The sequence below is a fragment of the Echeneis naucrates genome, chromosome 12 (genome assembly GCF_900963305.1).
Source record: "Echeneis naucrates chromosome 12, fEcheNa1.1, whole genome shotgun sequence".
Classification (NCBI taxonomy): domain Eukaryota; kingdom Metazoa; phylum Chordata; class Actinopteri; order Carangiformes; family Echeneidae; genus Echeneis; species Echeneis naucrates.
Window position 1 is genome coordinate 16,121,443 of NC_042522.1, and position 71,830 is coordinate 16,193,272.

At 39.6% G+C, this 71,830-nt stretch overlaps 4 protein-coding genes across 4 annotated transcripts; 3 read left to right on the forward strand and 1 right to left on the reverse strand.

Annotated features, from left to right (window-relative positions):
- Positions 1-1,650: 1,650 nt before the first annotated feature.
- Positions 1,651-13,486, forward strand: aif1l (allograft inflammatory factor 1-like). Its single transcript, XM_029515786.1, has 6 exons — positions 1,651-1,786; positions 1,988-2,049; positions 4,273-4,339; positions 7,694-7,735; positions 8,597-8,759; positions 11,318-13,486. The coding sequence occupies exons 1-6, from the start codon at positions 1,762-1,764 to the stop codon at positions 11,403-11,405; spliced, it is 447 nt and encodes a 148-aa protein (XP_029371646.1). The 5' UTR covers positions 1,651-1,761; the 3' UTR covers positions 11,406-13,486.
- Positions 13,487-15,862: 2,376 nt separating this feature from the next.
- On the forward strand, positions 15,863-26,102 carry prkaa1 (protein kinase, AMP-activated, alpha 1 catalytic subunit). Its single transcript, XM_029515957.1, has 9 exons — positions 15,863-16,060; positions 17,836-17,977; positions 20,171-20,264; positions 20,565-20,709; positions 21,258-21,345; positions 21,487-21,711; positions 21,862-22,381; positions 22,512-22,638; positions 23,232-26,102. Exons 1-9 carry the CDS (start codon positions 15,964-15,966, stop codon positions 23,513-23,515), a joined length of 1,722 nt encoding a protein of 573 aa, XP_029371817.1. The 5' UTR covers positions 15,863-15,963; the 3' UTR covers positions 23,516-26,102.
- Positions 26,103-26,962: 860 nt separating this feature from the next.
- On the forward strand, positions 26,963-37,573 carry ttc33 (tetratricopeptide repeat domain 33). The gene is made up of 5 exons (XM_029516525.1): positions 26,963-27,304; positions 27,391-27,621; positions 31,337-31,418; positions 33,811-33,942; positions 36,154-37,573. Exons 1-5 carry the CDS (start codon positions 27,297-27,299, stop codon positions 36,523-36,525), a joined length of 825 nt encoding a protein of 274 aa, XP_029372385.1. The 5' UTR covers positions 26,963-27,296; the 3' UTR covers positions 36,526-37,573.
- Positions 37,574-39,977: 2,404 nt separating this feature from the next.
- ptger4b (prostaglandin E receptor 4 (subtype EP4) b) lies at positions 39,978-43,642 on the reverse strand. The gene is made up of 2 exons (XM_029515883.1): positions 42,590-43,642; positions 39,978-41,740 (listed from the first exon to the last, which is right to left on the reverse strand). Exons 1-2 carry the CDS (start codon positions 43,367-43,369, stop codon positions 41,174-41,176), a joined length of 1,347 nt encoding a protein of 448 aa, XP_029371743.1. The 5' UTR covers positions 43,370-43,642; the 3' UTR covers positions 39,978-41,173.
- Positions 43,643-71,830: the final 28,188 nt, after the last annotated feature.

Genomic DNA, 71,830 nt, shown 5'->3' on the forward strand with positions numbered 1-71,830 from the left:
ATCACATAGGAATCAAATATTTATGACACAGAAGGCTTTGGACAAAAAGAACACTTCATCATTTATTTATGGTATTATTCAGCTGTCTTACAAAAACTAAAAAAAAAACAAACAACCCATAATTGTCTTCTTACCAGTTACAAACTGAATACTACAGTTCTGCAGGTATGCAGATATTCAGTCACACAAAGGAAGTGGCCTGTCATTTCCATTTTTTATAATGTTTGACCACAAGGAGGTGATAGACTTCAATTGATGATACCTTCAAATGAAAACGTGTAACTAGCAAATAGCTGATTCATTAATAATATGAAATCATGAGCACATGGAGTTGGCATTACAAATACAGGAGTTTTAAATATATATTGAACTCTAGTTCTGCATGATACGAATGTATGCTATGAATATAGGAGATAAAAAAAGTTACCCAGATAAAACCTTCATGGTTGATGTTATTATTATTTTTTCAATTCACTTAATCAGGCACATATGTGGAAATTGGTGCAATACTGATGTAAATAGTTATGCTATCTCATTTAATTTAGTTTATGTTTGTTTATATTGGCGTTTATATTTGATAAATTCAAATATGCCGTATCCCCTGGGACACTATATCCAGTCTGGTAAGTTTTTTTTTTGTTGTTGTTTGTTTGTTTTTTTTATGCTGGTGGATATTTTGAAGAGTTTTAATTTGTTGTTGATTAATGTATCTGCATAAAGAGAAAGACCGTGTAAATGATGAGGCAGGCACAAAATTAAATTATTAAATTATTCATTCGTTAACTATTAACATAATACAGTGCAGTAGCACTACAGACAACAAAATACATCACCAAATGGTTTTGATTAATGAGTTCAAATGATGATGAAACAATATGACAACATTGCAGTTAGAGGTCCAAAGCATCTAGAGAGGCATTTAGGGGCTAGTTATCAGCAGTGAGAGGAATACAATTGAAGTTTTTTTTTTTTTTTTTTTTTTTTTTGGGGGGGGGTGATTAATTATCTTGATGAAATATGGTAGTTTATTTAATCTTAAAAGGTCATTTTTACACTGAGGGTGGCCTTTAATGCATGGATATGTGTTGACTATCCATCTCAGCCTGATGGGTCACATCCTCGTGATGTGCAGTTTCCTCCTCGGCCACATGATGGTAAGAGCCGCTAAGAGGCGTCCTACTTTTCTCCATGAGCATCATTCAGCGATGAGGACGCTGCAGCGGCTCAATGAGACCGGAAATTAGATGTTTCTGCCCTCAAAGCTAGAGTTAAATATAGTATGGGGGGCGGGAGGGGGGGGGGCAAAGCGATGCAAAGATTTCCTCTCTGCATGTTTAAATGAATTATGTTTGACATCAATGATGCCCTCTTGTCCACTGCAGTGCATGTTATAAAAATTTTTGATAAAGTTAAGTTTACAAAAAGATTTCTTTTCTTTGAAATGTGTTTTTTTTTTTTTTTTTTTTTTTTTTTACCACTCCCACTCTTAATTTATCCCCATACAAAATCAAAATGAAAGGAGGATAAAGATATGTTGTAATGTGTAAATCTAATAGAAGAGCAAAATGTTTTTATTTTGAAAGGCTTGGCCGGATGTGCTCCCCCTAAATACTTCCGCCTTCACAGCGCTGAGCGGTCCGTTGAGCCCGGTCTCTCCCGGAGAACAGGAGGATCTCCCCGGCGGACTGTAGCGGCGGCTGCTGCCTTCTGGCTCTGATATATTTTATTGAGGATTTACACAGCACAGATCTACATCCAGGGATGCCTTCGAATCAAAACGTCCAAGGTAAAAAAAATAATAATAATAATAAGTGAATACATGAATTAATTAAGTAGAGTAAAAATAAAATAAAAGCCTGTCGCTAGCTAAAAGCGTTGAATTTTGTACAATGGAGCAGCATCGGCAGGCCGGCTGGACGGCCGCTGTCTGAGCCAACCTCTGCCTCCATATTAACCACTTCATTCGTTTTATTTCATTCCTTTTCAGGAGGAAAGGCCTTTGGACTCCTGAAGGAGCAGCAAAGGCAGAAACTGGAAGAAATAAACAAGGTAACGCAGCTGAGAGGGCTGTTTGTTTCCTAACGTCTCTAACGGCACCTCCGGGAATTTGAATTCAATTAGCACGCGCACGCTTGACTTGGCATTGGCCTTGTTTTGTTTTAGTTTCGGGTTTTTATTATTATTATTGTTGTTTGTTTGTTTGTTTTATTTATAATCTCCATGTTGATGATTCAGTCTCAGTCGTGCTGTGAGTCGTGATTAATAGTCACGATCGTTGGAGCTGACCATAGCGATGCTGTTGTTGATGAATTTTATTGATTTCTTTACCCAACAAACCCCCCCCTGCTGTCTTGTGGCACTACTTGTTGAACGACATGTCACATATCTCTGTAGTGACAGGTATTTCCCTCTGGCATGATCAAATTGATTGTTGTTTGCTTCTTTGTTTTTTTTTTTGTAGAAAGGGTTGTCTTTGTGTGTTCATCGTGTATTTCTGCATGACTGCTGGGATGTGTTTCCACAGGGGGGACAGGTGTATGAATGAGCTCTTTGTGTAATATCGGGGCCTCGTTTCGTTAGACAACTGCGGTTGTGTTTCCCCACAGATTAACTAGATGTCTGTGTAATCTCTGCTTCCCTCCTTTACTTGGGCTGGCAGCCTGTCATCAGCTGCAGACTGCGGCCGCATGAAAAACCAGGTCGCGGCAAGAGGGCGGCCGGGAGCGCCTGTGACATTTCTGTGCAAACACTCCCTGCTGTCTCTTAGACATTTATCTGGTTTTTTGATAACCTCCTGTTCATGGGAGAGATGGCAAAAGAGGTAACTTCAGCTTCCTAAGAGGCTGCATCTAAAAATAAGAGCTGCACTGTCATAAAATCCAGCTGTCTATTTGATTATGTTGTATTGATACGCTACACTTCCATCAGCAGAAACCAAGGGGAAATAAACTTAAGACCTTCGTTGTGTTTCCCTTTCCACAGTTTTCTGACATTCTGTGGACCAGACAATTCATCAGTTAATGGGGAAAATAATTTGTTGATACTTAAATGATTAAGTCAGGAAAACCAAATGCTATGCCAAACGACTTGTTTTGAAACAGTGACAACATGGGTAGTTTTCTTATTTATGTAATTATTTCATTCAGACATTTTTTTGGTCACAATTGTGGAAAAAAAGGGGGAATTGGGTATTAGAAAATGTTCATTTGTGATGTGGGTTGTAGACCTGAAAAATGTAATATTTGTGAGGCTGCAGAAAACATCAACTTAGTGCAACTGAAACGCCATGTTTTTAAAATCCAGCTGACAAAAATCAGCTGAATGTTCTTTGGTGCCAGCTTGTCAGATATGAGGATTTTGCCTTTTTATAGAAATGTTTCACAGGAAATGACTCATCTCTTGGTTTTGTACTGATGGCATAAAACACCAATAGACGTAACTGTGGGTGCTGATAATTATTCATTAAATTCAGTCCTTTTACAGATAAAACAATTTACAGAGAAAAGAGTTGGCAGATTAATCAACCGTGAAAGGTAGTGTCAGCCCTAAACTACATACACACTTTGACGTTTCAGCTCCTTCACTCTCTTTGACCTTGGTAGTGTGGAACATTCTTTACAAATACTGATAGAGGTTTCATGCCCTGTAACTCTGGCACTGCACTCAGTCAAATAAAGTTGCATAGTTGTCAGAGACTGTGACTGTGAGGGCACTATGTGTGGAGACTGCAGCAGTGATTCAGCACAGCTGAGTCAGGCATCTCTGATAAACATCCAGTTGTGGTGTTTACCCTTTTCACCCTTAATTACAAGTTATACAGCCACATGAAGGTCACAGCAGAGAACAACCTCACTTGCAGTCCCACTTGTTCTCTCCACTTTGTGAAGATTGAAGCTGACTCCCTCATGGCAGATTGCGTCATTATAATTTCATTAGACTAGCTCCCTCAGGGGTCTTTCTGTACACCCTTGTGAGGTGCTCCACTTAATGAACACTGTGATAAGTAATGACAATCCGGGGGGAGGAATATCTTAAGATTGTGAATCATCACTTTCAAGTTTAAGTTTTCTTTTTTTGACACATTTGACAGAACAAAATCAGCTTAAGGTCCTTAATGCTTTAATTTATGTGAGGGGCCCCATACCTCTTTGATTTTGTCAGCTGGAATTTTTCTCTTTCACAACAGTTCAAAGGGATTTCAGTTTCACGTAAAGCTTGTAAAACTTGTTTCATTCTTCATACATTCACCCCATACTCTCTCTGCTTCTCTAGGAGTACCTGGAAGACCAGAAATACAGGGATGAAGATGACCTCGCCGAAAAATTAGAAAGTCTGAAAAGTAAGCTTATGCACCCCTCCCCTCAGCTGTGTTCTGTTGTCATGGTTGTCTTTGTGAGGGTGTGACCCTTTTCCCGGGCTTTTGTCTCACTCTCTGCATTTGTTTATTTGTTGGTAGTCTGTGCTCACACATAATTCTTAAGCATTTTGTTTTTCTCTGTGGGAAAGACAGACTGCTGTGAATTCTAAGAGGTTTTCAAGGCCAAGTCCTCAGCGGCCTTGAAGGAATGTGCTGGGGCGTTCCTCTGCTTGTTGTTACAATATTCAGAACTTTGCTGGGCAAACTCATTCCTCCTGGGAAATAAGAAGCATTGCTAGTGGAGCTGATTACACAAACAAAATTTCATGAGTTTTTTTTAAACACTTTCTCTCCATTCACTTACAGATTACACACGAATACTCTGAGAGTATGTAGGCTTGTTTTGTTTCCTTTTTCTGCCAAAGTGAGTATTTTACCTGCAATTTTCCAGCCAGAATAACATAAGGCTGTTTATTCTAAGATGGGGCATAAGTCTTGGGATGCAAGATATGTGGCAATGTCCTACTTACCATCTATGCTTGCCTGAGGACATGGAGCAGTAATGTATAAACAGAAAGGGGACCCAACACCCAAGTTCTGGGAGGATTGCTGTCAGTGCTGAAACACTGTGCTTTTATCCACGAATTGAATCACATCGCTACAACTCATTTCCAAGAAACTCTTCAACATTTAAGAGTCGCATGAAGGCTTCCAGGAAGTCTTTAGATAATTTAATCAAATTAGACAAAATTTTTCATTAGATCTAACAAGACTGATGCTTGTCATTTGAAAATTAGCATGATTTAAAAGAGTAAATTAATTGAACTATCACCGTGAGTAGACAATAGTAAATGGTGCCTGTTTGGAAATGAGCCCAATAGACTGTGTTGGTACGTTCTTGTGAATGGGTTTCCCCCAACTCTCATCATAATTACATTCAGGACCATATGACGTGATTTTGGCAGTGATGCTACATTGGGTAATGAAGGAGTGAGGCTCTTATTTAGATCAAAGACAAAAGCTGCATTAGCAAATCATGATGCATGTTCACCAGCTCAGTCGATGATTTGTTGTTAGATCATATTGTACATTCAGTTTGCATTCATTATTTATAGGAGCAAGTCATAATGTCAGGAAGAAATGCTTTTACAAGTTGGTAACAAACAGATGTGTATGCATGCTCATCTTTGAGTTGGACACTCTAAACATAATACAGTTTGGTTCAAGTTGAAGTCTGGACTATTATCATCAGTGGCTGTTTAAAAAGCAGATAACAGCTTCACTAACCAGTTTTGTTGGTACAACCCTGTTAAAAATTACCTTTTCATTTTCGTCATGAGCTGCTACATTTGTGTTTATGTTTTGGCTTGGGTCAGGTGTAGGTGTGGCCAGATGTGCAGCTTTCTCTGACTGCATGAAACAGAAAGACAATTTTGAAACATTTGTAGATAACACTCAATTTGAGCTTTTATTTGATTGAACTGTTTACCGATTACTGATTTACCTATGCAGCTTATTTTCAAAATGTTTCTTCTGAAGACTCAAGGGAAAGAGTGGAATTCGAGTCATCCCAAGCTGCCTGGAGGGGAGGTTTTATCTGCCTGAAGCGCCAAGAGTGTTTTGAGAGGAGGAGAAATTCCTTGCTTATCTTTAGAAGAAGTAATTATCCACTTAAAACAGTTTATCAGCTAGTTTCTTTTTTAACAATGGACAAGCCCGTTCAGATGATGATTTATCTGCCACAGTGGTTGATGAGAAAACTCACTGTCAGACGACCAAATTCAAAATAGAACCAGTGCCCTTCTTATGAACGTCCAAAGGTAAAAGAAATCATAACGGAGTGGCAAATAGCTGGCGGTTCATAAATTGATGGCACTGTCAGTTGATAAAGGAATGTAGGTCAGGAGGAAATGCCAAGACTTGAGTTTTGTTCACTGAAGCCATTTTTTGTGGCTGCAGATGATCAACAGGCTGCACCACGACAAGTGGCCCACTTAAGAACTGCTGTGTGTGTGTCTGTGTTTCTGTGTGTGGAGGTCCGCTCCTAAGAGTTTACGAACAGGGTTACCATTGTCCAGTGTCCCACTCCCCAGGGGTTCACACAGTTAACACAGCGCTCTCTCTCTCTCTCTCTCTCTCTCTCTCTCTCTCTCTCATGCTCGCTCTGTCCTTCCCAATTTACACACACAGAGCTTCCATTGTGGGACAGAAATAGCAAGTGTAATCTGACTAAAGTGCTCTTCTAGAGAAAATAGAGCACTAAAATTTGGGGAGAAGCAGGAAAATTTCTGCTTGGTATTTGTAGAGCAGCAGCAGCTTCAGCAGCGTGTTGATTATGAACTATGAACTATGAAAGAAAGTCAAGTAGTTAATATTAACTAGATTGATCAGATAAGATGCTGCAGTTAATCACTTGGAGACATGCCACATGCCACATAAATTGGATCTCAAAGGAAAATAACATCATAATCTCAGCAAAAGTTCAGCAGTTAAACGTGACATCAAATCTATGAATTGAAATTAGAGCTTTTCTGTTGTCTTGCCAAATATATGTAGTTGGCTTTCATCTTGGTAGCGTATTTGCCATCAAATTAATAGTTCCACGTTTTTGGAATATGTTGATTTGTTTTCTTACTAAGGAAGAGAAATATGTTGATACTAACAGTGGCTAACATGGCTCCAGCTTTGTATTTAGTAAATGAATATGTAAACACTAAAGTGTATTTCTCAAATTGTAGAGCTGTCTTTTAATGTTCTGATCCCTACATGGAAACACAACAGTAGTGGCCTGTTGCACAAGAAATTCTACTCCAGACCAAACAAAGCTGCAAATTAAGTTGTGTGTGTTTTCTTAAGCTTCAGTCGTTTGTATGTTGTGATGGGGGCAAAAAGAGCCTGATTTTATTTGAATTAGTGGTTCTGTAACTGAACTACACAATGTTCAACACAAGCATCTTTGTTTTTCTTCCTGATTGCTTTGTTTGAACTTTAAGTTCCCTCAACTTCCTGACCCTCTTAACTCTTAATCTGCATCGCACATCCACCACACTCAGCTGCCCTTTGCCTGCTTTCCACTAGCAGACATGTAAAACACACACATGCACGCACAAACACACCTGTCATTATCATCTACTTGTGTCTTTCTCTCTCCAGCCCAGCTGTCAGCAGATTGTAAGACAGTGAGATCAGTGAACTTTGTGTGTTTTGCCCACTTGTATGAGGTCAGCTGGGCACTAGCATTAGTGAAAATGTTGAGGTGTGTGTGTGTCTGTGAGATCAGGGTAAATTATCACTGTTAGTAATCCGCTCTTGTGTTGTCTTGTATTTGTTTCACAGATAAATATGCCGAGTTTGACCTGAACGACCAAGGAGAGATTGGTGAGTAACAGCCAGCTCCAAAACACCAACAGCACCCCAGATAACAGCTGTCAGCTGACCCCATGTGATGTGTTGACATGAACAAACAGTAATTAATACTGTGTGTGTATTGTCTGAGCAGAGTGAGCACAGGGGTTAAACAGACTCATGTGTCATGTTTGTGTAAAGTGAGACTGTACAGTGCACCAGTGTGAAAGGCCTTTAGTTCTTGAGCAGATGTGAGGCGAACTTTGATGAAGGACTCAGACAGGTGATGTGAACCTTGTCTGCAAGTCCTGAGACTTGCTGTTAAATACACAGTTTTAATACTTTCAGCCAGTCTAGCAGCCGTGGCTGCAGGAATAGCAGTGTTGGTTTGTCCAGAATGAATGTCATAACACCCCAAGATTAATTTCATTCAATTTAGTTCAGATATCCTTCATACCCAGAGAATAAAGTCTGGTGAAAACATTTAAGTTCCCTGCCATAACTTCTTATTATTTAGTTAATCCTCTTCTGATCCCATCAGTAACGTCTCAATTTTAGAATTGTCTATGGTCAAATATCTTAAAAACTAATAACTTTCTTGTTAGCTTCCACTGAACCTTGTCATTAGAATGCGCTAGGTGTTATACAACTACTTCCCCAATTTGACCATGCTTCTCAATAATGACAAATAAACTGAACAACCTATGTGAAATCAGTGGGATGTCCTGTTAAAATGATTCAGATGCATCAAATTGAATCAAGTAGATAATGCACCATTCCATTCCCTTTTTGTGTGTGTGGGTGTGGTACAGATTTACTTGCTGATAAACACAAAAACGATTTCTGTTCTTCCACCTAATCATTGATGTGACTGTGCACTTAAATTTTACTTAGATTTGATGGGTCTGAAGCGGATGATGGAGAAGCTGGGTGTACCCAAGACCCATTTGGAGTTGAAAAAAATGATTGTCGAGGTGACGGGCGGCAGCAGCAACACTATCAACTACAGGGACTTTGTCAAGATGATGCTGGGAAAGCGTTCAGCGGTGCTCAAACTGTAAGTGAACCTCATTTTGTTTGTCTGTTTTGTTTTTTGTGTGTGTGTGTTTTGTTTTGTTCCCCCCCCCCCCCCCCCTTTGTTTTCATGTGTATCTGGATTTAGAGGTGTTTGTAAACCATCTGCTTGTGTGTGTGCTGACATGTCTGGGAGAAGAGGATATGAATCGTGTGCTGTGCCAGTCAATTGTTTCCACCATCAGCAGGGGGTTTGGGGAGGACTAGTAATGACGCAACAACCCACACACGCATTAGCTGTTAATCGCCATGGCAACAAAACCCATCTATGTAGCCTATCCATAGTCAACCCATCCTTAGCTTTAGCTGGGATCATGTACTTATGTAACTGATTATAGGCTGATTAACCATGGACAAGCACATAGGACTGACAAAAACACCAAAACTCATCCTTCAACTCTTTTCCACAAAATGTATCCATGCAATGTCTAGTTCTTGAATGGGACCTGATGGAAGCAATGACATATTTAAAGCTATTTTCATAAGGGTTGTTGTAGCCAGTGTAAGCCTTTTAAAGCAGGCTTGCTGTGGGTTAGCCTGCAGGAGCCAGAGTGCATTGGCTGCTGCATGTCAGCTCTGCTGGATTAAGCTGGCTAGACCATTCAGAAGATAAATCACATAATCCCAAAAACACCAAGCATAGAGAAAATTCATAACTCTCCCTCTTATTTTGCCCTCAACCATTTCTCGAAAGTGTATCCCCTAATCCCCCAGTTACTATTTATACATTTCGCATTTGTCCACTCGGTGGCATTTTATTAAGACAGTTACCGTGTTCCAGAAGAAGCTGATGCTTTGAATTATTTCCAAAGGAAGTACGGTACGTTTTGTAAGTCTTGGAAGTTTAACAGAAGCTGAAATTTTAACTTGATGTTAATTTTCCTGCGCAAATGAAGTTTGAATGAAGTTTTTTGTTCCTTTTTCTGTGCCACTGTGCCCAACACTGCAAATTAAAAAATAAATAAAAACAGGAGACTTCATTTGGGTCAGTTGAGCTTGTTGCTCACATTTTTATTGTATTTAATATAAAACAATGTATAGCTATACTTCCCTATGATTACCTACTGCCCCCTACTTTCTGATGGCAGAGGTCTACATCATTGCTTTTGTGGGCTGCCGTTTGTGTGTTTAGAGGGAAGGGATAAAAAAAACAGCTCTAGATTATTTATTTTTTTTATTCAGAGCGTTTGGCAGGACATCAATTGATTTAATTGCAATTACAGGAAAATGATTGAGGGTTAGGGTTACCAGCCTTCACAATTAGGTTGAGTAATTAATAGCTCTTTGAATGAAGTTACTATTAGTGCAAAGTGCAAAAGGGCAGGCAGTCCGTCATGCTACTCTGTTTGCCAAAGATTTGAATTAAACACATTGAAGATCTTTGAAGATCTTCTCTTTCATTCAGTTGGGGAACAATTTGTAGCAATCTGTGATTTAAGTAACAACAGCTGTGATTGATCTTGATCTGAAAAATGTTTCTTGTTTTTCAGTTTTTCACAAAACTAAATTACATTTTCACAGAGCTCTCACATACTGTGTATGTATAGGCTTTTTTTTTTTTTTTTACATTTCACAAGATTAACTCAGACAATCACTTCATCTAGTAAGCTCTTCTGTACACATAAAGTAAAATTACAAAAAGTGGCAATATACTAAAGTGTTACCTGTTATTGATTAAGGGTGGGGGGGAAATCGATTCTTGGTTGTTTCGCGATTCTCTGCTGAAAGGTTATTTCTTGATGTAGAAAAATCAATAATCAGAAATTTCAAACTGAATTCCCAACTTTTTAAGGTAGACTTGACGGCTGCACCAGTTGGAGGCAGAGCAGATATGAGTAGCATGAGGAGAGAGTCTGCCAGAGTTTGAGTTGCCGAGTGCTGGTTTTGTCGTCGGGATCATTGCTCCTTATGGGCTTAGTGGGGCTTTGCTGAGTTTTCCAAAAAAGGAAATTAAAGACAGGCATTTGCTGTGAATAGCTACTGTCAGATCCTTCACTCTGCTGTCCACAGACTAAACCATGATTCCCCTCAAACCTTTTGTGGTTTCCCTCTTTCCTTCCTTGCTTTTTGGTTCATATTCATGCCCAGACTGTAACTGTCTCTCTGAGTGAGGACAGATAATCAGGTCTGGATGGACACAGACATCCTTCTTTTATTGTTTATTTTTATGCCTCTGTCCATTGTTCTACACCATACAGCTAAGTTGTCCTGTCTGTTAATTGTAACAAAGCCAAGTGGATTGATCAATTAGTCTATTAACCAGAAGTTAACCATCTTGAGTCAAAAGTTATCACTTTTTAAAAGTATTAAGATCATTTCACAGTTTCAGAGCTGTGTGGACCAACAATTATATTATTTTAAGCATGGGTTTTTGGAAATTGTAACAGCTATTTTCTGATGTAGATTAATTTGATTACCTTATCTAATCATCTAAATTGTCTGTTGTCTATTTTAAACATTGCCCATCTGTATGTTTGGGTTTGGGGTCGTGGGGTTTTTTTTTTTTTTTTTTTTCATATTTTGTCACTCTTCCCTCCACAGAGTCTTGCTCTTTGAAGACAAAGCCAACGGCTCTCCCTGCAAGCCTGACGGACCCCCTCCAAAGCGGGACATAGCTAGCCTACCTTAAGTGTAGAAGTCAGCCTCCGGACTGCTAGTCGAGCTATGGGGCCATCAGTGGTTGCCTGGAATTGAAGCGTTTTCATAACATGTGGGGTGTCGTATTAGTGTTGGACCAGTGATCGGGGATATTTTGTGAGGTTATTTTGTGAATATACGGTGTGTGCAAGGTATCTGTAATTTGGAAGGCTGAGACCACAACTCACTAAAGATGTTTGACTGTGAATATCATTATTCATCCCTTTTTGTTCAGTAAAATGTAGCAGTTAAAGTTTTTCATGTAATCTGCTTGATAAATTAAAGTTTGTAGTACGTGTTTCATAGTTATATTTTAAGGGAAGCCTCGAAATTCTCCAGAGTTTTTGTGTTGCTTTGTTTTTTCCCCACCCCTTCATTCTTTGTTTCAATTACGAGACACAATTATAACAATGTGAGAGTAGGATGCTTTTAGAGAATCACAAGGAAAAGAAGCAGTTCTTCCACCACATTTTTGCACCGTCCTCAGTGGTCTTGCATGGATTCCTGCCAGGCTAATCTTGGTTTCCCTCTCCTTAGATCAAGTGCCAGAGATTAAAAGCCCAGCCCACTTCCTCTGGGTCAGAGTCATCTACCCCTGTAGCCAAAATACTGATCCGGAATCAGTAACTAGGTTAACATGGCAACCACGTGATCTGGGGGGTGGGAGAAACAAAGGAAAAAAATAAATTTTTTAAATCCGTGTTAAATATTCGCTCACGGTAATTGAGAGAAGAACAAGAGATCATGTTGACCATGAGACGTTCAGTTTCAGTGCGCGGCTCGAGGAGCAGTGAGACTTGACACCCGCTTTCACATCTGTCAGGTGAAGCACGTTAAATTTGGAAGGAGTGTGATTTACAAGCACACAACCAGAACAAATGTACATAATATACTCTACACAGTACAATCATGTTCTTTCCAAGTGCCTCAAAATGCAGATACTGTAGACCTTAAACACAGAAACAGCAGAGAGTGCACACAAGAGTTCACTTCAAGCAGTCTTCTCATTTTACTAATTCCAGAAAAATAATGTTCTTTGGTGTTTGGTATGACTGTTTAATGATATTTGTTGGATTATATTAATATGGTGTTTATTATTGGTTTACGGAACATTTTGAGTGAGTGGAGTGCACCAGTGATGGTTTTTTGTGTAGTTTCTATTTTGTTTTGACCTTTCTTCTTAGTTGTCTAACTTGTTTATTGGGTGATTTAACTTGTTAGGTTATTCCATTTTGATCTTGCAAATTCACATTTATGTTATTAATTTCTCTTTGTAATGGATTCATCTTTTCCCCCCACATTTTTTTTCATCAGACAGCCATCTGTGTAAAACTGGGTTCATTGTGAATTCTGTAATTTTTGTGCCTCAGTGTTTGTCTCTCCAGTTGTTTTTTTTTTCTTCTTGCAACTCACCCTATTCACTGTAGATTTTCTATTAGCAGTATGTTTTAAACTATTCAGTCTTCAGTTTAATAGGTGTACTATAACCTTTTAGTGTTGTTAGGATGCACATTGTTTGCAGACACCAAAGGAATTTAAATTCTTACACTGGCCTATTAAATTCTGAATTGTTTATTGCAGTAATCTCTGTTAAACTTAAGCAACGTTTTGTTAGGATTAAAAATGACAGGTAGTCATTTTCCATTTCCATTGTTATGTTTGTAGCATGAGATGGTATACCACACTGAGGGAGAGATTAGATGCAGTAACGTTACAATAGCCTCTTGTCTTATACACAGAAAGGGAGATTGGCTATCTCATGATAGGAAAGAATCCATGTGCTGTAAAAGATGCGATTGCAGCATACTTGCCTTTCAGCACTGATAGATCTGAGGGGTAAAACTTTTGCTCTATCAGTTTTGCAGTTGAACAACTCTCACAGTCAGTTTGCATGATCACCCTGCAGTTCTTTCACAGAAAAAGATAAACTGTATGTTAGGACCTTTGGCTATAACTCCTAGATGAGCGTTTTCATCCCTTCTTTGTCTTCTCTTGTCGGTAAATGTTCATGTTACATCATGTGCGTGCAGCTGTAATGCATACATTCTCTTGAGCAATAAAATTTTCATTTAAAATTTTCTAATTTGCCACTTGTGTTGTTTCTCACTGGGAAAGCAGTTGCCTGGCAGTGTAATGGATAATAAGCAATACTTGCTAACATGCGGATCCAGCAGGATTATAATAAGCACCTCTGTAATTAAAATGATAATCGCTGTCCCATGTAGGAAACCGCCAGCAGCTTATTTAGACACAGTGGAGGAGGTATTAAGAGTTACAGTCTGCTGTGGCATCTTCACTGAAGACAGAATTAAATACAGAGCTAATGGTGATGTCACTGACCCAGGGATCTGCGACAGATCTGTTTTTATCCAGTGTCTTTTCTAGAGCTGGTAACACCATTTTTTTTTTTTGTGTGTTTTTCTCTGTCTGTCGTCCCGCTGTGCATCAGGCTGTCTGTCAGGATGCCTCGTCACATTACCCGGTGTCGTGCTGCCACAGTCAGGCTTGTCCCAGTAATGTTCTCTTCTGCTCCATCTCACTGTCATCACTCTCACACCATCAATTTTTTCCATCAGTGCGTAAACACTGTCGGTTCCAGTGCTTGACTAACTTATGGTTATTGATCTCGGGGAAACTGCTGGATACGCTGCTGTGGTGCATCCTGGGCCATTGGATCATCATCCCTTTCCCCTTTTGGATAGACACTTCCATCTACCGGGAAGTTAAGTCCTCAGTGTCATATTTGACTGGTTAAATGTAAGAAAGTGCTCAACCAACCAAACTTGAAGCACTTCTTTATATTGGTTTCAGAAAAAATTACATTCCATGAGTTGGAAGTTTAAAATGTAGGTGTCCTTGTTGCTATTTAGTAATCACAATGACTTTTCAACACCCCAATTCACCTTTGGCCTAGTTTCTAAACATAATATGATTATTTTACATATCGAGCAATCTCTGATGTAATAAATGGGGATTTCTCGTTTTGAGCAACTCATTTCAGTTATTTCCTGAGCAGCCAGCCAGTATGATACTCAGCCAAGTGACAAATGTTCACCTGCAACACCCCCAAACAACCACAAGATGTCAGCACGGTGACGATTTTTGTTGAATATGTCTGAGCTGGGTTTAAAATGAGTGCAGTTCACAGGGAGACTAAGAAAGTAATTTACCTGTTGAACAGAACCACACCAGAACATTTGTGCTTATATGAGCTCTGTTGTGTTGTGTTTAAATTTAATCTCACTACTTTTAATCTCAAAGTGCATGCCGAGAGCAGCACACACATGAGCAGACAGGAACACACTAACATACACAAAATGTCACTGAGAAGGACCAACAGTTAATTCCTGCAGGATGTCTAAAGGAAGTCATGGTAACTGTGGAGCAGGCCATTCTCTCTCTAATACACTGACTGGGTGAGAAATTAGGTTGTGTTTTTGGGTATGTTTTGGGATTGTTTCAGGCTTCATCACATTGATTATTGTCACAGAGCACTTTCTCACATCCAGACCGGTTAATTGTTATTCACAAAGTGTCTATATGGAATCCTAGCAACTCACACCACAGTGATTCAGTAAAGACGTCTCTGCTGTGAGTCCAGAATAATCACTACCACTGCAACTGTACAGAATCATTTGTAGATATTTAATTCTTTCAGACTTTTTTTGAGTGTTGAAGGTTTAATAATGAGATTTTTTTGAAAATCCTGTTCCCATGAAAACTAAAGTTGAACAATCTCTCAGCCTCTTGATATAGATGAGCATACTTAAAGCTCCTAAAACTTCTCTCCCCTGAAATAATTTGCCTACAATAAAAGAAAAGAGTGTAGCATTGGAATAAGAACCTGTGAATATGCAGACAGCACACATCAACATTAGTAGTTTTAAATGATCAAGTAAAGTGACCTTTTCCTCTGGAACTACCCAACATAGTTTTGTGACCAAGTGCCAAATTAAAGGGTTGATGACATTATATGCAAGAAATGAAATCAGGCTTTTTCCTGCGGTTCTTAAAATAAGTGGTATCAAACTGGACATGTCCAGATCCAGCTGCAGGATGATCCAGATGTTCCAGGATGAAAGGACAGAATAGGAAAGTGCCTTTTTTTTGTCAAGCTCTGTTGTTAATAAGTCTGTGAGCTTATCCCAAATTCTATCTCTGGCTGCTTGGTGTGTTATTGTACAGCCTAGATTTTTAATTTCTAACTTCTATATTTAATTCATTTTGTACTTTTTTTTTTTTTTTTCTCTGCTCTTCTATATTCTATTTCGATTCCTCTGTGTATCTTTAATGTGCAGAAGAACTGAATAATAAAGTTGGCTTTGACTTGAGGCTAAATTGTTGGATTTAGGATTTTTACCGAGAGCTTGTGAAGGCACCAGCCTGCCGTGACTCCCCCCGCCTCCCTCCCCGCCTCCCGCCTCCCGCAGCCGCCGCACGGAGACGCCGACTCGCCGGAGCGGAGAGAGAGACGCACGCACGCAGCGGAGTTCGGTCCGTCTCTATCCCCGCAGCCTGCTGAACCTCGCCGCAAGGCCCACTGCGGGAAGATGGCGACGGAGAAAGCCAAGCATGAAGGAAGGGTTAAAATCGGACATTACATCCTCGGAGACACGCTCGGAGTCGGGACCTTCGGGAAGGTTAAAGGTACGTCCGGCCGCCTCGGCGTCGCCTCATCCGGCCGAAGCGGAAAAAAAATGGTGGGCAAACTGTTAGCCGTTAGCCTAGCTGCTAATTTAGCATGCTAACCAGGCTAACTCGTCGCAGCGCCAGGGAGGCAGCACACTTGTTGTCCCCTCGTAGTTCATTTTTAAGTTGTTTTCGACTGACATGGTGTTTTTGTTTTTGATTTGTTTTTATTTAATTCTATTTTTTTTAACGTGGCCCCGCTTTCCAAGTGGTGGTCTTGATAAAGTAAGTTTCATGACAGCAGCTTTAATTGGAAGTTAGCATGGGCTGCGTTGTGCGCTAGCCAGGGAGCCAAAAGTCCCCTGTCAAGACTGACACCGGGAAGTAAAGCTCCTTGGCTGGCTGTTTGACAAGCAGGCTTTTGTCTCCTTTTTCATTTGGGCCACCAATGAGTTGTCTTTGCCATCCCGAAGAAGCAGCCGCAATGCTAGTAGGTGTGTTAGGAGGGAGTTGGGCTAAACCGAGTGAATCTCTACGCCCAGTGTTGTCGGTTCAGATGGGGGGGGGGGGGTGCAGTTGGTCATCACAAACAGCCCTTCCTGCAGATTTGATCAAAATATTTGCATGAAGTTTGCACTTGATGTAGCTTATTTTTTCCTTCACTCTCTCTGTTCTTAGTTTTTGACTATTAAGATTTGCATGAAGCCGAGTTGTTCGCTGTCAGCTGCTTCCTGTGAACCTCAGTGGGGGCATAAAAGTTGTTTCCAACGCGGTGCCATAGACCCAGACCCATCTGGATCAACAGACAACCATGACCCACCCCCCAGCAAAAAAAAAAGGGAAAAAGTCCTAGCTTTGTTTATAGTCAGTTACTCCCCAGTGAGTCATCTCTTTAGTTTTTATGTTGTTGTGAAAGGGCACAGGACCGCAGAGTCCTGGATTTTTCTGTGGCTGGTCTGGACTGCAGCAGACTCGGTTAATAGTTTACTACCAGCACAACTGACTAATCAAATGCAGAGGTTTACAAACTCCCTTGTAAGTTGTGCAGTTTTTCCACCACTTTCTCAGACGTTATTGTTTGTTTTGCTCCAGAGTAGGTTTCTACTGATAAGTTTTTGCTATGTTTGCATACTTTTCTCCTGGCTGCCACTCTCACAGATATTTTAACCGTGAATGAAGGATTAAGTCTTTTGTTTTCAAGACAGCCTGAACTGGCTCCAAAAAAAGTGGGACACGTAAAGACAAATTTCTCTCAATTGCGTTGCACGAAATTAAACTCGCTTTCATGCGTGCGAGGTTACAACTGCATAAATATTTCAGTATTTTTCAGACTCACCTTCAACTTTACTGATGCATCATGACAACCAAGATGCTACAGAACTCTGCTATGATTAATTTTTAGTTGTTTTATTTGTGTATTTACTCAAGAGCTCAGCAAGACCGAAATGACCTAAAATAGGTAAATATTTGACTTACATGGACCCCAGCACAACTCTGTCAGTTGAATGAACAAAGAACTAAGTGTTTGGTAACAAGTTTCCCATATCAGTTTTATTGTTTATGCTTCTTCCAAAACGCTAGAAATGTCAGGAGTCAGTTCATGCACATTTAAAGTTTTTTTTTTTTTGGTTCCTGAAAAAGGTTGCATATTAAAGCCTTTTTTTTTTTCTCATGCCGAGGGCACAGACTCTGTAAGACTTGCAGTGACTCTTGTAATTTATTTATTTTTCATTTTTCTATTTATGGGTTGTAATTGGTGTCACTCATGTGCTCTCTCTCTTTTAATCTTGCAGTGGGCCAACATGAGCTTACCAAGCACCAAGTGGCGGTTAAGATCTTGAACAGGCAGAAGATCCGCAGTTTGGATGTGGTGGGAAAGATTCGCCGGGAGATCCAGAACCTCAAGCTTTTCAGGCATCCTCACATAATTAAACTGTAAGTCCTAGATTACACCCTGCTCGCTGCACAATAATCCCCCTGCCACCACATTAAAGCCACCCACGGAGCTATTTCCAGGCTTTAATGGTGTCTTTTAAAATACACCCATCTAGGACAATATCTGTCTGACCCAGTCTCCTCTCCCATCAGCCTTCTGTCTATTCTGCATTATTGCTGGTTTTGTTTATCTTCTGTTAACCTGTCATTTGAAGGTACAAAAGTGCTGTGTCATTGTGCTCTGTCACGCTTTGTGTGACCTCTTCTAATTAAGTGTAGTAATTATTAAACATTTGTTCACTTGGGCATATGTTGTGCTTTTCTGTCCCAGCAAAGAAACAATTGTCACTTTCAAACCAAGCTTATTTTATTCAAAGCAAGCCCATCAAATTGCATTATATGCAAATATTATCTGCATTGCTGCATGTTGATGCAGTCAAATAAGAAGCTGCAAAGTTTTAGGTGAGTCATTGTTTAAATTTACATATATAAAGTTAGTTACATGTTAAGTACACTGCTGTTGTTTAAACACACAAGTGTGTCTAGCACTCACTTCATGTTGTAACAAGTAACAATTTTGTGTTGGTACACAGTTTTGTTATTTGCTTTTAATCCATATAATTAGAAAATTGCAGAGATAATTCCTCTGTGATCAGTGAATGTCCGCAAGCTGAAAGGCCAAAGTAGGAGTCATTAAACTGGCTAGCAGGTGTGGCTGAGTTCCTCAAATACTAGCTGTATATTATGCATGCTCTAGAATGTAAACACTGTGTTGTGTGTTTCAGAGAGAGGGACGGAGTGCGATACCATCTTAGACTCAGTGCACAAACAGCGAAGCAAAGTGAACAACATAGCTTTTCTAATCTCTGTTAAAACAAATGCAGCATGTAGCACAACGGCACTTCATCTTAGTTGCAGAATGTTTGCGACAACTGTGACACATGAGATGAGTAATTAGTCATCATCGCTACCATCTTATGAAAGTTTGCGTACTTCAGACTTGAAGATGCATTTATTCCTTTAGGCTGTGTGAGAACCATGATTGTTTTTACGTTCTGACAAATGCTGTCTTGTGGTCGATGGATTGACGCTAATGGAGTTGAGATGAAACACAGAATGTACTAAAGAGGCTATTTGTTGTTCTCTGCTGCTGAATGAGATTTCTTCCTGGAAGAGGGTAGTATTAGTTGTTGCTTGCCAAGAACTTTGTTTGTAGAAAATACAAGAGTTTATAGAATGCCCTTTGAGCAGCGTTGCATCACTGCTGAATGCTTCCTGCTAATAAGAGAAATGACCAAATCTGAAACTGAATCTCAAACTGAAAACTGCAGTTGCTTTGCCCTGAAGTTTCCGACTCAACTTTACCACTTTCACTGTGCTGCTGTTTTTCACTACTTGAAAGCTTGTTCCTTTAGAGTTGCAAAGGTTTTTCCTAAGCCTTGGACTGAATGGATCAACGGTTATGTTACACACATGTAGTTTGTTTTAATGAAGTAAGTGACACACAATTAGCAGATGGTGATAATACTAATTTAGTGCTTCCACTGATGTCACATATCACAATCCTGCGGTCTCTGTTGGATTGCTTCATTCATAGTCTCAGGTTGCCAAACATTTTTTTGACGAAATAATACCTTCTTCGGGCCTGGGCCTGAATGAGTAGGATATCATCTACTTCCATGCTTAGATATTGGCTTGAATTATTTTGTTTTTTTTTTCTTTTTTAATTGCATAATTAATAACATCTAAACAAAATTTCTGAAAATTTTTCTAATGCCGAGCAACTGGTCATGCATAAGATGATGCCATGAAAAACAGGTTTGTAAAGTATTTCATACAGTGCATAGTTATTTAAAGAGTATTTTTGGAATATCAAGGCAGAAATATTATCTTTTAGTCCTTGTTAAGCTCTGCAATTGTGCCAGAGAGCCACAGATGTCATCGGCTGAGTTGGTTTTTGTGTTAAATCTTGTGAGACATTTGGGGCACAAACACACATCCTGTCTTCTGTGGATGTTACTACAATGTTCGAGAGTCACATCCAGGAAATTAAATAGCAAACATTCAGATTTTTCTTTGGCATGCTTTTCCATTTGTTTCTATGATCAAACAGTAATGCGTGACTGTTTATATTTCTGTATCAGCTGCTTTCTGATGCTGCACATCATTTCAACTTTGTGCTCCCTGCTGCAGGTATCAGGTTATAAGCACCCCTACAGATATCTTCATGGTGATGGAGTATGTCTCAGGAGGAGAGCTCTTCGATTACATCTGTAAAAATGGAAAGGTAACACTAATGATGATTCTGGAACATCTCTAATAGTCTGGTATAATGATGTCTCTTTTTTTCCCACGCTGTTTCTGTCTTGTCATATGTCTGCAGATGTTTTGTATATTAGACTTAGTGGTGGGACTCCAGGATAAAAGTGCATTTTGTGCTTGGTTTTTGGTTCACACAGTTCATAAGCGGGCACCATCAGTGATAAGAGAAGATATCAAAACATAACAAGTACCACTTAGTCAGCTGTGATTTGCCAACTGAGTGTCAGAAGAGCTCACACCTAACAGATCATTTCTCTTTTGGCAGTTGGAAGAAAAGGAGAGCCGCCGGCTGTTCCAGCAGATTATTTCTGCAGTAGACTACTGCCACAGACACATGGTGGTGCACCGAGACCTGAAGCCTGAAAATGTGCTGCTTGACGCGCACATGAATGCCAAGATTGCTGACTTTGGTAAGTGTATCCTAAACTCAGCAGGTGACATTAATCTGTCACAGGAAGGTGGTACACAGTGTTGCAGGGCTTTGTTCAGTAGCAGAGATTTAGACCACTTATGGACTTCTGGAGAATCTTTTTTTATGCGTGGGTCTGAGTAATCAGCTAATAACAGTGGATGTGAACGACGTAGGTTTCTGAAATTAGGTAAAGCTGCATGATAAAGGAGGTACATTGAACATGTTTGGTAAACCTCAGGAAATAAACACAAAGTCTTGTGGTGAGGAACAGTGAAATCTTGCAGTACATTCATGCAAAATGCTGCACGTTGTTCATTATCTTAAGCCGGTCCACTTCAACAAACATTTACCAAATTCTTTTAAATCTTTTGTACCTTTTATTGCATCCATTTACTTATATTTTGTTATTGCTCAGTGTTCTTTCTCAGTGAATCATTTTTGTTTTTGATGTGAGGGAGAAACGTGCAGAAGGTCCTTGCTGTAAATAAAGTGATCAAAAGGTTTGCAATAAATGTCTGTGCTATAACAGTGTAAAATGTTGTGCAGGCTTATCAAACATGATGTCAGATGGGGAGTTTCTGCGAACAAGCTGTGGCTCTCCAAACTATGCTGCTCCTGAGGTCATCTCAGGAAGGTAATGTCATTGTTTGCATCTGTAGGCATTCTCCCAATACAATGTTGGACATATTGGTAAATGAATAAAAGCTAATACAACTTTGTGTTACAATTATAGAACTGTTGTTTTTCATTTTGTCTTCTTTTTTCTCGTCCTCAGGCTATATGCTGGTCCAGAGGTGGACATCTGGAGCAGTGGGGTGATTCTCTATGCCTTGTTGTGTGGGACACTTCCCTTTGACGATGACCATGTGCCAACGCTCTTCAAGAAGATCTGTGATGGGATCTTCTTCACACCGCACTATCTGAACCCTCAAGTAATAAGCCTCCTTAAACACATGCTGCAGGTGGACCCCATGAAAAGAGCCACTATCAAAGAGATCCGGTGAGTTGGAAGAAAATTAATGACAAAGTTTAACTGTTGCTATAAACATCATGTTTTTTTTGTCTAGTTTATATACTAGATTATCATTTTGAAGACAAAAGGTCTTATCAGGGTTTTTTTTTTTATTAAATTTTTTAATATCATCGACAGAGAGGACGATTGGTTCAAACAGGACCTTCCTAAGTACTTGTTCCCAGAGGACCCTTCGTACAGCAACAACATGATTGACGATGAGGCCCTTAAGGAGGTTTGTGAGAAGTTTGAGTGCACTGAGGAGGAAGTTCTGGCCTGCATATACAGTCGCAACCATCAGGACCCTCTGGCCGTCGCCTACCACCTCATCATTGACAATCGACGCATCATGAGTGAAGCCAAGGATTTCTATTTGGCATCCAGCCCTCCTGACTCCTTTCTAGACGACCAGCACTTGACGTCATCTGGCGCCACTGTGGCCGGTGTTATTAAGCCCCACCCTGAGCGTGTGCCCTTCCTGGTGACGGAGACTCCGCCCAGGCCTAGGCACACACTGGACGAATTGAACCCCCAGAAGTCCAAGCACCAGGGCGTTAGAAGGGCCAAGTGGCACCTGGGTATCCGCAGTCAAAGTAGACCCAATGATATCATGTCTGAAGTGTGCCGTGCCATGAAGCAGCTGGATTACGAGTGGAAGGTAAAGTCATTAAAATGCAGCAAAATTTAATTTGGGTTTCATATTATCAGTAAATTAAACTGAGATCATGCTAATTTATTATATGAATGCTTGAAATAAGGTTTATATAGTATTTGTGATTTGTTTTCAGGTTGTCAATCCTTACTATTTACGTGTGAGAAGGAAGAATCCTATTACTGGGATGCAAACCAAGATGAGCCTTCAACTCTACCAGGTGGACAGTAGAACCTACCTCCTTGACTTCCGTAGCATAGATGGTAAGTTAAATTCACAATTACTTATTCATTTCAGTTTAGCAGAATGTGTGTGAACAACAGAAAGGGAAATAAATTTGAAATGCGTCTACAAATCAAATTGGACATATATTGCTTTAAGGCAGATTAATATCTGTTTGTACTGACAATACATTCTGATAAACCCTGAATTCAGCTCCTTATATCTAGGTAGTGTTCTGTTCTGTGGGACACTGTGTCAATGCAGACTTCATAAATCATTGACTCAGGGTCAAGGGCTGGTGTTATTCCACAGTCTGTGTTGGTGCTCAGAGATAAATGTGAACATTATGGTATCGTTAATGTAGAAGGAATGACAGGAATGCTGTCTGAAGGGTATGAGAATAAATTTATGACATCAGGCTACAGCAAAGTCAGTCACATTTTAGCTAAGCAGTTGAAATCTAATGAGATTTTATATTTTCTTCATGGTCACAGCAGTTAAATATATTCAGCAAACCAGTAGAGCAGAATTTGGATTTACTCACCTTGTAGATAAGACACTGATCAAGAACAATGTATGCATTATTTTGTATGTGAACAGTGTAGAAAGCATTTTGTGTTTTTACATTTTACAGATGACATGTTGGAGACAAAGTCTGGAACCGCTACACCTCTCCGCTCTGGGTCTGTGGGAAACTACCGCACCACTCTAAAGAACGATGTAGACGGGGCTGATGCCCCGCCTTCTTCTAGCAGCATGTACCCAACCAAGGCAGCAGAGGGCTCCGTAGCTTCATCATTGACCTCATCCGTGGACTCAACAGGAGGCGGAGAAAGTGCAGCGGTCCCTCGACCAGGGAGCCACACCATCGAGTTCTTTGAGATGTGCGCAAATCTTATTAAACTACTTGCACGATAACTTGCAAAACAATCGCTAGCCTTTTTTTCTCTCTGAGTGTCTTTATAGCAATAAGCATGCAACCGATTCATGGCTCAGTTCATCCCAGCTGAGGATGAAGTGATTGTTCCATGGCACTGATGCAGGTTGGCGTTCCCTTAGCTGAAGGGGACTACACTGAGCTGACAGGGGATGTATGGGGTTATTGGAAAATATGAATGAAAAGCTACTTAATAGCTGGAACAGAACAACATTTAGGAAAGGGGGGGTGGGGGGGGGGTACAGTATCCTGGTCAATTTAATAGCAAATGTCCACATCCCACCTACACACACATACGCAAGTGATGACACTGAATTTTCTGTACTGTAGCCAGTGAGCACTGCTTTCCAGTACAGAGAAAAAGACCAAGTTTTTGCCTGCACAGAGGGAAGCCACGCGTTAAGGGCTGAGCAGTTAGGTGGCAGAGGTATGGAATGCAGGAAGCACTTTTGCACAAGTTTCTTTTATTTCCAGCTGCTCTTGTTTTTCTCAGTGGGGATCAGAGAAGTGGTGCAGATGTATCGGGGTGCTGCACTGGCTATAACTAGGGTTGTCACACCCATTACATACATTGGACTACAAAACGTGCAATGACCCCTGTATTTCTGTCCTGTGTCAGGGATAAAAGAATGCTCCATCAGATTAATGTTTGGTTTGCTTTTTTCTTTATGAATCTGAGTTGTCAGAGACAAAATTTTCATGGTTTTGTCCTTGTTGTAAAAATTTGTTTGAATATGTCTGTCCCCAACATTTTTATATATAAAGACGTGAATATATTTATCAGTGTGTTAAGTGGACAGCGGAGTGTTGGTTCCATTGGAAATTGAATAGTTTTTTTTTTCTTTCTTGCATTAAGATTTATTGCTGGATCATATATATTTTCCTTTTTTTACTGTGTTCTTTTTAAATCAATATCACAGTTTTGTTTCTTTCAATCACAATTATTCTGATACTTGATTGTCTTTCCAGATGAATATAGCCTGCTTTTAAGATAATTTTGCCATGAAGGTCAAAATCTAGAAATATCATTTTCAGTGTCACATCTTACAATGACAAGTTGATTTTGAATATGTTGGGTTTTCTCTGTTCTTTTTCTTATGTAATGATTAGGATTTGAGAATGATTCCTGAGCGAAATGCCTTTTTCCTGAATTTAATTTGTAATTGCCAATCCATCACAAGTGTATGGGCCTCTGTGCTCAATTTGAAAATGAGTAATAGCAAGTACATAGTACACATATGTTTGTTCTGATGGCCCACACATTCCCTTGGAGATGAGCTTTGGAAAAAGGGGTTCTCATATGTTGAATCCTAAAACAGACTGGCCTGTAATTATTAGTTCCTGTTGTTCGGTTGCAGCTCTGACAAATGAAATAATGTCACACAAGAATTAAGACCATATTTGTGTGGCATATTTTATATTTGATTAAAAAAGATTCTGACAGAAATTAATGCTTACAATCTCACAGTCTTCTGATGTCTTAAGTATGGGGCGTCTCCTGCCATTTCCTGTCCACAGTCTTAAAGTTTTAAGTGGTGTCTGTTGTTTGGCTGCCTTATAATTTTCAGTACTGTTAGTCTGTTCTTCAGTAAAAGTTGGAATTCAGTGCTGATCAGAATTGTTGGCACCTTCTTACAATTTTAAAGGTTTGAAGATTGGTGTCAGTATTGTTCAATATTTCTCTTATTCAATTTATACTAATTTCTGGGATGACAGAAACAAAGGACAATTCTAAACTGTAAAACTTAAAATAAGTTTATGTTTTTTTGCCAAACTAGTTTAGGCCTCAGTAACTTCGACCAACTTTATCGGAAAAACGAACCAAACTTAAATAGTAAACTGGTTTCTCATTTTATCACATTTGTTTTTTTCACTGTGTAAATGAAACCAGGTTTGAAAGAATTCTGCATGTTCTAATTGTAGTATCAAGACACTTAAAAAAAAAAAAAAAAATCTTTTTATTAAGAACTATCATTGCTGATGTCTGGGTTTCCAATGTTTATCGCTCTACAGCTTTAAAAATCGAAAATGTCTCATTTGTACAAACAATTTTGCATTTCAGATATATAATCCAACAGAAATTGTTAAAGAGTGACAATAATTGTGATCATCTTGTCTCCCTGTTGTCCAGCAGGGTAGGTTTGGACTGAAATATTTAGTTGATGTTTGACCTTTCCGTCTCATTTTTAAACTAGAGTTTATTTCATATGGTGAACGTGTTTAAAGAAACGCACACTATGGTCTAGGAAAGATTGTAAAACTAAACATTTTTAGTTTTAAAGGGAAGTTGCAAGTTCTGATTACGGCACTTGTCATGGCTAACATAATGGTTTTGCGGTAAAGATGAATGTGTGAAATGGTGACCTTTTTTGACAACTTATGGAGAAGTTTTCTAGAACACTGTTGGCAGGAAATTTCTGTCAGTGTCTGAACTGCTTCAAAGAAATATTGTTATTTTTCTTTGCTGTGTAAAGGGACCCTTCCAGATTGACCAGTGTAAATCTGAATGGACAGTATTGAAATCATTTGTATACACAACTGCCTAATAAACAGCTAAATTGCACACAATTCTGCTGAGGTTTCTCTATACGTTTGTAGTCTTTTGACAGATTTAAGGAAAAATAATTTTATTTAATATAACTGTGACACTAAAGAAGACTAAGGACAGTCTTCAGTTCATTATTCTTATTGTTATTATGATTTAGTGTACGTCCATAAAATAATTGGCGATGCCATCTTTAAATAATAATCATCCTTTAAAGTATCTGCATAATCTTTGGATAAAATAAATGGTTGGGGGTGGGGGGGGGGTTGTTTTTTAGAAATAAGAGTTAAGAATTGTGGTTCCTAAAAGACAGAGGTTTAAGATAAAATATTATATTTATATATCTTTTGAAAGTGGACAAATAACATTATATAGGGAAGGGACAAAAATTATTCTGACTACTGGCACATGTTTTTCTGAAAATTATTATTTAAAACAAAGACTGCGTATTGTGAATAAAACTGAAGCAAGAAGTGAAACCAGGCTGAGTATTTGGAGGATGACAGTCGACAGTGATGTTGAACTTGCTGCCATCTGGGGGGATAAAGTGAGCCTGACAATTTTACTTTGCATGATATTAAATACATTCTCCAGAATGACGTATTTCCGGTGATAATGTAAACGTTTCTAGTTTCCGCTTCATGCTGCATTCAAGTCATATTAACAGAATATAAAAAAAAAAAAAAAAAACATTGGTCGTGCTAAAACGACCAGTGTTAGCGGGGGTACATTTAACGTTAACGTTCATTATTTAATAATTTAACAACATATATGTAGTTGTTTTCTTCGGGTAGGAAATATCACTGCTACTGCTGTTGTTGTTGAGGGCGTCACTGATATCTCCGGATTACAAACGGGATGTTCGTTATTACAATTTCAACGTAGGGTCGTGAACGCCCCGTGAAAGGTCAACAAAGATGGCTAACTGTTAGCTTGCACTGCGGAGCCGCGGGACTTCGTGCGTTTAGCTTCACCTCTGCTGTCTTCAAATGACTACAAACAACATGTTGCTGTCTAAATTAAATCAGAATTGGCCTCCGCACACACTGACGTGTTAATCGTCTGGGACAACGTCACGGTTCGTTTACTGTCCTGTTAGCTTAGCTAACGTTAGCCGGCGTCGACGCGACGGTTGTTTATTTTAACTTAACGTCACAGTTGTTAGATAAATCAGTATTTATCGATCACTAAACTACACAACTTCAGCAGACTGACACATGGCTGGGTACGTAAATACAAAATAAATACTACACTGAGCTTCTGTGGGCTCATGTGAGCTCGAACCAACCTCCACATTTCTCCCCCCATCAGGATGACTTCGTTCGGCTGGAAGAGGAAAGTTGGCGAGAAGGTGACAAAGTCGGCGGTGCAGCAGTTTGAGGAGGGGGCCGAGGAGCCCGGAGGTGATGGCCCGGGTCGGGGTGAGGAGGAGGCGGACTGGCTGCACGCCATCAAGCGACGGAGGGAGATCCTGCTGGAGGACTGCGTCCTGAAGAGCAAGAGGCTGAAGGATGAGGGAGCCCTGCTGGCTGAAGAAGGCAGGTGAGGGAAGGAGGCCGGAGAGATCAGCCTGCAGGGCTTTATTGTGTGCACCCCCCCCAAAAAAAAAAAATAAAATAAATAATAATAATAATAGGGGCATGCAAGCATCCATCACTGGGTCAGTTTTGGGAAATCTCTGTTGAATTGCTTGTGAACTGAGATCCATGGAAATATTAATTGGTGCCTGGGAGGCAGGATTAGTGCAGATTTATGATGATTATACGTCAATCATTGGAAAAAAAAATAAACTTTGAACTGTTAAATCCTGGACACTGGATATTTGCTCAGCTGCCGCTGGAACAAAAACAACCTGAGCTGAAGAAACAAGCTTATGTACTTATTGTTTCTTTTGACAGACGTTTTCCAACATGATGCCAGTTTTATAACAAACAGGATTAAAACCTAATTCTTATTTTAGTCCATGATCCTGGGAGTCCTATCTGGTGTGCTGATGGAGTATTTAATGGACTAATGAATTATATTTATTGATGGGGTGTAATTTACCTTGAAGGGAAAATGGATTTGTTTCCTGAGAACTTAAATGAAGATCAAATTTCCAAATGATAATGTGTCATTGGAAATTATCCAGTGGGGGGCACCATTGTAAAGCACACAACCCTAACCCTTTGTGTGCGAGTGCTTAATCTGATATATAGTCTTGTTATCATTTGGCCCCGTGTACATTTGCATTTCAAAACCCAAAGCACTTTTATTTTTCTCAGGATAAGATAGTCAAAAATGATCAAACTTGATTTGGCCTTGGTAGAATCTGCTCTTCAGGGTCGTGTTTAACATTGTGTTGGAAAAATAAAAACATGGAGCAATTGCAGGGCTTTTATAATGGAAAATCATTTAAAATCATCTATTTCTTTTTAGTAAATCACTCAATGTTCCCATAGTTTATTCTAGGGCCTTCTGAAATAAACTCCTGCTGAATGATGGTAACTAATATGTCTGTTTTAAGTGATGCTTCACTGTATTTGAGATAAATAAAAAACACTAAACGCTGCATTGAGTCACATCCTGGGACACTGGCAGAAAAATTATTGAGCTGCCTACATGTGGCATGATCATATTGTGATAAACACCAATTACCCTTCAATAGTTTTGGCCTGATAGTTCCTCCATGATAGGCGGCCAATTTAGCTGAATAACAGTCACTTTGTGAAAACTCCAGTCTACAGGATGTAATGCTGTTGCCCTGAGTGACGGCCTGTAATTGTATTTTCGAGAAACAAGTGAATCTTACTGGGGAAATGATGTGTTGCTGCTCCATAATGGCCATTCATTGGGTTTGAGATGGTGTCTGGTGGGGGATGTGAGCCAGGAGTATTTTCCTCCCATGGCGACATTGACCTCTGATGTCAGTTTATTGTTATCATTGTTTAGATGTTTTTGATGTAACTCAAGAGCTCATCTGGTTCTTCTGTAGTTTCCTAAAGTGCCCACTTCATCACATCATGTGTAGTTAGGTTTTATGTGACCTTTTGCTTTCCAGCATTTTTTTATTTCAACCTAAATTGATTTGTCTAATTTATCGAGTCACAGTTGAGTGCAGTTTCCTCTATTCCTACTATAACCAGTATTTTAACAACCATGGTCAGTGTTTAATTGGACTTGGCAGTGTAAATTTACAACCTCACTGGAGGGATTCTTGCAGAAAGAAAATATTGTAAATTCAATTGATGCACACATTAAACTGCACTGCACGCATGTTTTTGGTAATTTCCTCTGTAATAAGTAGTGTTCCTATGCACAGTAGAATCTTAATAAGGATGACAAAGTGGCTTGTCAACTTTTGCATGAATATGCTGGTTGACACTTTAATTGAAGCATTGTGATGAGAATGAGACTGAACAAAAACTTGTCTGACTGACAAATGAATGGCTGGATAAACATCATCATTATTATTGGATGCAATCTGCACATGCAGTGAAAATACAGGCATATATGGGTCACTACATGTTGTGCATTCAGAGTATTGGAACTTCAAAACATCCACAATATAGTCTAATAAAGACTCTGGCAAGGTTCAACAGGCATTCATAGGTCGCACAAAAGACTGCTGGCAGTTCTCATCTTCATTCAGATATCTGAGACCAAAAGATAAATAGTTTTGGAAACACTCCACGCCTTTAAAAGTCAGAAAATAGAGAACTATGCTTCATCGTGCCAACTATAAATCTGAATTAGTTTTCTTTTCTTTTTTTTTCTTTTTTAAGTATTGTGGGGAAGTTTTGTGAGGTAGCATTTCACATCATCCTCCAAATACTCCACATAGTTGTTTGATTTATCTGACCTCCAGCTGTCATGCTGAGTCAGTTTTATAATCTGGCATAGGCTTCATAAGCTATTTCAAATCCTCAACATCTTCTGAAGACCTATTTTTTAAATGAAATCAGTGTTAGATTAGCCTGTACGTCGACTGGTTTAGTGTTGTTATCACAACCATGTGTAGGGGATGTTTCCCTTCTTTTTGAAAACAGTACATGAAGAAATAATGTCCCACTACTTACTAATGAAGCATGTATCAGTCTATTACTTTTTTTTTTTAATTTACATCTTGAAAATAATTAGTCCATAGTTTTTACTTTATCTGTCCTGTCAATGACATACGCACAGAGTAGTATTATGATGTAGGAGTATATGTGGCATGGTGCTTATTGCTCAATTTCCCTCACATGATTTTGCAGGATCATTTGCTTCATCTGTTGGTAAGATTTCCTCATTGCTCTGGTTTCATTTCTTCACCCCGTCTGACTGTTTTGTCAGGCTTAATCCTGGTTCTGGCTTTAAACAAACTGCATTCAGTTTTACAGTTCATCATCGTAAAAAAAAAAAAAAAAAAAGTTATTTCTTTCAAATTTTTCCGGATGTCCGTTTCCATAAAACTCTAAAAGAAATAGGCATGGGATTTTATTTCACAATATTTCCAAATCTTTCTTTCTCTCTTTTTTTTGTTTTGTTTTGGGGGTTTTTTGAGAGTTGATCGCAAAATGAGCCTTGAGTCAATATTGACTTGAGAAGGAGGCGGCTGTCGGAGTGAGCAGGAACATATTCATTCCTGTGTCCATTCATTGTGCGTCAAAACTGAACTTCCATTTGTCGTAAACCTAAACTATTGTGAACCACTGTAAAAAAAAAATAAAATAAAATAAATAAATAAAATAAAAAAAATCTCTGCAAAACCGATTAGCAGTGATGATGTGCTGAGTGAAGCTGACTGAACGTCTAAGAAAGCACCATTAGCGAATTTCAGAGATTCACTAGCTCAGATAAGGAACAGAGCACTAACTGATTCAGTTCACTGCTTTGGATCTTTGTGCAGATATTTAACATGTACACTGTCTCCTGCCATGCTGTGCATTGAGATTTGGAGAAGGTTTATGCAAGAATGGAAAGATATATGACAACGGCACAAATACCAGGGAAAACGTTTTGTCATCCTGTGAACAAACATTTATGTTAGGCAAGAAAAAATATCATTGTGTGTCCATTTTCACTTCTGTGTGCGATTATTTATGTGTCTCAGGTATTAGTGTTGTACAGAATTAAACCTCACCCAATGTCAAAACATGGGTAATGTACAACATATCCACATAGGATGTGGATATTGTTAGGTCATTTAAACCTGGTGAATTGTAACATTCAAGGCCCATAAATAGTCTGTGTGTGTGTGTGAATGGTGTCTGAACCATGTCTGTGTCTCCTTCAGGCACTGGGAGGCCATTAAGAAGTGGGACGAGGCAATTCAGCTGACACCAGACAACCCGCTACTGTATGAGATGAAGTCTCAGGTATATACATATGAAAACAGCTCCGTTTCCCATTCTTACAGTATCTTCTAGTCTTTATTAGGATACTTTCATTTTTTTGTAGTCTGTTTTAAAAGCACTCAAAGTGAGTGCACTCACGCACTCACTTTGCACTCAAAGTGATTGATGGGGAGAAAATCAATGACGCATTTATTCAGTCCACACAATTTCTTTCTCAAAATGACCACTTCCAATAACTGTAATTCTACATAGCAAGTGACTGGTAATGCAAATTTAAGTAATGTCATGAACTGGTAGTCTGCAAGTTCGAACGGAAACCAGTTGGTTATTCTTTGACAAAGAAACACAGCATGATGTGATTACACATTTGCCACAAAATTAGGGATGGAAACAACGGATTGAAGGAAACACAACATTACAGGTTATACAGCAAAATTCAACACACAAAATGATGGCTTCATTTAAACTGCAGAGCTTTCACTTTTGCGTGTGCGAGTCACTTAGACCGTCCTGAAGCCAGCACTTAAAGCGATATAAGCACTGTGATGACGCTGCTGAAAGTCTGCAGGATGAATCCAATAGTTTTAACGTTTTGGCACCTGTAACTCGCTTTCTTTCACTCCTTTTGGATGATACTTGTGTGTCTCGTATTCTTCCCTCAGCAGCAGCTGACAGGCCTCTGAGGAAAATAGTTTCCATATTTGTGGAGAGAGCGGAGAAGTCGAAGCAGGAGGTGGAGCTCTCCCTTTTTTAACACAATAAAATTGCTCCTTATCTCCAGAACCATTCATATTGCAAAGTGAATTGGATGCCTAATGTAATATTATCCATTTGAGGATATTTGAGAAGGAAATCATTAAAGGAGTAGTCATGCACATAGTTTTTTTTTTTTTTTTTTTTTTTTTGCCCCTTGCCCAGTTTGTCCAGCTCATCCATCCTTTCCATTTGCTTAGATTAATTTTCAGTGTGTGTGTGTGTGTGTGTGTGTGTGTGTGTGTGTGTAACTACAGCACCTCTAACCAATCAGTTTCCATTACCATTGTTCATAATCATTTGGCTGAAAATAGACTGGACCTCTTCAGATCCCCAGATGACGAGGGTGGTTTCTCTGACGCTGGTTATTTACTTCCTGTCATCACTTCTGTCCTGTTCATATCAATAAGCTTTTATCTGATCTGCTCAGCAGCCTGTCTGTCCTCAGAGCACAAAGGTAGCGTACTCAGGAGGAAACTGTAAAACTGCCGCCACACCTTATTGATACTTGAGGTCAATAAAACTGTTGTAAAACTGAAGTAGTCATGAGTATAACTGGTAGCTTTGGCTTTTACAATCTTTATTTCTTTTTTTCCTCTCCTTCTCTTTTTTTTTTATATTATTACAACAACAACAACGATTTTTTTCCCCTAAATGTTGTGCTACTATGGTATCCACTCTTAACAGTTTCTCTTACATGGCCACAAAGCAAAATTGCAAAATCACAATAAAAAAAATTTACGCTCTATCAGTTTAGCGTCCCACCAAAAGAGGATTGAAGAGTCCGTGAGGTTGAAGACATGAATGAGTTCAGTGCGACACTGTTCAATGTGAGCACTGATAAGTGAATAAGTAAATTATAGAGATAAACAGTGTGGTTGGGATGATGCAGCCGTCCTATCCTGTGCAGTTTCATCAAGAGTCAAATACGCGGTTGCACAGATACAAGTAACATTGATATTACAGATTAATCTGGTAAATGATTTCTCAACTACAACTGTTAAGTCCATGGTGGTACCTACTAATGTCCCAGGACTGATGACAAACGTTATTTTCGTTATTTGTTGTTTTAACCGTACTTTTTATTTTGCTTTGTTTTTCCACCAAACGCAAAGATAGTCATTTTGGATCAATATAAAAAACTATTAAATGAAATAAGTTATTTTGCTAATATTCACATTTGAAAAACTGTAAATGGTGAGAAACCTTTTGGTATATTCTTTTTTCTGTTGTCTGACAGTTCTGTGTACACCACATATGTATTGGCAAATGTCAGGAATACGGGCATAAAATGCTTCACTAGTTTTAATATTTCTTGAGTTGAGTACAAAAAGAATGCCAAGCTTTCAATTAGGGTCCTACATCAACGCTTTAGTGGCGGTTTTCTTGTTATAATGTGCATCTTATGCACATTAGCATGCATATATGATTTGCATATACATGCATTATATTTCACATATCTGAAGGAAAATCAAAGGTCAGTGACAGAACAATACAACTATTAAGGTTTTTATTTTTTAAGTAAATATAATGTAAAGGCTTCAACATTACTTCTCTGTTAGAAGAATATGGCAACTATGGTAATCACACTGTTTATTGCGTTTAGTAGTGGAACACGGGGAATAACCTTCCATGCTCACCACATCATGTCGCCCCGCAGGTACTGACCATTTTGCAGGAAGTGTTTCCTGCGGTGAAGGCTGCAGAGATGGCCGTCAAGTATCGACCCCTGTGGTGGGAGGGCTGGCAGACTTTGGGCCGGGCTCAACTAAATCTGGGAGAGGTGGACCTGGTAAGTAGGGCTGACATGAAACTAAGACAGGGGAAGCTCGTAAATGCACAACTGCAAACAAAATTGAGCACTCAAGACAAGAATTCAGAGTGAGACCGGAAGGAGACAGTGACACAATGGGTTTCGTTGGATTGGGTTTTGCAATAAACTAAACTGTAGCCGACTCTAAATCAGCATGTGTGGCGGTTTTTGAAGAGCCATTGAGATTCGTCAGTGATTTCTGTTTACTACTTTTTGCCTCTGCGCTGAAGTGGCTCTCTCAAAACACACCCAGGCACCTGGTGCTTGGACGATTGCTTAAATTGCCCCAGAACACGCTGGGACCTGTGGGTGTGCGAAAACTTTGGATTATAGTTACACTGTTGAACCACTTGGAGCCAAAAAGCTGAACGTAGCCTTTCAGCCTATGGCGCTGTGTGTCAGACCTGTCCTTTGGCATCAGGAACAACAATGGGAAGTGTTGAAAGTTATTTGAGATAAAACTAAACCAAATATAGACACACCTCCTTGTATAATGAAGCTGCTGGGAAGGAAGGGGGGGGGGCAGATCTATTTTTAGACAGACTTGTTCGGTCGTGTTTTAGGGTTTTGTATGTATCAACATGTTTGAGTAATGTCTGTTTGTGCAAATGTGAGTATACCGATTCCCCATTTTCTCTCCTCCTACTTTTAGCCTCCTCCTTCTTTGGCTTCTTTAATTAATTTTAATTTCTTTCTCCTCAGTTTCACTCACAGAAAATATAAAATACGCAAATAAGACAAGCCAACTTTGCTTTGTGTCACTTTTGTGCCTTATATTATTGCAGCTGACAGCGAAGACGTTGCAGCGTGACAGCTCTGTTGCCATTTATCTTCTTCTCAGTGGCGTTTTGTCTGTTGAAGGATTACTTTCACTTGATGGGTCTGGTCTGTTCAAGCTAAAACTTGATGTCTTTTTTTTTTCGTGGGGGCCGTACAGACGCTTTCATTTGTCGTTTGTCAAAGACTCTTTCCATTGAACTAACCAGTTGAAAAAGTTATGGATTAGAAGATAAACATTTTCACATTGAACATGAAGTTTGATAAAAAGTTCTGTTTGTTTAAATTTATTCCACAACCTTTTGCTTTTGCTCTGGTCTTTAAATGCCTGATGTTTGATGGATCAGGAACATCTCACCATGAGATGAAGCACAGGTTGGCCATGAGACGTTGTCCAGGGCTAACATCAGCCATGGCTCTATTGAGAACTACTGAGAACAGGTGTAACCTGTTTTTCCCCATATATTGATTATGACAAATTAACACTGACTGTCACATACGGTTTATGTCTGTCACTGTTTGTGTGTGTGTGTGTGTGTGTGTGTGTGTGTGTGTGTGTGTGTGTGTGCCATTCGGGGTGTGCTGTTCATTTAATTTGCTGAGCTTCAGCTGAAATACTTAAGTTCTCTTAAGATGAGTCCAAGTCCTGGACCTTTTATTGCTTGGGCATTTTTATATAAACCAGTGCATTGTATTAATTTAGCCATCTATTTCAGCACCAGCTGTTTAAAAAAAAAGACATGATCCCCAGAAACAGAAAAGTCAGAAGTAGGAAAGTCTGTAATTTCCTGTAGAGTCCATATATTTGTTAACTGCTTAAAATGGTTCCCAAGTCTGAATGTTTTTGACTATGGCCTTCCCAACCATTTAGGATGGTGACAGATTATCTTCAGCGCAGCCTAAAACAACCATTTGCTGAGTTACATGAACCTCCCATGAACTCTTTTTCAGCCTTTCCGATTTCGTATATGCACAACAGATTTCAGGCACCTGTCAGAACTGATCCATGAGCTCATCTGTCATCTCCAATAGCACGCCAGGTCAATTTATTTCGGCTTCACAGTTGGCAAATCATCACAGCTCATGATTGATATGAAGTACTATGTACAATTGAAGGCCGGGCCGTTTGTTTTTCTGTTCAGCGGGACAATCATTTTTATAGCCTGTGAAACTGGACAGTCAGCAAGGAAATGTTGATGTCATTTTAATGAAACGATAAATCCGCTTACAGTGCTGCATGAAGATCGTTACGGTCTTGCTTTTTGATGGTGCTCATTCAGCTGCACCGATAAATTAATCACCCTGTCTATCTATGACTATTATGATGAACCCACGAACAGGCCTGAATGATTTTGTTGGAGCCTATAAACTCCTCACTGATATACGAAGCTGATGGCAGCATTCTCCCTGCAGGCTGTGAGGTCTTTCCAGGTTGCGATTCACCTTTGCCCATCAGAGCGCACCCTGTGGCAAGAAGACCTGCCATGGGCATGGAAGCTACAGAAGCAGCATGTAGCAACCAGGGAGAAGATTCGGCAGGAGGAGGAGACCAAAAACCAAATCCTCAATGCCCCCGAGCTCCAGCAGGACTATGATTTTGAGTCTGATGAGGTTCTAGCTGCTTGCGTGGCTGTTGCTGAACGACAGGCACGCTACGAGGAGCTGCAGAGGACCACAGTGGTTATAGACTCTGAGGGGAATATAAAAACTGCAGTCAACGCGGAAGGGGAATCAGAGGACGCAGCTACTCCAACTGAACAGTTTGTCAAAGCAAGAGGACTTTGAACTAGAATCAGCATGAATTGATCACACTGGGTCCGTTTTTATGGCTAAAATGGATTCATTTCTGAAACCGACTCGGGTGTCTGAAGCTAAAACCTAGTTTTCAGAGGGCAGGATGAGAATTGAGACATTTTAGTCAAAGGGTATGAAAAATATTATCTACAGTTGTGTTTTGATGTTTCCATAAATGTAATGTTGATGTTTTCAGTGTGCTTTTGTGTATGTTTCAACACAGACACGCAAAGATTAAAGATATTTTAAAGTATAATATGACTTATGAAGTCACAAAAACAAGTACAAAGCTTTGAAATTGTGTTTCAGTAAATAAATATCAGTTGAACAAGAGGCCTCTGCAAAGATCTAACAACCCATTTCTGTTTCATCTTAACGTGAAAATTTATTGTAAAGTCACACAATACTGCTTCTTTGAGCTTGCATGACAACAGATAATAAGTTAATAGCTAATGTCTTCTGCGGTCACATTATAGTCACACACTGAAATAATAGACATCCATTAAACCATCTCCATCATTTGTAATGACACTAAAAACTGAACAATGAATCAAAATCACAAGATGGCTGAGTGCCACTTACCAAACAGTAGGAGCTTCAATTTTTTTATGTATTTATTTATCTATCTATCTATTTGGTGTAAAAGGGAAATGTATTGCAACATATTGTAAATGAATTATCTCATGAGAGGCCAACATTGCGCCACATTGACACTCCAGTCTGCAAATCATATTTTCCAGACATAAGGAAAATGGCTTGTTGGGCACTGACAGACATATTTTTTCAATGAAAACAAAACAATAACACAATTCACGCCCATGTCATGACTCATCGCACTCAGATTCAATTTACATAAAGTGTACAAAAAGAGAAGGAATACAAAAACTCACCATCACACTAATCATCCTCAGAGACGTGAAAGAAGAAACACCATCAAATATTTGCGTTCAAGTTGTTTGGTATTAAATTTAGACATCATTCATGAAAGGATATTCAGCAGTATAAGAAAACTGTCACACATGCAAAAAAAAAAAAAAAATCGAGTCAATAAATATTAATCACATGAATGTCCTTCCTCTTGTTTCCTGTGTCTATCTTTGCTTGGTGATTTGGTTTTCATAGTCTTTCCCGAAGTTATGCTTTATGTTTAATGGAATTGAACTGTCAAAATAATTGACCAAGATTTTCTCAGACTGAATATGTGAATTGTTAATTTCATAATAGGAAAGTGATAAAGTAGTGACCAAGAGTGGAAATCCTATGAGGTCGAAATATTCAAGTTAAAACCAACAATTTGAATTGGCTGTGTGAGGGGAAACGTAGCTGCATACCTAAAGTCATTAAATTTCATGACAACGCCAGTTCAGCCAATATCATCGCTAAAATTATGCTAATAGCATTTTGGTCAAAATGAGGTGTTGTTGCTCGTCAAAGGAAATGCTCGGACCAAATTTGGACCAACCACCAATGTACAAAAAGTAAATGTATGCAATGCAACTCGGGCCGAGGGGAATTTGTCACGTCTTCAGGATAAGAGAATATTGAACATGTTTTGGTGTACAGTCAGGGTGTTGCTGTTAGCAGTTATTACCCACCGAAACTCTGTTGGAGGAGATGTACTTTCAGGCACACCACAGCATTTAGGTGAAGTCAGAAGAAAAACCACAAGCTTGACGACTTTCTGCATCATCTCAGTATGCAGAGAGCAGCCAGACGTGGTTATATGCAGCAATCTCACTCATCAAGCAACAGTTGCTCCCTCGGCTTGAACAGGGCCGTGCAAATAAAGAAATAATAAACTTATGTGGAAGAGCCACTGACAATTCAGAGAGGCCTTGAGGAAGAACAGGCTGCAAAAAGTCCAACTGGACAAACTAGATGTGAAAATAAAAGCAGCTGGCAATGTTACTGTGTTGTAATTAAACAAAGCTCTACCTTTCATTTTTAAATTCAGTCTCTCTTTCAAAGACAAAGAATATATATATATATATATATATAATAAAAAGGCCAAAGCCAAAGCATTTGCCAGTGACACACCCAAATCATGCTGGTGCAGTTTTTAGGAAGTTACATAACGAAGTAAATGGAGGTCACCTGTGTATAATCAAGGTGTGTCGGACGAGTTTAGTGTAAATACACGTGTACCTGGACGGTCTAACAGCCAGTCTGAGCCTCTCAAATCTAACACGAGTTGGAGAAAATAAAATCACTGCATATATTCAGCATTAGTTTCACCAAACCAAACTTCCATCCCAATTGAACCAAAACCTAAATGCATAACGCTCCTCATTGGTTGAGTCTGTGTTGATGAGCAGTGCTGCGTTGCCAACATCATCCATCCACCTGCCAAGTGTGACACATCAAGCTGCTGAATCAGCACCGTTATTATTAAGACACATAAAAGGTCACTTTGAAATGTGCCGTTTTATTTTGGAAAATAAATGAGGCGCTGAACTATTTGCTTCGTTTAGACATTGATCTGCTGAATCTAATATTCTCATTATGTTTCCTCCTGCACCACCTCAAGGGTTACATTCCTTTTCGCCAAATATCTTGCTAACTATTGGATGGATTCCCATGAACTCTGAGTAGAAAGAGGATGGAATTAAATCATGATTCCCTATCTTATGAAGCGGTGCCAGATGATAACATTTTCCACTTATCGTATGAAGCGTTGCAGCGTCAGCTTGATGGATTGGTGCAACCTTTAATGCTGAGATTCAGAATACCTCACTTCCTGAGTGATGGATTGTCTGATGTAATTTTTTGCTAAGGAATTCATTTCCCAACACCGACCATATAAGAAGTTTTGTGAATGATAAATTGTAGAATTTTTTTGATGCCATCTGACATCTGGATCTCCTTATTTTTCATGTTGTTGCGCCCTAACCCTAAAATGAACTTCGATCTCGATATGACATCACACGCGATGTAACCACTTTTAAATCGATCATTTCCTGGACTCCCTACAGCTCAGGAATCCGTCGCCAAGCTAAAAGGAAAAGTTATTTCTGAATGCCACCTTCGATTGTTTCCACAGGCCTCTCTTGGCAGGAATGTAAATGTCTAAAACAGCTTGTCTCATATACTGTAGTTCTGCAATGTGTTACTGGAGTTTGCAGATGAGTTGGCGAAACAGGGGACTAGTTTCCAGGAAGAAGGATTAGTTTGTTTAGTTTTTTTTTCTGCCCTCCGTTAAAATCCCATCATGACTGCTTTGTCAATCACCATTACCTGCCTTCTGAGACGCAACAACTTGAACAGATTTTTCAGTCTCGGGTCACAGCGCTCTTTAGTGGCTTTTTGTTTCTCAGAGGGAGCTTTTTACTGCTCTGGGAAGACTCTGGACTGGGGCCACTTTGGACCAGAAAATCTTCAGGGGTGAGGAAATGGTCTTTCTGCAAGTGAGAGATGACATCTGAACCAGCGATTGGTGAGAAAGGTTTTCGCTATTAAGAACGTTTTTAGTTTTTTTTTTTTTTTTTTTATGCAACTATTGAACAGCAGCTGGCAAAGACCTCACTCAGGTTCCACTGCTTTTGGGTAATTTTTGTTTAAGTGTACGTTGCATTCACAAAGTTTAACTGTTAACTGTTTCTCTTTGAAAAATGGCAACAGGACTTCTCAGTTTATATGAATATTTATCATTTATTTTCAGTTTTTCAATGTTTTGGTACATGAGTTTGTTCAAAAGAGAGTCATCATTTGCAGAAAATTGGCTGTTGATGTTGCTACAAAAGGAAAAGAAATCAGAAATCAGAACATGTCTTTATGTTATGGAAACATGGTGGAACCAGGAGATCCGTTTAAAGAAAAGAGAAAACCTGAAAGGAAAACTGATTTCTTCCATTGTCAGTGACTCCATGACTAAGACTGATAAGTCTTTACGTGAAGGCAAAATAAGATGAAGTTGGATTAATCCCCATGAAAATAAATGAGCTGCACAAAGTGAATGAATGGTTTCAGTTTAACACCCTCCAGTATGTGAGCTGTGAAAACGCCACAGTTATAGCTGCCTTTTCTTAAAGAACACCGGGTGGAATTATTCTAGATTTGATGTCCGAGCTGCTGCCCGACATGTATGACCAAAGTGTTTGCAAATGTGCATGTGCACCCAAAAAACAAACAAAACACAACAAACATGTTCATCTTGTACCAATTTAACGTCTGCACCTTCTCACAGAGAAGACATTAATGTATAATTTCATACTTAGAATAAATTAACATCATGAACCACTTTCACATTTTCGCTTGAATTCTTGACACTCATCGTGCAGGTTGTCACACATTATGAACGGCCTGTCTGTGGTTTCGGAATTCAAAAAGTGCAACAAAAGAGCGCCTCTACAATGTCACACCACTCTCTGGTTTCTTGATATAGCTGTTATGATTGTGCTGAAGGGTATTTAGTGACTGTGTTTGTGATAAAGCTACGACTGAAGAGTAATACATTGATAAAGCTGTTAGTTCAGTTATACATCCAGCCTAATGTCATTTTACGAGCAGTCCACCAGACAGCTGGAGCTGGAGAAACCTGAAGACACTTCGGAGTGTTCAGAAGCTTTTTTTCCCCCCTTCTCTGCGCTCTCATTAGTTCGTGTCTTCTGTCCGGAGACAGTTCTGTTACAGTATTGGACTGTTATATGCATTTCTCCTGGATGTTTGCGGTCTCGCCTGTGAAAGTCACATACAGAGTCGGGTCCTTGGGGCACATTGGAAGCGCTGTCATAGTTGTGTCCTTTAAATCGGTCTGTGAAAGTCCCTTTCCAGGCCCCTCGACCTCCTGGGGGCCCTGTAATGTTTGTCTAGTTGTTGGATTGGAGCCACTCTGTGACCCCATTTCAAATGAGCCCATCCTGCTTGGACTTTCCTCAGAGGGGTACAGGAAGGTCTGCGAGGTGCTCACCATTTCCCGGAGCTCCTGTGACACCAGTGATGGAGAATCCCGGGAGATGATGGAGGAGGAGAGACGGCCGTCGGCGCAGCGGAACTGGCCGCCGTCCCCTCGTCTCCGTCCGCCCATTTTGCAGAACAGACACTTGATTTTCTCCATCAGCTTGAGGACCACCGTCTTCCTGAGCAGGATGTAGATCCAGGGGTCCAAGATGGGGTTGACGGAGGCCATGCGGATGGCCAGCAGGTCTTTGTTCAGTCCGATGGACTCTTCTTTCTGGTCTCTGTACAGCTGGTTCACAAAAATCCTCAACTGAGAAGCGCAGGAGAGAAATAGGAGAAAGATTTAGGAATATCGTGAGCTTCCACAAGTATTTCTTTCTTTTTGTTGTTAAACAAAGGGAACAGAAAGAATATTTCAAAGCTCTGATGGAGCCCAAACCTGGCTGAAGTAAAATGCTTTTTTATTTGACATTCGCACAAAGGCAGCGTGGAAAGGACAAACCTAAACAGACTCATCCTGACATCACCTCTGTGCAGGCACAGCAGATGGCGGCAGTCATGTGAAAGACTCTGGCCTCTGCTATGAGTCTCATCATTATCATTTGTCAACAAGTGGCACTTGATGTTCATGTTTTTCCGGCTCTAATAAATCCTCCTCTTCACACAGGCCTTTTAGAGGCAGACAGATAACACAGCAGACAAGAGTCAGTTCTATGCAAAAATTATCCCAAAGTTTCCCCAAAGTGATTATGAAGCTTCAGACAAGCAGTAAAACACAAGCGGGGATTTACACAAAGCAAAAAAGTAGGTTGGGAATTTGTTTAGTCATTGTTTAACTTTTTGATTTGACTTAAAAAAAAAAAAACTCCCTCAAAATGACTTTTCATCGTGAACACACACACAACTCTAAAAGTTTAGGAGAAATTTAGATCACTGCACCATTTTCCTTATAATGATAAGATTAAAATCTCGTGTCACGTCAGCTGTGACACCTCAGACATGTCTCACCGACCGCAGAGATCTCAACCTGGAACACCAAGTTCACATCTGTCAACCACCTCGATGTGCCACGAGTCAGCAGGCAAAACTTTATCTGGTCTTCTTCTTCTTCAGTGACTTTAATTTCACCTGAGCTTGTGTTGTGTTTTTTGTTACTCACCACTAAAGGTATAGAGCAGATGAGCACCACAGCGGAGGTGGCGATGAGCAGGATCACCATCTGGATCTCTGCTCCGGCCAAACGCCCGAAGCTCCGTCTCCGCCGGAGCTCGGCGATGCGCCGCCGGTCGGTGCCGAGCGACGTGCGCCGGATGAAGCGCTTGTGCATCAGGATGAGCGCGCCGCACACCATCACGTTGCACACGACGGTGGCCAGCACGATGGCCGAGTTCACGCCCGCGTACATGAGGTTAAAAGCGGCCACCGAAGTGCGGTTGGTCTGCCAGTCTATGAAGCACCACGTCCCGGGCTTCTGCCGCTTCACCTGTCCGAGCCCCAGGCTGGGCAGCGCGCAGAACACGATGTTGGAGATGTAAATGGCCAAAAGGGTGAGCGCGGCCAGCCGCTGGTTGACGAACCGGTTGTAGCAGTACGCGTGGTTTATGGCCAGGTACCTCTCCACCGACATGGCGAACACGATGCTGAGCTGGACCAAGAAGAAGAAGAGCAGGACGAAGCCGGAGTACTGGCACAGCGGGTCCCCCCCCGGCCAGGAGCCCTTCATGTAGGTGGCGATGGTGACGGGGCTGGCCAGCAGGGTGCCCAGGAGGTCCGTCACGGCCAGGCCACACACCAGAGTGTAGAAAGTGGTCTCCTTTTGCTCCTTTCGGGAGATCCGCAGCACCACGATGGCGATGACGTTCCCCACCACCCCGAAAATGAACATGATGGCCGGGATGGTGAGCGCCTGGAACCTCCCGGCCGTGGCCGTGCTGTTCATGGCTGCAGAGAGTTCACTCTTTCAGTCCGCTCACTTTTGGGATTGTGACACTTTCCATTAACGCGCGTTTCCCGAGTTCTCCAAAGTTAGGCGGATCCATCGTCTCCAAATGTCTCCTTTACGCGTCCACATCCCGCCTGAGTTGGTGCAGATCAGGAGCAATCCACAGGAGAGCCTCCTCTCCTCCGGCGGCTCAGATGCTCTGTGAGCTGCACTTCACTGTGTTAACAGACACACAACAGACGAGGAAGTTTCTTCGGTGAGTCTCCTCCTCTGAGTCTCCTGCAGCCAGTGAGCGCAGAGCCGCCGTCAGAGAGACCTTCAGGACCAGGTTCACTTCTTCACTTATTTCCTGCATTCATTTATCAGCATCCTTATGACTGCTTGACATTTGGCCGGCTCAGCAAGAACAGAGGATTTATTATTGAGTCTGTATGTAAGATAACATCCATTTAAACTAATTTAAACTGTCTGCCTTCATTCAGGACACTTTAGTTTCTTTACTTGATAATTTAAATGTACAAACTTACAGTCTTCACTGTTCTGAGGAAAATATATTTTTCATTGCAGCATGTTCAGACAATTGTCACTTTTTAAATGGTGATGCATTTGTAACATTTGAGTATTTTACATCAAGACTTTGATTTTCCACGTTTTTAGGACTGTTGGCTTTATGAGACCTGCACATGATAAAAGCTGGATCAGCCACATCAGCAGCGATGGGTATGACTCACTATGAGTCTTTTGCTCTCAAATAAAAACAAAACACAAGCACAAACACAAGGCTTATAATTTGAAAGACCTGTCACATCTCATCTTGCTTCACCTTCAAATGAATACAGATCACACACTTGAGATACAACCAGAATGTAAGAAATGTCCTTAACCAACTGCCGTGTTTATATTTTGAAGTGCTGCACTTAAAAAATAAAAATAATGTCAACACTAATACATTAGATTTTTTTTCACTAGATATTAGAGAGGACGTAGTCAGATAGTTTACTTGGGAAAGAACATAATAAAAGCAAACAAACAAAAACTGTCATTACTTTTGTGATATCACAGAAGAATTACTGAAATAAATAAATAAAAAACTAAAAATAAAACAGTCACTGTCAATGTAGCGGAGAAGAAAAATACTCAAAAAGAACCTTACATTTGTATAGTTGATCTAGTAAATGTGGTGGTGCTATCCAACAAATATTCAGATCCTCTAATTATTCTGGGGGGGGGGACACTCCAAGTAAAAGTCTTGCACTAAAAAATGCTGCTTAAAGAAAGAACGCTTTATGTTGTTACACACACTGAGGGAATCAATGCACACACACCAAACATTTTTCTCAATTTACTCTCTGAAATAGACATGTACACACAATCACACAATCTCAATCTCACACACAATCACACAATCTCACACACAATCACACACTATGCACATGCAAGAGGCAGCACCGTTTTGTGCAGCTATAGCTCAGCGCACCTTGGAGCAATTCGGGGGGAATTTAACAAAGTAAAATATTTAGTATTTCCCAAAATATTCTTAAACCTATTGCAACAACTGACTGCTTCTCTTTAGCTTCTTTTAATAGCCACAACTACTCCACTCCTAATGTGGAGTAAAAGTAGCCCACAGTATTTTCTACAGAAGCAGAGAAGAAATTCAAAGATGCATAAAATAGAATAACCTGCATGAAATTGTCCTTTTATAAAATATGATGCATTGGTATTAAAGTACCTACCGATAGAAAGAGTTGTCCAAACCAACTCAGCTGCACATTTCACACGTTCTCATTTATATCTGCCACTGACGGAGGTGATTGTGACTAACAGACACATCTACCTGTACTTCTACATTTGTGGTAAAAGCACAACGTAACCACAGTTTCCACTTTTCTAATATTCCACTGAGTCATTTCCAGATGCTGCAAAGCTGCAGAGCAAAGCTGCTCTTCATAAAAATCAAATAGTTTGTTCATTAATCTAAGAAACTCATTTAAAATATGTGTAAAAGTATCATTGTATTAATTTCAGTAGTACAAAAGACATTTGTACAATCATTAACAGTGTGTGATACTTTTCTTTTTTTTTTTTCCCTCCCCCGTCTGTTTTACTTGGCAATTGGATTGTGGTCACAAAAAACAGCTGCTGCAGATAAATATCTAAGAGTTTGTTAGGACACAAATCAACAAGGAAGTTGACAGTCTGTGTCGAATCAAACAAAGTGACTAACAAGTCTCTTCTGTTGTGTACGGTGTGTAAACGTGATGTTTTGGAGCAGGATGTTAGTGTTTGTACCTTTTTACCAAGCAGGGAAGTGCTCTGTGGTACTCGTTTCAAATGTGTCACCTACTCTGCCAAGACGCTGCAGATTACTTCTGAAAGTTTATCACTTCCTGTGACCTCAAGGTGAATCATTCCCATCGACATCAAAGCGAGCTATGGGTGTCTTCTCTCCTCACTAATTGTAAAGCTAGATGAGGACACAGTAATAAATTAAGTTACATGTTAAAGGGCAAAGTCTTCAAAGGCCTCTCTAATCAATTTTATTTTACTTTACAATATTGCACACACACACACACGCTCCTAAACAAAAACAATCACATCAACCAGATAATGTTATAATGTACATCCTGGCATGTGACTTTATTTTTATACATTCATCACACTTTACGTTGCCTAACAGAGACTCTTACTAATGCAGTTCGAAGCTCGGAGTTTAAGTAGTATTGAAGTAAACAGAACAGATTTGGAGCCATGTTAAAAGGAGCCTTTGTCTCGTTCTCATGGAACATGCTCTTGAAATCATGCCCGTACAAGGTTGACTCTTTATGCAGATCATTTAATTGTCATTATCCACAGGTTTATTTTTAGTGTCTTGATAATGGCAGTTTCTTGGGTTGTACATAGTTTTGCCCTCAGGAAAGCAGCTACTTCACTCCCCAAGACAAAATGACCAACTAGTTGGTGCAGTCTGATCGACTCTTGATGTGGCTTTGGCACAATGAGAAGAGTGGCTGCACAACTTTTAACTGTTGAGACATGATAACTGGTAGCAAAGAGTAATTGTAAACACCCAAGGGTGTAAAGTCAAAATGCAAAACAAGAAGAGTGATGTAATCTCAGTGGCACGTCTGCTGTGGCTCCTTCACAAATTGGGCAAATATTTGAGGTGGCATAAAATCTTTACCTGCAGCAGGCAAACTGTTTATTTACGGATAAAGCTATGGATTATTTGAATAAAACTTAAATTGCACAACAAGGCTCACTTGAGGGCACAAAAACAAGTTCTGAACAGTTGACACTGACGTGGCTGTCAATGCTCTTTTACCCCTCTGACAGTTATGAAGCAACATTAGAATTCATTTGGTTTAAGTGTCGAAATGGCAAAAAAAATCCAATATTTATGCTGCACTGTGCTAAACAGGTAGTGGTTAAAAATAAAGACCAGCAGGAACTGAAAACTGAAAAATGGTGAAAAATTGTGTAAAAATGGACTAACGGGTTCTACAAAGCCTTTCCTGCTCAAACATTTACTATGAAGCGTGATGTGGTCATATTTTGAGAACATCTTCTGGGCGGATGCAACAATAGCTCATAGTACAATTAGAGGGCCACACCTGCAAACAAAAGAAAAGATGGGAGAGGATGAAAAGGGTCATCAGATCAGGTGCCATAATCTGAGAGGAAGGAAGTGTTCTCGGAACAGCGAGGCTGGTTGATGCACACAAACCACATCAGTTGTGTTAACAACGTGCCATACAGCACCTGGAAGATTTGCTTACCTTCCAGAACGGCACAAATATTCACAATGAGAGACGCATGACAGGCTGTTTATTAATGCATTAAGTGCAACCACAGTATGTGCTTGTGTGCAGTTTGTTTACATCTTCTTCCTGTTATAAATGAAATGCTTTCAGGGAAGCTAAACTATAAGCTGAGAGACCCCATGAGTCACCTCGCTGCTCTGTTTCCATTCAGCTTACATCACAGTATATCACAGCTGGTGCATTTCTATTGCTTAACCCATGTGTCTCTGTCCCCAGAACTGAGTGAAGCTCCTGACAGAGATCCGAAGATGTATTTGGATGAAAAGTATACGTATACATTAAAAGTTATCAGTGCAGTTTTCTTTTATGCAGATATGAAGAAACATCCAGGCTTGTATATGTCAAAACCAGAGAGAGGAAAGAGTAATAGATGAACTTAAAATTTTTAAAATAAATGAAATTTAAAGTGAGAAGAAGAAATAGAGGAGGAATCTTCCCTCAGAGCCGTGAAACTGGTGGAGTTATATTTATTTATATGCACATAAATTATTTTGACAAAAATGCATGGGTGCTGGCACTGATAATAAATAAATGCTGATTCTAGCAGAGAGAAACGCTGATAAAAAAGACTTGTCCTTGCCTGGGAAAACCAGAGAAATGTTTCAGATCCCCAGGGAGGCATCAATAGTCAGTCTGCTGCCTCTCCTTTGTCAACCTCCATCCCTTTCCCCATTTGAACTCAGGTTCACATCCATTATGGAGTTGGGTCAAACTTAAAATCCTCGGGGAGCCAATGGAAACACCATATAGCTAGTTTCTCTGCTGCTGAATCACACTTGTTTTTTTATTTGCAGTTTTTGAAGCTTCACTTTTCACTGAGGACATTTTGAACATATGAGGAATTCAAAAGAAAATGAATATCAGTCAGTGTTTGCATGTGTATGTGTTGATGTGCCAATGAAGATTAAATTCTGTTTCTCGCCTACAAGTGCAGATCTGTATTTTGATGTTTATTTTACTGTTGCGGTTTCTGACTGTACATGTATTGCTCTCACACTGTGTTGAGTGCCAGTAGCTTTAGAGTCTTAATAAAGATACTCTTTGTTCTAAATAAGGGAACTGAGCACTGAACAGCAAGTCCTGATGTGTTCTTACTCTGCTGTCAACTCTCGCATTCCTTCAATCAACTTTCAGCAACATCACTGACACTGAAAAATTACACTTCACTGTTCCGAAACAGCCAATAAGGCCAGAGCAGGCCAGCTGGTTATAAATGACAGATTGCTCCAGAGAAAGTCCAGCTAATCGCACATCCCACACAATCTTCCCATGTCGTTTATAAGGAGTAAACCCTTCCCAGGGGAGTCAGGTTACTCCCACACTTTTGTGGTTAAAAGGTCAAACTCTTGCTATGAAGATACGATCTTGTCTTTAACTAAAAACGTTAAATCAGCGGAAAGATCAGTTTTTCAAAATATTTCAAATGAATCAGCAAAGACCGAAAAACAAAGAACGCATAATGCAGAAAAGTGCACGCTGCAGCCGACTCTTTAACAAAGTTCTGATTTTTGGCAACTCTGGTGTTCAATGCAAGTGAACAACATGCAACAATCATTCGTACAACATCTGCATGTGGTATCCTCTCTGTGATTTAGAATTCAGACCCAGTTTCAAAACATTCAGTAAATTAATTATACACAGCACAGCCGTTGGGGGACCCGTGGATGGGACTAATTTATAAACAGATATTGAATAAGTAAAAATTTAAGTTGAAATAAGACATGTTTTCATATCTTAAAAGCCCATTTGTGTGCTTAAAATCATCAGAACAACATCGTTAAAGTGGGTCAGGCCTAAAGTGCAGAGCTGTTGACAAGATAAATAAATCGAAAGTTGCTTCCAAAAGTCACTTTATATGTCACTTGCTAGGAATTTTTGTGAGTATTTTGAAGCTTGTTGATATTAATGTTATTTCAAAGCTAACTGATAAATATTAATGGGTGAAATAACATGAAAAAGTATCACAGCACATGGGGCTGCAGAAGCTGAACAGGTAACTGCATATATTCTGAGGCTAAGAGGACATCAGCAGAGTTTTTAATGGGCTTCAGCATGATTAGATGAGACGAAACACCTGTCTAAATATCTGGCAGTGCAGATTCAGCGGTCTCTCTGAACTGTGTTTTTATCTTTGGTGGTTTCTGCAATAGCAGTCTCACACAAGGTAAGAGGTTTTCATGTTCGTCATCCTCTCCTGGAAAGTGCTCATGAAAACCGCATTGTGCTGGTGTGTAAAACAGGTGAAGCATAAAAACAGGCAGTTGACACGTCAATAATCAAATGCATTGAGAGGTTATAGTCAGGTGTGACAGAAGTGATCCTCAAATGTGGCCAGAACAACATACTTTAGGACAGAAGTCATAACATCAGCATTCAGATGTGGTTACCCAGAAAATGTACTAGATTAGATTGCCTCAGGAGACTTTTGGCATCTGACTGCAAGTGTAAACACTGTAGAGCTGCAGAGACAACTGTGTCATCTGCATACGGTGACAAAAGTGCATCGACCACACAAGTCGCCCCCTCTTTCCTCTTCAGCAGGAACACAACAAAGATCTCCTTTCCCTGTCCATGAGACAGAGCGCACGCTTTCTGTCTTGTCAGAAAAAAGAAACTGTGCCATGAAAGTTGCAGTTGCAGTTTTTCCTAGCGAAAATCAGATCGCAAGCGCTGCCTCAGATACTGTATGACCCCAGAAAAGGAGTTTTGGCAGCCAAAGTCAAATCTGAGCACCCACGGGAAAACTAATGTGATCGTATCAGAGGATAGTAATGTTTCCCAAATAAGATTAAGCAATTATCATTATTAATAGTTGTTGCTCATTCCTAGAGCTTTTTCTGAGAGTCTTGAGGGTGATTGATGATTGTATTGGACTCTCAGTGCATTAAAGGGCTGTGATGTGCAAAACGTTTTGGAAACAGGACGACATGAAAGCAGAGTTTGCAATTTAATGCGATGATTGTGCAACTTCATTAGCAACCAGATCAAAATCCACCTTGACTGGATCTAGACACACCCTACAGGCATTATTTAAATAAGGTCAGAGATTAATTTATATCAACTTCCAGGCAATGGTGTGCTTCCTTAACAGGCAAATGTGTTGTTTCACATGGGCTAAAGGTCAATAATTAACTCATACAGGGACAACTAATAATAATAAAAAAAAAATCCACAGATTCTATATCTGAATAAAGGAAACACCGGGAAAAAACTGGGATGTTAATGTTTACCGCTTCTGAAACACAATGTCCTCCTGTTATTCTACTAATGTTTCACCAACTGAACTCAGAGTTATCAGAAGTGCACTAAATGTTAACGTCTCCAAGCTGATAAGATTATTATATTTATTTGGTTAGTAGAAGAAAAAGAAGAGGATATTATAAAACAAAGAGCACAGAGGGAATGAATTCACCTGCAGAGAGGAAAAAAAGAAAAAAAAAAAAGAAAGAAAAGAATATATATATAAAAAAAAGGCAAGAATATTCATTTTCTCAGCGAAACGCATAAATACAATAAAACTACAAAGCTGTTCAGCTGCAGAAACAGATGTAATGTTTCTGAGTCATGACTCACCGCCACAGACCCTGAACATACAGCTTGTTCTGTACTATTATCTTGACAACACATGCTTGAAGGGGAGACGGCTGAATTTTATCTTGGCCAGCTGCTGTCTAAAGAGGAGTTGCATGCGCGTGTGTTTGAAGATAAAGGCAAAGTCCTGCAGGAGGGCAAGTTGAACTGTTCCCCCACCACTGACCTGCCTCATGTATTGGTGAATTCTTGACTTCTTGGGAAATACGAGGCAAATGCTGAACTTTCTCTGGGCGTCCGCCCCCCCATCCTTTTTTTTTTTTTTTTTTCCCCCCCTATGTGTGTACTTTTAGATTTGTTGTTTAATCTGCCCTGAAGTTTTCCCTCTCATTCAGAACCTCAGACACTTATGGCCATAATTATGCTCATCAGTTCAACACTCAGGTGCGGTTTTAACATAAGCTTTAGAGGAACAAGTCCCAACAGTTGCAAACTATTTCCCGCAGGCTGCTTGAAGAGCAAACATCAAGTGCTTCATATGCCACAACTTTCACAGTATTTCTGCATATGTGGGAAACTGAGATGGGAAAATACATAATATAATTACCATTAATATGTGTGCCAAAACCTGTCACGGACCTTCTCTTCCATGTATTGCGCACAATCGAGGCTTATACATCACCTCAGTTGACCCAGAATCCCTCAATAAACATTGAACGGTGAAGGACTGATCTTATCTCACCCAGCTGTTTACACTGTTAAAGATCAGCCATTATAGGAATTGTGCATTGCACGTATTGACGATGATGAAATTGCTTTGAGCAATATCTTTCTTTAGAATATAATTTAACTGATATAATGCAGCATTGTCTCTAAGGGTTAGGGTTGCAAATAACCTGGGTGACGTAGGTAATGGGGGGGTTAGTTTCACCAGGTGCCACCCCAACATGGCCCTCCCATGGTTATATAAGAATCATGGACAGGCTCAATGTACATTTTAGAAAAGGATTTTCCCTCAAAATGATAAAGAACCAAAAAAGTGATCTATTCATGCAACTAAAACTTCAAAAGTCACAATGAACACATATGTATATGGGCAGTATGGTGGCATAGTGGTTCATGCTACTGCCCCAAAACAAGAAGGAACATTAGCTATAGTGACTACAATCCTTTGTTTTATTAAAGGGTACAAATATGTTTATGTTGCTGTTTTTGTGAAGTTGAAACAATTTACCATAACATGGATGGGGATTGACTGTTTTTGGAGCCAGCCTATAGTGACCGTTTCAGGAAGTGGCAGTGGAATTAGGAACTACAATATGATTACTTAATTATAAATTTTAATCCCTTTTAATAACTATACTGAAACAAAACGCATAACTACAATGCTTGTTCTGTATTGAGCCTGACCCCCAACCGTTAATAAGCTCACACACACACACACACACACACACAAAGACACACACCCTCGAGCAAAATGATTCAACTGCACAATTTAAATGTTTTGGAGAAATGGGCAAAATCATTAGACCAACAGACAGCCAGACTGCAAGTTGTGACACAGGGAGTGCTTTACCTCTAGGTTGAGCAACAGAAACGATTTGAGAGCGTTTTACTCATTTCTGTTTGATGGCTGAACTTAATGAGACAATCATTAGTCTTGAGCAGCCTGTGCTGGCATCTGTTGCAACACCACAGTGCCCCACCTGTCCTCTTTGGCATTCCTCGACAATAAATGCGCGCCGATGCTGGTGGCTCTACATGCCAGTCAGACTGTTTACACGAGGGCAAGTGCACACATCGGCCCAATTTTATTTGTCTCAAGTTCTCGGGCAACTTTGCTTCATGTTATTAAGTGTAGATGAATGTTGAGACCCAGCCTTTAAAAATTCACTCAGCCGCACATCTGTGTGTGCACAAACTGAGTCTTTTCCCAACCTGATTAGGCACTCACTAACTACCAGGGCAGTGTTTTCCATCTTCAGCCCCTCAGGCGTCCTACAGGTTACAAAACAAAAATGTAATAATTGCTGTTCCCTTCAGGGACACAGGAGCACCTTTGTCTAAATAAATTGGCAGACAGACTCATCTGCATGCCAGCTATATGGTAGAAAATAATCACTTTAATTTCAGATTCCTTCGGTTTCCTCGGGCGCTCCTCTTTTCACACATTCATCAGCCAGCAAGTAAAAAAATAATAGCCTTTTCATTGGCAAACAAACTGCGCAAAAGCAATAGCATCAATCTATTCCAATTCATTTGGCATTGTCACTGTTGTTAGTGTCTGCACAGTATACGTGAGCTGTTAAAAAGCAGCTTCTGGTCAAACATTTGGGTGTACTTAGGACTGCAACATGCTTGGAAGTGTGAAAACCAGACAACTATAATCCATTAATCATTGTAAATCATCCTGTTTTTCTTTGTGTGCGTGTGTGCGCTTTTACAGACAGGATGTGTCTGTATTGTGAGTTTTGCCCTGCCTGGACACTGAAAGTTTATTGTTTGTTGAAATGTGGAATAAGGTCCTGCCACGTTCTGACTCTCTGACCTCACATCCTGACAGACAGGTATGATCCTTGTCCATCTTTCCAAAACACTATGGCTCTCTGGACAGACATTCATCTTTGTCACCCCATCAAACCAAAGGAAGACGAATATTGTGTTATGTGGGACATTCATTACTCTCCAGCTGTTTTGTGTTACAGTTTGAGAGCCAGTTGCTACAGATTCCAGAGGTAGCGTATGAAATTTCAATCGCACAGAGCCGATAATTGACCTCACTGGAACTTGTCTCAAAGTTCAACATTACAGCCTGTTTGGTGATGAAATATAATAAGGGATGAACTGTCTTGTTTTACTCTGTTTATTACGCAAATCTTCAAATCTGAGTCCATTATCAGGGAGAGGGAAAGGGATCCAGTTACACCGAAAAGGCAAAAGAGAAATCTCGCTGCTTACATTGAATTGAATTTAAAAGAGCGTTGCAAGAAAAGGTAGCTAAATAATTAGCTCTGCTTCAAAGAGAAATCTCTCTCCAACAATACTGTTCTGATGTTGCATTCACTGTCGGAACTGAAGGGTAACTCCTTTAATTTGGGCAAACAGAACAAGCTGTAAAGGGAGGAAAGAGTTGCAAATCTACAGCCAGTAGAAGGGGAGCAAAAAAATATCAATGATCTGGTTTACGTTTTGGATCACTTCATGTACACATTCCTTTTAGCTGAGTTTTTTCTCTCCTGAAGTGTAAAACCCATTTCTGTGTGTAATTATTTTATATTTCATAGCTACAACTTGCCAGTAAACAACTTTTGCAACTTTAACATAATACAGATGCATGGATAGATTTTTTTAATCTGTCCATTCATCATCCCTCTGCTGCTTATTCACAGTCAGGCTGAGGTGGCAGCAGGTTAGTCAGGTTGTCAAGAACTGCATTTCCCACAGTGATACTGTCTTCCTCCAGGTCTTCCCAGGTCACATAAAATATGGCTCTTCTCCAGCATGCCCTGAGGGTACGTTGGGACCTCCTACTAGTTGGAAAAGATCCCATGTCAGGCGCCCAGGAGGCAAATCTGGTTAGATGCCAGAACCCCCCTCCACTGGTTCTTCTCAAAGCAGAACAGCAACTCGACTGGGAGCTGTCTCTGGATATCTGAGCTAATGTTACCATGTTTTATCTCTATTCTGTGTTTGAAAACAATAAAAACGGGTCAGACAGAAGTTGTGGCTGCAGCAATGCAACTTACGCAAATGCAAAAAAAGATGGGTCAGAAAAATTCCTCAGGAAAAGAATTCATTGAAAAAAAAAACAGTAGTGTGACAAACTGACCTAGATTTGGATTTAATTAAATTGCAATTAAGCATACGTTTTTTTACACCCACATACGGTACATGTTTCAGACTGTGGAAAAAACTGTGGGGGCAAAAGCATGCTGTGATCTTCCAGACACTTACTCTTCATCTTATTCTGCCGATGAACATTAAGGAGTGGGTAAGTAAAACTGTTACAACATATAAAAGAAATGCATGTGGATATTTTCACAAGCCTTTCTTTTTTTTTTTTTTTTCCAGAGGGCAATTGGGGCCTAGAAGCGGAGTGATGAAATATTTGTAGAGAAAAACAAAGCACTTCCTGTTTGAAACAGGCAGCTTGCGCCGGCAGCTTCCTGAGTATCAGATCAGCTTGGCAAGGTTGTGTTCAAAAACTGACAGGAACACAATGTTAAGATGATGGTAGGGGTAGGGCAGAAAGCCACTCATCTTCATCACTGAGCTGCGGCGCGTTACAAACAGCGGCCTCATGGAGAAAAAGCTCTGGTTTTACCTCATTACAAATGAACCATGTGACTAGCAGCCATGTGTGTCCCGAACTGGCAGAAGAATAGCTCAATCTTATGGTCCATCACAAAGTTCATGTGCGCTTTCACAACACAACTATTAACCTTTTGGCTCTGATTGCGACATAACATAACTCGTTTCCTCAATCTTTGTTGCTGTGGTGATAAATCGACAAACCTGCTAGTTTGTAATTAACCAGGTCTGATTCAACCGACAAAAACTTGTGATCCTTGGCTAACACCAAGTGCTCTCACACTGAGTCTCCAGAGTCCACATATTGAACCAGAGTCAACCAGAGTTAGATCCAACAGGCTACAACTCAAGTGTATCACATTTACTTGGCTGTCTGCAGGTCAAGGGTTAATTCAATAATAAATGCATTGATATTTGCAATATAAACCTGAGCTAAACTTTGATTTATCACCTCAATCAAACTCTCACCAACTCTATGTAACTTTGCATTTGTGCAGCTTTGCAAGCTTGCAATCCTCTGACTTAATTTTGTAATGTGACATAAAATGACAAATGCAGCTAAAACAAACTGGCGGGACAGCTAAAGCCCAGCCGTCTCTGTCGTGTCCATACAAGTGGAATATCAAGGCAGCAGGTAGAAATACAAGATTAAAACATCGGAGCATTCGACAAAAGATTTGGTGTTCCAGTATGTGGCCGTTCCTGATTGTGGCCAAACCACACTGGTTTAGAAGCAACAGAAAGCTAAAAGGCATGAAGAACAAGAGAAGCAACTGTTTGTTCAACAAAACAAACTCTAATGTTTAACTTTAAAGGTGACATTAAAGTCAGATTTACTTCAGTCATTTTTCTGATATTTCTATAATTTTCACAGTGTCGCCTGTGCTCGATCAATTTGTCTGCTTGATGACTGCTTGACTTCACGTAATAATGTCTATGTACCTTTTTCCACATTCCTGCTCACATAGATGTGTGGTACATGCATACATCCCACTCACACTTTATTGACTAAGTAAAATCAGCAGTACAGGTGCATTTAATAGGCTTAGTATGCCATCTGATCTGACTGGTCCGGGGTTTGGATGAACAAGTCAAATAATGCTGACAGATGAATACAAATACAAGAAAAAAAATACAACTATGCAAGTATATGCTTCATGTAGTTTTCATATTGATACAGAACTCTGTAGGTAAACGCCACCTTGCAAACTTTCCCATGCCCCAGCTTCTTTATCGCCAGTTAATCCTATGAGAGAATCGAGACTGTGCCACAATTTTCATTTCCTGGCAAAATGGAGATGGGGTACATTCCAGGACAGTGAAACATACTTCTGTGGCTTGGGAATCGGCCTTGATGGAATTTTTTTGAATGGATTGATAGTTTAAAGACATTATTTGTACACAGGGTTATGTGCAACTAAACTAAGTGCGCCCGTCTAAACATTCATGCACGTCACCAAGTTTGCCCAAAGCCTAACCCCTGAAATCTAATATGCCTGCCTTTTTTTTTTCTAGTATATGAATGCAAATTCCTTTTCAAATTCTTAAGATTGTTCACTTTTCATTTTTTTTTTAAGCCCAAAACCATCATCCACGAATCCCACAAATACTTCAAACTCCATTGGAACTAAAATCTGGACATCACCTTGATTTTATAATTGTTAAGCTTGTGGAACGCCACAAAACCTTAAAGTCAATGCCAAACTTCACTCAGCTTCCAGTTTTGCTGCTGGAAATTACATGAACGTGTTTTATCTTCTACTTAACCTTGGACATGAAGGTGAAACCGCTTTTACTATCACTCATTATCAGGAAACTGAACCCCAAATCTCACCATGCTTGCATGCTTCCCTCCCACACAAAGGGAGCACTCTTCCATGACGACTCACAGATCTGAGAGTCAAGTGATGAAATCCAGCTTCTTCTTCACACATTGTAGCATTGAAGTTTTTGATCTATTTGCTTCTAAAACCAACACAGACACATGGCCACCCACTGTTGTCCCCTTGGAGTGACTCATTTAAAGGAATGTGCATGTTTATTAGCAATAAACTGCAATGGAAAAAATTGTCCCCTAGCAGGGCTTTGAAAAGATTAATTGATAAGCCTGTCTTTATAAATGCTACAAACATAACAATATAATAAAGGTTTGTTTGCATGTTATTTGTCTATGGGATCCACGCCTCAGGCAAAGAGCAATAACGGCACAAACATTTCAGAGATAAACTGCTTCAGTTTGATCATGAGAGATAAACAAAATGACATTTTTCACAGGAGTGTGTTGGATTGACATCAATAAAGTTGCTATGACTGCCAGGTTTAAACTGAAAATGTTTCCAGTGTTTTATATGTCATAAAGCCTATGAACAAATTACTACATGCAGAACTGGTGGCACTCTCAGTCCATAGATGAGTTAGCACCTCCACATCTCCTGAATCCGAGTGTGTTGAAAACATGAAATGACGCAGTTTTCCAAGTCCCCTCTTAAAGGATCAACTCTGAAAAAAAATTTTTTTTCATTTTTTGAACAGTTGCACAGAGTTGGATCACAAGATGGATGCCACCACTTATGTTTCTATAAGTATAAAGCTCCAGCCAGCAGTCTGTTAGCTTATCTTAATAAATAATGCAGTTTGTTGCAGATCTAACAAACGAAAGAGCAACTTCCCCCATTTCTTGCCTTTATCCAAAGCTAAGACACACAACCGCTGTCTATAGCTGCACATTTCAGGTGTTATCTAGTTTTTTTTAATCTCTCTGCAGACTCACTTACTTAGTTATTTAAATAGGATCCATTACGTTGGATGGCTCATGTTCACAGTAATAGAGGAAAATACAAACCAAATCTGGTAACAGTGAAACAATTTCAAATATCCAAACAGTCTGTAAATGACAAACCGTTTCTTGTCAGCTACAACTAATCAGATCTTATCTCCCAAAACCTTCAAGCTATATCACTTAGAGCCACTAGAGGACAAAAGGGTTTTAATGTTGAGATAATTGGTGAGCCACACACTTAAAAAGAAGAAGAAAAACAACAAAACAAAACCAAAACTTAACAAAACTAATATTTCATAAACTGGAACTTGTGTTGACAAGCTGAACCAAACTATAAGAAAATTTGACTTTGAGCTCAGGAAGAAGTAAAGAGAGATAAAGAGAATATGACAATATATTGGATTAAGTATTAGCCAAGCAGAGAGAGCGCTTACAAAAACTAGAGGAAATTACTTGGAAGTCTATTGATAGTCATCATTACTTAGAAGCATTCCTCTTTTCCGTCATCTGTAACATAGAATTATTCAGCAGCATGTTTTCCCCACAATATTATTCAGTCAAACTAACGAGTAATTTTGCAAATCACTAATGGAATGGTACAATACTTCCAAGTTTCTGGCAGCTATGCAAAATAAACCAACACAAAACTACATTTTAAGGCAGCATTTTTTTTTTCATGCACTAGTCTTACAACACTGCGACAAGCTGAGACATGAAGGGGTTTGTCCTATACCTGTAGATTTATGATTACTTAAGGCTGAAGTGTTCTTCTGGAAACTGAATGTACTGAGAGACATCACATGTTGATAGATAGATAGACAGATAGTATATGGTAATATATAATCAGCTTCAGACATAAGAGATTTTTAAGAGACAAGATTTTTAAGAGACATTTTTGCATTTCCAAGCATCACAAGAGAAATCATTCCATTTTCATTCAGTCCATCCCTTTCAGGTAAAAAAATTCTTACATAAAAAGTTTGAGGGTTGAGGACAATAAAAGTGATCTTTCCTTGCCTGTGGTGGGAGACGAGAGTACATATGTCTTCACAGTGATTTGATTTTACTGCTGTTAGATAATATCTGCATTATGACTATTTTTAAACATTGCATAACAGTTGTACTTTAAGTCGTCCTGTTTAGACTTGAGGCTGAGATTGGATCACCATCATCTGGAAAATAAATTGGCAGTTATGTTTTACATGGAATTTAAAACAGTGGAAAAATACAGAATACAAACAAACAGAAAGGTGCAGATGATTGTTTCGAGCTGAGATATCTTTGCAAACTAGCCTCTGTGCTCTGTAATCATTTCAAGGTGGATTTTCCTAGAGTTACAATACAGACAGATATGTTCGTTATCATTATTATTATTATTATTATTATCAGTGCATGCTAAGGCAAACAGTTATCTGATTTTGGAAAAAAGATGTCCACAAGGTTTTTATTGTTATCCTTGGTGATTAGTTATTGCTGCAGTTATACCTACAGTTAGCCTATTAGTAAGACAGGACACAGGAAACCCCAAGTAGTTGTAATTCCACAAAAGGTTTTGGTACAGATTAAACAAATGAGACACTAATTGTTAATTAGTGACCTTTTGAGGCGCTAATAGGTGTAATTTGTTACCCTTTGACAGCAACAAGCTATGCTAAGCTAAGATTATTGGGTACTGATGTGTACAGACATGAGCTTGGTATTTGGCATTAAAAAAAGAGACACCCTGTGACTGATTTGAAAATCTTGCCTCAGACTTTCTCTGCTGTCTCTTGAGCCACTGTTCCTCGCTTCCGTGGGAAAGGAGTCGGAGCTGCGCAGCACTTTGCATGACCCTGATGGGGCCTTAGTCTTCAATCAGGATGCAAACTCTACTGTCCCCTTCTGACCATGGACTCTAGGCCAAATAATTAGTTCCCAGAGAAAGTGGGGACATTTAATGCCTCTCTAATTCTAAAAGCATGTTTGTGGGCGCATGCGATGTGATGAAGTGACTCGGAGGAGCAAAAATCTATGTGAGATCCCTTTTATGGGTCATTCCTCATCTGCAGTTGTCAAGACGTGTGTGGCGCCTGAAATGACATTTTAGCAGTTAGCCATGCGGTTTTAAAAACAACTCCTTCAGACTGTGCACCGTATAGCATGCTATCTCTGCACAAAGAAAGCACCAAGCCAATTAGTTGTGTTTTCCCTATTTATAACTGTATCATATCTCAACATGTTTTAGTTTCCTGTTTTTGTTTCCTTCAGGCGGGAAGCACATGACCACATGCAGCTTCTTCCTAGCAATGATGTTTCAAATCCCCCCCGCAAAGAAATGATCTGGAGATTTGCACGGCATTCATGCACCAAAACCTTTTTTCACATTAACCAAAAAGAAGAAAAATATATAGCAGCTTTCACTGTTGATCTTTATGCATGTGTAAATATTATGATTCATTGGTCATTTCTCACTCAAGGAGAAGATGCTGAATCAAACATTGTGGTCAAGTTGCACACAGAGAAACTGTTGTTTGTCATAATACATCACAAGTAATTATCTTTGTGGCTCCACTCAGTTTTATTTAAGACAGATGACGGAGCCAATTTAGGCCATTGGGTGGCTCCTTTGGGTGATCTTCTCGACAAACTGCACAAAGCAGCCCACTTTCTCCCATGTGACTGTCGCATGCCTTGTTCGATTTTTGCCCTGACAATTTCAAAAAGCATTTCAAAAACATTCCCAAGGATGCCTCTCCCCTCTGCCTTTTAAAAGCTTCCCTTACTTGGATTTGTAAACATTCTGCCCAGAAAAAATGCTTTGGGCTTGGAAGGAGGATCAGCATAGTAACAAGCTGGCACCCCATCTCAGCAGACGACAACAACACTGGCCAGGCATGACCGCTGCTGCTACACAGACCAGAATATACGCAAACGGGCCCACCAGCTCTGGTTCAGATTGTGTTAACAACACATTGGAGCAGGGAAGGTGAGAGTGAGCTTAGACAGATGTGTCAAGGTTTACTGTAAAGATGTGACTCCAGAGCCATATAACACATCAAAAACAATGTCAATAACCCAAACTGAGGATATTACCGGGAATTAAGGGTGCCTGAAATGAACTGTATATGTTTATAGTTTATACTATAGTAGCTCTAATTAATCTGCAGCCCCACGTCAGTACTACGTAACCTGTGGTGTCTTTAGGTCCGCCCATTGTTCTTGCAGTTTTTAGCAGAGAAAGTGAATATAAACCTTATGTATGCTGCTCAGCTCAAACAGACAGTTCACTGCTAGATGAAGAAATTTGCTGGTAAAGGATATTTCATTCAGAAATTGGCAGAAACCACAACAGAATCACAAAAAAAAAGAAAAAAAGATTTTGACCCAGAATCGTATTTGCTGCACTTGCAAGTAAGATGTTCAATAGTTAGATTCTCACAATGAACCTGCATGAATTAAGTTAAAGTAAATCATATCCTGGTTGCTTTAAATTAAATAAAAAGAAAAATATATGAAGGTGGAGGAAGAGCCACTGACTGAGCAGCGGTTTTTATCCTGGTGACAATCAAATCAATGAAAATATGAATGTTAAACTTTGAACAGAGTCAAAAGTTCAAACATCCGCTTCTTGATTTACTTGATGTTTCGCTAGCAAGTTTTGCTTGGCAAAGGGAAAAGAATAAAAAATAAATAAAAATTAAGAGCACCATTTCCCTTAATTGTTCCCCTGGGAATAAGGAACTGAAAACAGAGTCAGTGATAAAGCCAATGTCAGCATTGAAGTATAGAATCCGTAGCACAAACTGTATCACTGTGCATACAGAGACGTCTCTCTGTGTTATATTACTTAGTACCCAAATTTTTGGGGTTACGCTGCTATATGTTTGAATTGTTATGTGTGAATGTTTTACCAAAGCTAATGGTTCTGGAAGCATTTCTGTCTCTGCCCTGTTAACGTCCCGTCATCAACACCGGGGTGTTTATCCAAGTCTCTCCCTAGACCAGTATCTCCCGTAATGGCCATTTCTTAAGAAACTGAGCTCAAAGTATTTCATCTGTGTCGCAGCATCTGACCCGGCCATTACACACTTGAGTTGCTGTGAGTTGATGGAAAAACTTCTGATCAAAGAGATCATTCTGTTCCTTTTCAAGTGTGTATTTAAATGCAGCATCTAAGCGGTGAGAAAATGATTATGTCAGAATTATTTCAAAAGAATCAGCAACTCGTCATCTTTTTAAAGTGAATCATCAGCTGCCCAGAAGAATGCATCAAGAACAACCAACCCTTCTTTTCTTTTGTATTAGCTTTGAGAAATCAGATTTCTATTTTTTTCAAATGTCCAGATAAGGAACATCGCTTTAAAAAAAAAAAAAAAAAAGAACATTACAGAGAGCATTGGAGCAGTTAACCTGTTGGTGCATAACACACGTAATGAGTCTGATAAAGACAGGTTGAGCCTTTAAATTCAGAGGAACTGATCAAAGGCCGAGCAGGGAGCAGCAGTTTCTTCTGCACAAACTGGCACAGAACAATATGTCCATTAAAAACCGAAGCTGTGAGTGTTCGGAACAAGAAAGGACACAAGGCTGATAAATGGCAAGCATTTGCTTTTGGCTAGAAATCGTGCAATAGTGGTGGTGGACAGGTGGAGCTTGGTGTCACCCGCATAACAGTGAAATTGGATGTTGTGTTTACAGCAAATATGAACAAGAGGGAGGAGGTAAATGATGAACAGGAGAGGTTCAAGGACAGAACCAGGCGTACACCAAAGGAGAGAGATTGGGGGGGGGGAGGGGAGATAAACTGAGTATAGCCAGAGAGTCACAGTTCAAGCCAGTCCAGGAGTGTGTCACATATTCCAATGGAGGCAAGCCTGCCAATGAGAATGGGGTGGAAGACTGTGTCAAAGGCCGCACTGAAATCAATAAGATAAGGATGGTAAATAGTCCAGAATCAGCAGCCAAGAGGATGTCTTTGGTGAATTTGGCAAGGGTCACATTGAGTTGTTCTTTGGTATTGATTTAATAACTACCTACTGAGCTGCTTTGTTTTGCTTCTAAGTGAATAAAGTTGCTGCACAATAAAGTTTATATTGCATGTCATCATTTAGGACTTCAAATAGGCTTTCAGAATTTATACTACTTATACTGATTGATGCCAAGCTAGACATGTTGCTGCATTAATAGGCTTTATAGTTGTACCCAACTACAAACCCCTCGGTGTTTTCCTATCCAAGTCTCACTGTTTTGCTTTGGTTTGCTTATGTCACTAAGAGTTGGCGCTTTTGGCTGGTTCAGCACGCTGCAAAATGTCAGGAAGGGTGCTGCCACATGTGATATTGTGCTGCAGGCGCCAAGTATTTCCCTTAAATGTTGACAGTGGACTTAATGTAGCCCAGCTTTGTTTAAGTACCTTAATGAAATGGAAACGCTTGGCCAAACAAAGCTCCAGTACACGTGTATATTCCAGTACACACAATTGATTTCCTCACCCTTTAGCCAAAACTTAATCAACCGGCAATAAATGTATGCCTCATCTCAAATTTTCCCTTGAAGAAATTTAATGTACATTTTTTTACATTAAAAGAAAGCGTTTTGATGAAAAGCTGAATGCTCCTTTCATAGTTGCGTATTAAAAATGAAGTTAAACCTGCATAAAGACAGGATCTGTGTGAAGGGTGGGGGGTCCTAATCCATCCATGAACACTTGTGAGCACTTAAGTGCATTTGCCAATAACTGGTACTGCATGTGTACTTTTAATACAACTGTTTTGGTTTTGTTTTAATCCCACACCTCTTCAGTCATTGTCAGTTGCAACCCTACATGACTGGTTTCAGTACTGCCAACTGCCAGCCAATGTGGCTGGCAGTTTAGTTTAAGTTAGGTCCAGTGTGAATATATTATCCATGTCCAAAGTTGAATTAACAGAACATTCACACAAATAAAAGATCTGCCATAACAAAGTAACAAATTAACTTTATCAAGACTATCCCATCTTTAAACATTTCATCTTATATTTGTCTTATACAGAGCAGACCTTCTGTTTGTCATCTATAATATGTACTTCAAGATAACTTGATTTGTTTGTCTCTGAATGTGTGTGATCCAATCATAACAATTGCCGAACATACACTTTGGCATTTACCATGAATTTGGGAGCATTGGGATGGATGGTTTACTTTTCTTTGGCAAGTGGCATTTCTTCACGTTGTGGTACCACAGCTCCACTCTCTGGTTGTATCCATTCCAATTTATGAGACAACATGCAAATTCAAATAGAACTCCTTTAAACTGAGATTGAAAGGAACTCACATACAGTGGGTTAGGGTTAGGTAGTGACAAGTTTAGACGGTTTGACTGTGGATCAGAGAGGAGGTGCATGTGATAATGAGCGAGGATTTGTGAGGGACAATGCTGACTCAGACAGATACAGTGCAGAGAGACAGAGCTGAACTGTGCAACACCCCTACCTGTGAGGGAATTACCTTTGAAAGAGGTGGCACCGCAGAAGACTGTATGGAGCTTTAACTGCTCCCTCTCACAGTTTAGTCATCAGGATCTGTGCCCACAGCAGATCAAGAAAAACTGGTCATTTGGAAAAGGTTGTAGTGCTAATAACAGCCTCAGCAGGTAATTCAGAGTCAACTCAGGACAAAGTTGATAATGGACGGATAATGTTTCCCTGTTTTGACATTTCTGTCTGTTACTTATGTCAGTAAAATTCATGCTGCTGCAGACTAACAACAAAGAAGAGCTTCTTTTTTAACAGTCATCATGAATAATTATAAATATATTTCTTTAACACGCCACTGGTTAAGTAAATAGCATATATCCTACTGTGCCAAACACATTTTCATGAGGTCAGGACAGTACTTATAATTAAGTAGACTATTAATTTCACAGATTTATTGTACTCTTTACTTAACTTCTGCTGTTTGACAGTTTGGTTGAGTATAGACAGATTTTCTTTTCAGACTAGACAAGAATTGCACATCAAAGTTCATGCCCTTACCCTCCTGAAATAGTTTCCAGCAGTTAAAGACAGCACATTAAGTGCAGCTCTGACCTGTATCAACACTTCCCGATAGCGAGCCACTGAATGTGCTTCCAATCTGCCCCGAAGACGCGGCTCAGAATTATTATATCTTCTAATCTTGTAAAAGCATCAGCGGCTGAAACTCTTGTCAGGCAGCATTCACAATCATCTCTCCCAAGCATAAAAGCCTCCGTAGAAAACTTTCAAATTCCACCTCAAGTAGTATTTTTAATTTAGAACATTCACTTGTTAACTATTTTTCAGTAGGATGTCTTTTAAACTTCTTTTGATCTAAACTCCCCCCCCCCCAGATACAAGGTTGTCATTGTCATTTGTTTCTGTCAGTTCAATATAATATTTTATTGTCGCTGTAGGCAAATTCACAGCTTGCATGGTAAGCACACATGCCACTGACAGTGATGGTGCTCTGCGTGTGAGGGCCTTGTGGATGTCTGACAGATTTGGGGTGGGCAGTCAAATTTAACATGATAATAATTTCCACAGCACAAGATCACATCAGTTTGTTTCTCCCACTATAATCACCACAAGGGGGAACTATTGGTCCAACTATAGCAAAGCCTCTGGTGCATCTGCAAAGTGTTGAACAGCTTCCTCTTTGTCTGGAAAAAACAAACATGAAAACTAACAGGTGACACTGGGAAGCATTACTTTAGGTTTTTTTTTCCTGCACTACCTGAGAATTTCACTACAATGTTGTGCGCGCTTCAGCTTGGAAATGTAAATAATTTATAAGAAATTATAATTTATAAAAATAAAAAAAAGGGTGTTAATGCCTCCTGAGGTCCTCACCAAAAATCAGACAACCTCACTCCTGTTTGTAATATCTTTCCTTTCTCAGACATACAAGCTTTATTCTGAACTAACAAAGGAAACTGAGGAAACCTCCTTATATCAATTGAGTGAATCTTAAGAGCACTAACAGAGAAATGTCGGTAAGATATGAACAGTCTGTTCCTTTCGGGTGCCTTTTTAAAGCTTTACTTCTCCTTCAATCCATAGCTTTTCTACAGTCCTGCTCCCTCAGGATGTACCTAAACACAGAGCTGCTTTGAGTGAAATGCTCTTGTAATGATTTCACCTCAGCTTCACTGTGACATTAAAGGACTCACCATTACGCCTGCTGGGAGGCTTTTTCTGCTCCACATTATTCTGCAAATTGATTGAATAGATGTTTCACTTGATCTTAAAGCTTTTGACAGCACTAGAGGGAAATGTTGGGGGATAAGCGAAGTACTTTGGAATAAGTAACATAAATGTAACAGCAATCCATCCAGTAACTCTTGACATATTTTTATCTGGACCTGAAAACACTAATGTCCCTTCACCTTGCAGCAAGGTGACCGATCGTAAGTGTGGTGGCTGGAGACTGGTCAGTCTAAAATAGACAGCCATGTTGCCCAGACATAACAGGGTTCAGCTGGTTCAGACAGCCACACACACACACACACACACGACTGCTGTGTTCGCTCAACTTTGTGTGTTGCATCCAGAAAAACAGGTCAGACATTGTTATTTTCTGCCTGGCATTTTTTTTTTTTTTTAATAGTTTGATGCCAGGAGAGAATGGAGGACAGAATAACATCTGACAGTCCCTGAAAGCTTGATTTCTGTGACTGAATATTGTAGATATCCATGGGCTATAGTAAAGACTTTGTAGGATGCTCTATAGTGTCTAAACTGAGAATATTAAACTCCAAGCTTGCTTATATGAACTGTGATAAATTGAACTCTCGCCTCCCCTCTGCTCCTCTGTTTCTGTCTCTCTTGGTCAATTGTGCGTTCCAGACACCCACACAATCACAAACGCAAAAGCACACACTGGAGTGCCACATTGGTGTTATCAGCTCAGGACGGTGCCCACTGGTCCAGAGGAATACCACAGAGATACCAAGCGGGGAAGAAGGAGGACCTCCTTGGTTCAAGAGTTAAATCCATAGATAAATACATGACCTACTGCAGAAAACTAATTTCTTTTTAAGGTTTAAATCATCATAAGCTACCTAAATATTGCCGGCCAGTTTAATTTGCAACAATGCATCAGATTTTATAAAATATTTTACTATGTGGTGTGCTTATGTTACTATAAATGACTTGGAGTAAAAACAACAATCCATTAATTGATCCAAATCTTAACTTGATTGTCTTAAATAAAATCTTTACTAATTAATGTCATATTTGTTGTTATAAAGATGAATTGCATGCTGACTTTTTCTCGAGGTGAACATGGTGGATTCTGCATCATATGACAGCTAAATAAAATTATTATTAGTTACACTTGCTATGCTAAATTTCTACAGTGAGTTTGAAGTGTGTTACATATTTAATTTGCTATAACTATAAAACTTAATTTCATGATAATAACTCTTATGCCCACAGGTGCTATTATGGGGATAATGTGCCAACACTGAAAAGATTTTTAAACCTTAAGCCCCCTGCCCCCCTCTCCTGAGCAGCATCATGGCAATAGGATCTTAATTGTGGCCCCCTGCCAAGTCAGGGCAGATGGCTGTTCCCGTGCCAACAGATCATGAACACAAACCCTTTCAAATTACATGTTTTCTTGTTACTTTACAGGTACTTGACATGAATTTGTTTGATTTAAGGATATATTATGTTCTCAGTCGCTGCAGATGGATCAGAGGAAGCTTGGTGAGACTATGTGAGTAAATATGAGCACTTTTTTCAGGATAGAGTATAAAATAAAACTATAAAACACAATGTGCAAATAATTTAATTTAAATTGAAGGTATTAGTGTGAAATATTTTTTTTTAATTGAACTGGAAAGCCTCAACTTGAATACAAAGCGAGGGGTTGGAACTACCAGGAGACCCCTGCTGCCTGAGGACAGGTCAGGCTGCATTGTTGTTCACGAGGATTTAAAAATCCAAAAAGGTGCTCGATTCTGCCTTTAAAAAGCCTTTAAACTTTAAAATACAATCAATTCTAAATCTTATTATTCAGGCTATTATATTTTATTTTCATTTCATCATATGCAGAGTTTTCAATAACAATACAGGCCGTTTTTATTCTGTTCTCCCCTGACTTGTGTTATAGCTCTCAGTGACGAAAATTGCAGCAGTCAAAGTGAGTGGAAATACAAGTATGGCCTCCGTAGTTACCATCTCAAGATCTGCAAAAATAATTTAATGTTAGTATCTGCCCTCAGCTGCAGGAAGGACGGTTTTACTACCCCAGAAATTTATTGGAGTTGAATATATCACCAACCCTGGTCTGACTGTTAGATGAGACACAGCTAAGTTTGGATTGCAAACGAAGTGTAGAGGAAGAGAAGGGGGGATATGACTATAATTTGCCATGTGGTACAAGCAAAAGTGGTTTGTTTTCTTTCTTCATTATAAATGTGAATATTCCCTGGAGACGCAGCATCAATGAGGCTTGGTGCATCCAGTAATGCCATCAGGGCTCGGTTGGACAAAAATGTGCTTCCCATTCAATTCTATGTGAAATGAGGTGAAAAGTATTTGATTCTGGTCATGAGCGAGCGAGAGAGAGGAGGGGGAGCATGCAGCTGCCACAGGTGCACTGCTGAAATGTCATTGTAGCCTCATAGATACAGATTAGTTTTGCAGTGTTGCCAAATTTCATAAAAACAGACAGTTGTGGATAATCAACAAAAAATGAATGCTAGATCAGTACAATGAAAGTAAAAATTTTCAAAGGTCCTAAGACTGAACCTTACACTGAAGGTGACAAATACTTTTTAATCAAAAGGTAGGAGGGAAGCCAATCAAGGCATACTGCTGATTAGCAGCATTTGACGGCAATATGAAAATTAATCTTTATTTCAAGTCAATTAATTATAATTTAACATCCTGCATTGGTTTGTGTTCACACATCTACATGTGAAATTTCCTCCCATTTTCTTTCTTTCCTTAAAAAAAAAAAAAAAAAAATCTCTTCAATGTCCAGACTGAGCTAGTGCATAGTACAGTGCATGCCATCTCTTGTTGTTTTTCATAAGTGGCCAGCGGCATCACAGGATTTGATGTCTTGTCAAAACCAGAAGGGTTTAAGGTTTTCAAATTATTAAACACCTTCCAAGTTCATTTTTGAACTGCTTATCAAGACAACAAACACAATCACAAATGTGTCCAAGAAAAATCTTTGCACCTCTATCCATCAGTCCTCAATAACAAAACCCACAGACACACTTGTCCATCCCATCCCTCCTTGTGTCTGGGAGACTTTTGGTTGAAGCTTGATGTATTTTTGATGTCCTCTTTCTTCCTTGGCTTTGTATGATGAATGTTTGATATGACCTCCCACAGCCTTAGGAGAATATGACCAAGCTCAACCCACCGGGCCACAAAGGCCCTGAAATATTCATATCCAGGAGCTGCTGAGTGGACTCCTGTTCCTGATAGCCTTTTTGAGATGATAACACACCTGCAGTGATCCCATCCATGAGAGGGAATCACATCAGTGACGCTCATTAGAGGGAACTCTAGCACAAAAATCAAGCTTTGAATGTCTCTGTGTGTGTAAGGGTGTGCGTGTGTGTCTGTGTGTATGTGTGCACGTGCACTTCTCCTTTTGTATCTATTCATCCTGTTCTGTCTTTTCAAATCTGTTGGGATTGCTCTTGCAGCAGTCGACTAAAGCTCTCACGTCAGTCTGTCACTAAAATCTCTCCCATGGAAAACCGGACAGAAGCAAAAGAAAGGTGTCTTTACTAAGAAAATTAAAGAACAAAAATCCAAATAGGCAAATAAAATGCAAAAGGTCAGTCTGAGGCATGATGGGGGTCCCAGGGTCTGGACGCAATGGATGAATGAGCAAATAGAGTTATATATAGAGTATATTTGACATCTAAGTACACTTCAAATACTCAGTTTCCTTTTCCTACTGAAAATATGACTATAACCCCATGATGTGATGTCCATATTCAAAACCCTCCATCTTCTCTGTTATTTATATGAAAACTAGTGTTTATATGGGCATCACCTATGTAAAAAGAATCAGAGCCCCATCAGATGGTCTGATGGGGCTCAAATCCAAATCCAAACACAAGATCCTCAAAGCTGCTTCAACTGTTTACTCACACACAGGTAGTTTAATGACGGTCTTATGGATCAAGTTTGTCTTTCTCTTACCTGGGGAAGACGTGGCATCAGGGTGCATTATGGGAAGACAAGCTGGCAGAGTCAGTTTGATGCTTTGGACGATGTCCTGCTGAGATACCTTTGGTTCTGCCGTTAATTTGACACACAGCACCAGAGTAGACCAAATCCAGCCCTTCATGGGAACAACAAAAGCACAAAGTCGGGCAGATGGTCGTAACTGGTGCATTTTTATTCACACTTTCAACATATTTTTGGACTGATTATTGGAAAGTAAGATAAAAAATAGACAGTTTTCTTCGTTAATGTTGACCCTGTTGGAGTTCCAACACCTTAATTTTGGATCCATTAGATAAACATCTGCTTTGCTTGGCAGTGCAAGTCCAATATGTTCCCTTCAGTTTTAACTGTAGAAATTTTAGATAGTGGTAGTCGGGGTGTATCGCTTTAGATCCCTGCAATCAAACTACATCGATAGGCGCTCGACATTTATCGATTGAAAATGGTTTTGAAAGGTAAATAAATCGATTGTATTTGATTTTTCACTTGTATTTCAACAAGTAAAATTGTATTTAAATAACAGTTTCAAAAAGACGCCTTGTCACTCACCTTTTAATTTTTTTCCTCCTTCTTTTCCTTCAGTTATATTACAGGACAGCACACTTTCGGTGTGGCCTTTTTCTTAATTAATGTATTGATTTATTTATGTGATGACAATGTCTTTTTATAGTATAGCCGCGTTTCAATTTCTAAGCCAATGTACTATATGGCACTTCAACTTCAGCAGTTTATTTTAGTAAATAAATTACTTACGGTTTGCTATAACTTTGGAGCACTTTAAGAATGTTTACTTTTGCATTTGAATGTATACTTATGAATTAATTTATTTTTAAATCGTTTCAGTTACACATCAAACTGAGGGACTTTTATTTTGACATGCTAACTCGCCGAGGGTGAAAATTTCCGTGTTTGGTTTTTCAAACACTTTTGCCAGGGCTGCAAAATAAAGGGCTGTAAGTTTGGCTATCTGTAATTTAATTTAAGAATGTATAAATAACGCCGAGTGAGTTTGAACGAGCTCTGTTTTAAAGCCCTTTGCTAATGACGGTGTTAGCTTAGCATCATTCTGCGTTAGCGCAGCATCTAAAAGTGACTGTCCCTTCATGAACCGAGCTTCACTCTGTGCTTACCGGAAAGATGTCCCGGTCCCCGGTTGTGTCTGAAGCGGTGGAGTACTTCCTCTAAATTTGCGGTCAACATCTTGGTCGGAAAGTGCAGAAATAACGCAACAGCAGCTGGTCTGTGTCAGCAGGTCCAGCTTCCACATCACCTGCAAGGTCTAAGATGTCTGTCACCGACTCCACAGAAAGAGAAACACGTCACCTCCGTAGCCGCCATTTTTTTAAATAAAGGACGACCAGACCACTGACGTAAGCAATTGATTAGACTCGATTGGCGTTAGCCACGCCCACTGACTTGATCTGTGAGTTTGAAAAGATAAAATGAATTCATGAAACACTGCAGCAGGATCATGAAGTAATTATATATTTTTACATTAAGTGAACTTGGATTTTAAAGAATTGATGAAACATGTACGTAATTATTTAAAGATTAATTTGTATATTTCATTCTGTCCCTTTTGGTACTCCAGACTCCTGTCTCTTCCTCTGCTCCTTCTCAGTCTTCTGTTAATCTGCTGTTGACAACTTTATTATGAGTCCTTGCTGCCAAAACCTGATGGCATCTGGCCTCAGCTGAGTTGCAGCTATGCGCAGCAGGGACTTCATCTTCTGTTGATGTACAGAAAAAGAAATGGAGCGAGAAATTAGTCGAGTAAATGTGTAGGGTATGTCAGACTGAGTAAAACAACATAACTGTCCAAATTGTAATTACT

Excerpts from the sequence above, each read along its gene's own strand:
- aif1l (XM_029515786.1), top strand. The coding sequence starts at position 1,762 with ATGCCTTCGAATCAAAACGTCCAAG. Across the intron at positions 1,787-1,987 it reads TTCGAATCAAAACGTCCAAG|GAGGAAAGGCCTTTGGACTC; the intron begins GTAAAAAAAATA and ends ATTCCTTTTCAG. Across the intron at positions 8,760-11,317 it reads CGTTCAGCGGTGCTCAAACT|AGTCTTGCTCTTTGAAGACA; the intron begins GTAAGTGAACCT and ends TTCCCTCCACAG.
- prkaa1 (XM_029515957.1), top strand. The coding sequence starts at position 15,964 with ATGGCGACGGAGAAAGCCAAGCATGAAGGAAGGGTTAAAATCGGACAT. Across the intron at positions 21,712-21,861 it reads GCCACTATCAAAGAGATCCG|AGAGGACGATTGGTTCAAAC; the intron begins GTGAGTTGGAAG and ends TATCATCGACAG. Across the intron at positions 22,639-23,231 it reads TGACTTCCGTAGCATAGATG|ATGACATGTTGGAGACAAAG; the intron begins GTAAGTTAAATT and ends TACATTTTACAG.
- ttc33 (XM_029516525.1), top strand. Across the intron at positions 31,419-33,810 it reads TGTATGAGATGAAGTCTCAG|GTACTGACCATTTTGCAGGA; the intron begins GTATATACATAT and ends GTCGCCCCGCAG. Across the intron at positions 33,943-36,153 it reads ATCTGGGAGAGGTGGACCTG|GCTGTGAGGTCTTTCCAGGT; the intron begins GTAAGTAGGGCT and ends TTCTCCCTGCAG.
- ptger4b (XM_029515883.1), bottom strand. The coding sequence starts at position 43,369 with ATGAACAGCACGGCCACGGCCGGGAGGTTCCAGGCGCTCACCATCCCG. Across the intron at positions 41,741-42,589 it reads TCTGCTCTATACCTTTAGTG|TTGAGGATTTTTGTGAACCA; the intron begins GTGAGTAACAAA and ends TGCGCTTCTCAG.